Below are 72,089 nucleotides of genomic sequence, written 5' to 3' on the forward strand. Positions count from 1 at the left end.
GGGAAACACCAGACTCCAACAGTGTGTGTGTGTGTGTGTGTGTGTGTGTGTGTGTGTGTGTGTGTGTGTGTGTGTGTGTGTGTGAAAATGGAAAGTTCTCCGTGTGTTATCTCTAACCTCAGGCCTCCTCGGGCTGTTTGCCGTCTCAGTGAGGACCCAGCAGAGTTTTGGTTGGAGTGGGCGCAGAGGAGCGGTGCAGATACCATCGTTACGGCTCCGGCCTCGTCTCTTCACCTCTCTGATTGTTCCCTTTGTGATCCACGTCTGGGTCACTCACACAGAGAAGCCTTTAGCTACAGACCCTGAAAGTTCATTTTCCTTTCATTTTGACCAGGGTTGAGCAACCTCGTGCCACTTTTAAATACACCCATGACCAAAGTGCCAAAAATGAGTTCTTTCATAAAATCATCGATAGTCATTATCAAAGTCTTCTTAAATGGTTTCCATGCTTAGCTGTGCAGTGATAAATGGTCTAACTTCCTTTTATTGCCTGGTTTTTAACAGTACAGAAAGTTTTAAATGTGATGCTTTGTTTCACAAACTTTGCCAACACTGTTTCCATGTTTGGTCTCAAAAAGACTCTGCCCACTTGATGTCCCACAGACCAGACTTTCACAGCAAAGGGAGCATATCGCTCCATCTTCAGCCATTTCTGGCCATAGGTCCATACTACCTTGTCCAGCTATGTTGGAAAAAAACGACTGGTTTGGTTGCCTTGACAACGCCGCTAAATGGATGCGATTGCAAGCTAGCAGACTGTAAGCTAGTAAAGCTACAATCCGCTTTGACGTTGAAGTTCAGTGGTCATAAAGGGGCATGACATTACACAGCTGTGAATACACACAGCTCCAAAGCTGCACTTTTGTTCGACTGGAAAAAAAAAACTTGTCGGCAACAAAACACAACCTCGTGAACATTTTTTTCAAGTTGGGAAAAAAGAAAACGCAAAATTCCCAAGTGACAAGTACACTACAAAGAAAGTTTCGAAAAACAGCCTGTAATTGAATCAGGACCTCAACAATTGGGGAATTGCAAACATTTAACAACAGAGGCCAGGGCGCAGATGGTGCAGATGGCCTTGCGCTTTAGGTGGTGGCCCATGAGGTTCAAGAGTGAGATAGAGCATGAGCTAAAGGCTAAAAGGGCTAATCTGTTTGTGCTAATGTTGCCTCCAACCCACAGTCAGCAGTTATTCTGCAGTGGTCTGTTCAAACTGTTCAAAAGAGTCTATCAATAAAGTGAAGAGTGAGGTTACATTAGCTCTGCTTGGTGAGGTTGGAGTTGGTAGATGAGCTCTGGTAGGACAGAACCAGGATTCACTAACGTTAAATCCTCCCTATAGCATCTTAAAAAAAAAAAAAGAAGAAGAAAAAATATGTTGGCCGCTGGGTGTCAGACAATTTGCAAAAGAGTTGTGAAAGTCAGTAAATCATTTTCTCTCTTCAACTTCAGCTATGATAAATATAGCTTCGTATCTTTCTCACCCTGTGATATCCTTCATAGTTTGTGTATTTCTTTATTTACTTTATCAGTCTTGTCATAACGTTAGCATGAGAGCTATATCTATCGTTGCTGAAGTTATAAAAGAAAACATTTACTTACTTTCACAACTTTTCTGTCTTCGTTGGGATAACTAAACGAGCATCAAGCTGTTAGAGACGACCTGAAATCAAAGACAGGGACCAGCGCGTCACAAGGGAAAAGTCTGGAGCTTGTGCTTCGGCCTATGACTCCACTTCTCAGACCTAAAATCGGTTCAGATGAAGATTAGACATTTAAAAATAAAAACACAGAGTCAGCGGTAAAGCTGATCAGTCAGAGAGCGCTCTGAGTCTGAGCTGGAAAGAAGAAGTGAAACAAAGAGTGTAAATAAAGACGTGAAAACACCGACATGAGGAAGAGATGACAGTGACAATAAATGTTCCAAAAGCTTTTTTTCTTAAAAACGTAAAAACTTTATTTGGCTGACAGAGTTAAAACATTTACAGCTCCTGACGCTGCAGCTTTGACACACGAGGAGAAACAACGAGCTTTGATTCCAGTCTGAGGTCTGAGGTCCACCTCACATCCGTACCGTACCTTTACGTCACAGTGATCCTCCTCCTGGACCACCAACCTGTGTCTGAGACCGCTTTGTTACAGTGTCCACCACGAAAAATCACAAATCTGAGAGTTAGGTCAGGTTTTGCGACTTGTTTTTTCTGTTCTTGATTTTCATTTTTATTGAGTTTCTGCTGCTCAAGTTAAGATTCAATCAAACCTTTAATCCAGTCAGATTACTCCTGAAACCTGAACCCAAATCCAGGAGTCTGCAGCCAGATTAAAGTCATTCAGGAGCCACAGAATCTAATTTATGTTCACAATAAAAACAAAGACCTGAAAAAATTCTATGCATAATTAAAATCTAGTGAATAATTATCAGAACAAGAAGTTTTATTTAATTTATGAGATTGTACAAGTGATGTCTTGGTTTTTTTATTTTTCCAAAGTTTTGAAAAATTTAGGGGCACAGATGGCCTAGGGGTCTAGGTCAGGCCCCATGAGGTTCACCTGGGGCCAAGGTTCATGTCCGGCCTGTGGCCTGTTTCCATATCTGTCCGCTGTCCTGTCCTCTCTAAATTAATGCATGAAAATCTACCCTCAAAAAAAAAATAACTTATAAAGAAAAAAAAAATTGCAAAAATGTTAAAAAAAAAAAAAAAAAAAAAAAAAAATCAAATTGTAAAAAAACTTGCAACAATTTTAAAAAGATTTTAAATAAATTTGCAAAAAAATTAAAAATTGTTTTTTAAAAAAGTCCAAAAATGAAAAAAATTAAATATATAGAATTTTTTGAAACTTTAAAGTTTTGCAAAAATGTCAAAAAAAAAAATTAGAAAATCAATAAAAGTTGTCAATTATTTTCACATTTTTGTGATTTAAAAAAAACAAAAATTTCACAAAAAAAATTATCTAAAAAATCTACCAATTTTTTTTTAAGTTTTGAAATTTTAATAATTAAAAAGAAAAAGAAAATTTGAGAAATTTGCATAAATTCTAATTCATTTTGAAATTTCAAAAATCTGACAAAATTGATTGGATTTTTTGGAATTTCAAAAATTTGCAAAAGTTGCCCTCTCATGGTGATGTCACTGTAATGAATATTTAGTTCATCAATATGTTAATGCTCGTTTTTTTGGTGTCAATGTCTTTTATCACCAGTATCCTCTGTAAAAATAAGAATAAAAAAAATCCTTAATTTAATTATATTATTTAAAGCTGCAGCAGGGACTGTAATGTGGGGTAGGACCTGCAGCAGAGGAACCACTCTAAAGGTTCCTGGTTCTCTGAAGCAGGTCTGACACCGTGAACTCTCAGAGGCTCAGACACTGAAACAAACGGCGGCTCACACATTAGAGCTTCAGAAACATCCAGACTGCATTCACGTCTCATCAGAGGGACACAAACCAAAAACTGGTCCACGTGTTCAAACTCTACACCCCAGATCCTCAGGTTTGGACCCTCAGGACAAAGCAGACCCAGCTGCATTTCTCCTGAAAACCTCCTGACGTGGTCTGGTGGATCAGATTGTGTTTGTGTGGATCTGACGTGACGTGAATGCAGCTCAGACTCCACCTGTTCTCAGATCGACCGACTCAAAGTTTTCTCCTTTTCTTAACAATAAAAAACAGCTTCTCTTAAAACCAGAGTTTAAAAACAACAAACGAGGTTAAAGACAAATTATTCTAGCTACAGGTGTGTTCAGTAGTTCTTGTGAAATGTGGACCACATCACGTCCCGGCTCTGCATGGCTCCAGTTCCAGTCTGAAGAGGCATCCAGTTAATTCTGCTGCAGCATGTTCTTGATCTGCTTGGAGGTGGCCTCGTCGTTCAGGTGTTTGGTCGTATACCTGCAGAGACGGGCGGGGAGGTTAGAGACAAACATCTTTATAAACAGGTAAACAAAGAGGCTCCTCCCACTCTGACCTGAGAGCGTTCAGCAGACCCTCCACGCTGCTCGGCGGCTGCTCCTTCAGGACTCGGATGCAGCCTTTCATCTGAAAACCACCATCACAGAGTTCACAGGCTGAGTACACACTTCCATCAGCGCTGAACAGTGTGTGTGTGTGTGTGTGTGTGTGTGTGTGTGTGTGTGTGTGTGTGTGTGTGTGTGTGTGTGTGTGTGTGTGTGTGTGTGTGAGAGAGTGTGTGTGTGTGTGTGTTGCTAACGTACGTCTATGTTGGAAGTCTTAACGAAGGCTCCGGCTGGATGGACATGGTCGTACAGGATGATGACCCCGACCATCACTCGGAGGCAGAACAACACCGTCTCCTCGCTGGTGAAACGACTGCGGTACTCCCTGAACACACACACACACACACACACACACACACACACACACACACACACACACACACACACACACACACACACACACACAGAGTGTCAGTTCATATGGACTCATGCTGTAATGGTGCGTTCAGGAGCACGTCTGTACTCACGGTGTTTCCAGCATCACTTTGCAGATGCTCGCCATCGTGCTCAGACAGTCTGTGGTGTTCTCAGTCGGGACGTCTGGGTTCTACGGCAACAACAACAGGACAAAAAAAGTTTTATTAAATCAAACTTTATTGTCTTAAACTCAAGAGGGCTACGCTTTTCTCCCAATTTGATGTTTTTACAATTTTTGCAACACCATTTTGATTTAAATAACAATTTGTTACTATTTCTGATTATTGGTTCCCTTTTTTTAACACCAGCCTATTAGAAAAAGTTAAATGATGACGATGATGTCCATAGACTACATCAGGGAGTGTGCAAAATAGTGACCTAGGTTACACATATTTTCCCCAAAACTGCACATCACATTTTTGTGAGTCAGGTTTTTTAGGATAAAACATTTCGCCCTCTGCTGGAGAAAAGGGGTAACTTTTCTAGCCCAGAAAATAAACAAAGACGAAAATAGCAGATAAGAATTTGAAAATATATGTATATATATATATATATATATATATATATATATATATATATATATATATATATATATATATATATATATATATATATATAATAAAATTATTAATAAAATAATGATAAAATAATAATAATAATAATTATAATAATAGTAATATATAATCTAATATAATGCAATATAATAATAATAATAATAATAATAATAATTATGATAATAATAATAATAATAATAATAATAATAATAATAATAATAATAATAATGGATAAAAATGTCTTACTTTAGAATTTTTTTAAAAAAAATCTTTACATTCATGTGAATCAACTATTTCTCCCATTTTTATAAACTCAGAAGTTCAAGGTTTTCTTTTTCATGTTTTTAAATCAGAAATAATAGATTTTTTTAAGGGTGCAGATGGCCTGGTGGTCTAGGATGTGCCCCATGAGGTTAGCCCTTAAGTCCATCCTGTAGTCTGTTTCCTGCTCTATCCTGGTTGCAGTTTTTCAAAGAAAAGAAGTTAAACTAAAGTGTTTAATGAAGGCACAGAATTGTGTCCTAGTTATGATCAGGGTTAAATCTTAAAAATAATGTGGATGTGATAGAACTTCTAAATGTACAGTGTGTGACCTGTAATTTCATGATACGGAATAAATTAATCAAAAAATAAATAAAATCTTAAAACTAGAAAATAAAAATAGAATGGAGAAGTTCCTGTTTTTGTAAAAAGTGTCATAAGAAATAATACTATGAGGCAAACAGTGCAAGTTTTTCAAGTTTTCAAGATATTTCTAGTGAAGAACTGTCAGTCTGTGACTTCCTGCTAATGTTACAAAGCTCTGAGTGAAGTATATCTACATTTTCTTTACATTAAAGTTTCAAAGACAAAGACTTGATTTTATTTTCAGAGGTGAGTCACAGGAAACTGAACACTTTAAGATTTACTGCCAACTTCTGATGTGTTCCTCAAACTGGAAGTCACTAAAAGTTAAAACGAGGGCGCCCTCTGCTGGCACTGCATGTTCACAACAAGAACGACTGTCAACAGCAACTCTGATGACCCCTGCTGGCTAAAATATCTACAACACTTAAAATGTTAAACTCCTTTCTCTCTGTTCATTCAACCTTTTCTCTACACTAGAAAAAATGTTTTGATTGAATTTTGTTTCTTGAAATTTTGTTTCACCACAAGAGAATAAAAATAAAAATATTAAAAAATAAACAAACATGATTCTTAAAAGATAAAATGATATGATGGTATCAATTATTAGTATTTGGTGTATTTTTCTTATGTAGTGATTTGTTTTATTTTTGTCATTATTTAAACAGGGTGGGAGTAGTTAAGTTTCGATTTTCTCTCACTCCTTTTTGAACATGCAATAACAATTTTATTTATCTCCTTGGTTGTTGCTGCTTTTTTCTGTTCACTTTTTTTAATTTATGAATTGATTTTGTTCTGTTTGAATATTTGTTGATGTCCAAAATTAAAAAAAGAAAAAAGAAAGAAAAGAAGAACTTCTGTCAAAGCATCAGAAAGTTGGTCATCACAGCGTCTCTGAACAACACGATGAAAAGAGTTTTATTTGATTTTAAAACATTAACTCAAATCAAAAATCTTTGATTTTATCTAAATTTTTTTTTCTATTTTAAAATAAAAAAGTTATAGTCAAGTTATTCTTCCACAAAATAATAATCAACTTATTCAACTTTTGGAGTTAGACCCGCCCACAGACGATGATTGACAGATCGTTATTTAAATTTTATTTCTTTTTTGTTTTTCTCTTTTCTTTTTTTTTTCTTTTTCTTTTTTGAAAAGAATGAAATGTTAAAAGGCCTGTTTGCCTGCAGCTGTTCTGTTTTATAATTATTTTTTTTTATATTATTGTTATGTGATTGTTGTTTTGTATCCTGTGAAAGAAGGGGCAGATACAATAAGAGTTTTCTTCTTTCTGCTCCTTTCTATTCAGTTTTGGGGACCTTTTATTTTGTCTTTGTATCGATTTGTATTTATAAAACAATGAAATAAATAAATAGATAAATAAAGAAACATCAGGAGGAGGGAAATTAGGGAAAATGAAAAAGATATAAAAATCTAGTAAGTATTGGCATAAATCAAAAAAAAAAAAAAAAAGAATATTTAAGGACATAAATCTAGTTTGTGAAATGAAACATTTAAATTTGCTCCTGTTTCAACATTTATTTTACTTCTGGCACTTCTTTTCAACCCACCGAAAGCAAAAACTTGGGTTCAATCAAAGCAAAACAGACTTTTTTTTTTTGAAGAAAAAAATAATAGTAAAAGTTTGAAGGAGTTTAGACTCAGTTTAGACTCACGTCTGAGACGAACTTTGACGTAGCATCACTTAACGTCTTTAGCATCGGCGTGGCGCTGGCGTAAAATAGAGACATGCGATTGGCCAGTTCATTGTTGACCTCATTTCCTGCGTCAGCCTGGAAACGGAAACACAGAAACAGGTTTTAGAGGAGGTTACTGAGCTGAGGTCAGACTGTGAGAGGAGAGCGCGTCCGTCGCACCGAGAGGTTGTTGATCCGCATCCGGCTGATCGTTCGTCTGTAGTAGCTGAAGTCGTTCTGGATCGCCGGGTTCGTCATCTGGAACAGAGATGAGGGACATGAGGAGGAGCAGGAGGAGGAGCAGGGGGAGGAGCAGGAGGAGGACATGGGGGGCAAAAAGAGGAGGAGGAGCAGACCTTGAGCTCGTCGAAGCGCAGCGTGAAGTGCATGATGTGAGCGAACTGACGAGCCAGAGCCTGTTTCTGCTCCAGGTGCTGGGTCGGGGTCGAGGCTGAGCTGGTCAGGACCACCAGGAGGCGCCCCAGACTGGACTCTGAGGGAGGGGAGGAGGAACCAAGAGACAGGAGGAGAAAGCAGGAAAGAGACAGAGAGGGGAGAAAAGGGGGACAAGATGAAACAAACAGGAAACACTGAAACATCTAACAAATACACAGGACTGCTCCCTCTAGAGGCCGCAGCAGGTATTGAAAACGTGTTTTCAGGAGCTTAAATCAACATGAGGATTAACTGAATCTAATCTAGACTGGAATAATGTGTAAAATCTGCCCTGAAGGTGGCGCTGGAGGAGAAAAGACATCAGGCTCTCACCCAGTTTCTGAGAGAACTCGTAGAAAGTTTTGAGTTTGACGACAAGAGGAACGACAGCAGACCAGGCCCTCTCCTGAACCCCCTCCACGCTGGGACTCTGGATGGCCTGAGGACACACACACACACACACACACACATATAAAAATCCAGCTCTATAAAGGAGCTGCAGCTGATCAGTGGAGTGGTGAAGGAGAGCACGTCTACCTGTCGTATTTCCTCCCCTGCTCCTCGGTACGCCTGCAGGTCCTCCAGGATGACCTGAGCCTCCGTCAGCACCTGGTTCACCTCCTCCCACAGCTCCGTCTCTGACTGTGAGGGCTGAGCATCTGCAGGGACACACACAGAGGTCAAAGGTCAACCCTGAGTAACTGACACTTCAGAGCATCTGTCGTGTGATTCTTACTCTCAAAGTCCAGGAAGAAGTTTCCTCCGTTGTTGTCGATGTCTCTGGTTAACACCTTGATCAGGTTCCCCATCCTGGACACACAGAGGGGACTGGGTTACTCACAGACAGTGACAGTAATCATTAGTGTAAACAGTTCCAGGAACTTCAAAGTACTAAATGGTACTAAACTGAATTTTTTCAATTTTTCAATTCTTCATTCCCTCTGGAGGTCTGTCGGGGGACGAAGGTATGGGCAGACCTTGGTGTTTGAGGCCCACCCCTCTTAAACCAGTCAGGAGACTCATAAGTGAAAATCTGCACATGCTCAGTCTGAACATCCAGCTTCATTACTTTAAAATCCAAATTTAAGGCATGGTGGTTACACTTTGATTACTAACTTGTGTATTTATGTATTTCTTCACTTTTACTGTACATTGAATATGTATACATGGACATATGTGTATATTTACATGAATATGTGTATATATATGTGTACTTTCATATATTTTTTTTTATTTTATTTATCTCATTTTTGTATTTCCTTTAATTTGTCTTTGACAGTTTGCTTTGTTTATGTACCCCTTTATATATTTATATTTCTTATCATTTTTTTTTTTATTTATTTACTTATTCATTTATTTTTATTTATTTATTTTTATTATTTATCTTTACTAATTTATTTATTTATTTATTTATTTTTAATTTATTTTATTTTATTCTTTTTTTTTTTTTTCTTTCTCTTTCTTTGTGTGAGGTTCATTGGGGAAAGGGGCTCTGTTGGTGCTATGTTCTTCAATTCAAATTGAAACATTATTAATGTTTACATGCCGTTTTTTGTATAACTGTTAAAAACCAATAAAAAGTCCTTGACCAAATTTAAGGCAAAGGAAAAAATGATACCCCCTCTTTAAGTTTTAAAGGAGGGTAACACAGAAATACCGTAAGGCTCTTAAAATCAGGAACAGTGTCCAAAAAACTCTTGAGTTATAGTTAACAAGCTTGGAGTTTTAAAGCAAAAACAAACTTTATAAGTCTGATTTTACCTTATTGGTGCAGCCAATGATGGCGCGCTACACTGGTCTCGTCTTTCCCAGTGATCAGATTAGTTTAAGGTTTTACATTGACAACAAAGTTATCCATCAAGATAAAACCAGAAAAGTCTCAGAATTTAACCATAAATAAGTTGAAAACATTGTAAATAAAATGTATGGATGAATGGCCACTCAGGGCTTCCGTAGCAGTGCAGAGCTGTGTGTTAGTTTTACACTCCTGTCAGCTCTGATCAGATTTAATGAGCTTTTCTGTCTCTGAAAACTCAAACCTTTGACTAAATATTTATTTTAGTGAAATTCAAATATCAAAAGACTTTAAATCACTTTCACTTCACCCCTTTAAAAGAAGTTTTTACGTCTTTCCTTATTGATTTTTTTTTTTTTTGCTTCATAGCACTTTGTAAACATTAGCTTAAAATGTGCTTGATAAATAACTTTATTCTGATTGTTACAGTCACAGGTCCAAAGAGGCTAACCAGGTGCAATGCTAACAGAAAATGCTAATGCTTGGACCTCACGATGGGGTCCAAGCTGTATAATAATCAACAAAATAAAAGTGTGGATAGTTTGACACAGCCAACACCTAAATTAAGACTGTTTAAATGTCAAAGGACGAACATTTAAGCTGAGAAAACTCCAAACAACAACAATAATCCGCTCAAACGGAGTGTTTCTGGTGTGATTCAGCAGACACACACACACACACATCAAACCGTGAACTTCTCCTCATTAACAACCCTCAAAAAGTGACTTCCTGTGAGAGTACAGTAAAAACCCAGTTCTACGTATTTAACCGTCTGCAAATAAGTGAAGTCTGCGAGCTGCAAACTGAAGCGACAGAAGCGTCTGCCGGTTAAAAACAGAGAAAGAAAAGAGGAAGTGAAGTCTCTGAAAGTTTGGCCTAAATTTAAAACAGAGGAAGTGAAGCAGACCGAGCTGCGATCAGGTACGACAAAGAGTAACAACCCTAAACCAAACAGAGCTGTTCACGGTTTATTCTGAGACACGACACGACTTTAGAGAGGCTTTCACACGCTGTAAGACCAGGAAATCATCAGAGAAACAATCCTGTTACTGCAGTTTAAACCTGAACGGCTCAGAATCAAAGTGTGTCCACTGAAAGTTCTGGTTTTAGTCCCTGACGCTGCCTGACAGCGTCACAGAGAGACGTTCAGCTGGTTGTTAAACCTGCACACACTCAGTGAGTGACCAGTTCAAGTCCCACTGTGACAAATATACACCAAACCATCAGATCAGTGGTAGACCAGCATCCTGTGGTCCAAAAAGGTCAAACCAGTAAGAGTCGGTGAGAAGAAACGTGATGGTTTTTATTTGGGGGTTTAAGACGCCATCAAGGTCACACTTTGGGCTCTAATTTTGCAGACCAGGCGCAAGCGCGGGAGCACCTGCCCTGCGCCGGCCTTTGCGGCACGGACAGGGTGTGACAGACGCACTTTGCAAGTTTCCTGCAGTGCCAAGAGAGGCGCAGTCAAGGCGCAGAGGAGCGCAGAGGAGCGCAGAGGAGCGCAGAGGAGCGCGTCCACGCCTCCCTCTGTGCAAATGGCAGAGAGGGAGGAGAAAAGCCGTGAGTGGGTTTAACACAGCCGAGCGCTGTTTGGTCTGAGTGATCCCCAGCACCACGGAAAGTGTGCTGGAAAGACCCGGTAGTGGAGACGGTCAGAGCCGCTGTCCCTGCAGCAGGAGAATGGACACACGAAGCGTGTCACCTTGTGGGCCAGCTCCCGGGACAGATGTAATCTGTTCCTTTGTCATTAATAGGAGTACAAAATGAAGAGACAGTTACACAGCTGGCTTATCCATTCAGAATACTTTTGATCCACCTGCACTCCTGGTTTGTCATCCCCAAGCAGAACCTTTGGTGATACACTGTATACTCTCCCGGTGTCTCCGCCTCATCCTCCTTACAATAATGTACTCCATCTTTTTAGATCAGGTTAAAAATAAAGACTAAAACAGAGAAATATGGGAAATCACGGGTAAATCCTGAGTGACATACATTTATTTTGTCTCTTTTTTCTTTGTCTTTTCTCTCCCTCTTTTCTTTGAATTAAATGAAATGAGAGAACCAGATATACTCAGTATCAGATGTTAAGGCTGTTTATTGTTTAATTGTAAGACGTGCATCAAACTTCCAGCTGCCGTCAGGTTAACTTTCCATTATGACAAACGGCTTTAATCTGACATCAGATGTGACGGGACAGTTAATATAGATACAAATGTATATGCTGGTTCAGATGGTTACATTAAATAGTGATTGCTGTGATTGTTTACTGCATTAAAATGTGCCTGACACTCTGGAAACCTGCCTCTGAGGTTTTGTTGACGTGTGCACACATGTGCGCCTGTCACCAAATTACAGCTGCGGAGGGTGCACCCCGCTTTGCGCCGAGAATAGACCAGGTTGGAGCTGGCGAGCTTTCAGCGCACTTTTTTGGCACGAAATTGTCACTGCGCCAACATAAATCTGCTGACACCTCCCCCTGGTGCACCGTCAACTCCCCCTGGCGCGCCGTCACACCCATCTCTGTGCAGACGGTCTACCAAATTGTCAAATTGGCAGCGCACGGCGGTGTGCCGCACAAAATTAACATTGCTTGGGGTGCGCCAGGCTTGCGCCCCCTGCGCCACAAATTAGAGCCCTTTTTGTTAAACATGAAACACGGATATAGACGGAGCCTTCTCAACTCCCTTTACTTTCTAGTCAACTGAGTCTGGTTGGGTTTTGAAAAAAAAAAAGTCCATCGCTGTATTATTATCACACACCATAACAAGAGGAACAAGATTTGTTTGTCTTCCACTACCTTTTTCATGAGGGGTGTAACGAAATAGTCAACTCACTATAAGATACAAAAAACTTCTGTTGAAAATATCACACAAAAGATTCACATTAAAAGAAAAACAGCAGCTTTTTTCCTGTTGCTCATCTTTTCAATATTTCCTCAAAGAATTGATTCCTCTCTCTGACTGACAGCTGGCATCATTTATTCATTTTTAATGAAAAACGACCCCCATCCACAATAGCTATTCCACTCACAGGGCAGACTGGGTGAATAAATCAAACGCACCCTTCCCTTCACTGTGTGGATCAGTCTGGAAACAAACAGTGGCGTCAAATCTCCTGTTCAGACCCCAGAATTAAACTGAACACCTTCAAATCATGAGTCCAAGTACGTTAGCTTTAGCTTTAGCTTCAGCTTTAGCTTTAGCTTTCGATGATAAGGAGGATGATGTGACTCTGAAACAGGCGTTTTGAAGCTGCCTCGTTGTAGTTTTGATCAAACGTAACTAACATTAAATAAAGTTTGTTACATGAAGACGTTTTATGAGGAGACGCACTGATCCAGACTGATGCGTCTGAAAAAACTTGCTGTTAGTTACACAGAGCTGTTGTATGAATATATAACACAGCTGATGTATCTCTGAGTGAATTCTCTCTTTCTGCAGTCAGCTACTTCAAACAAACACAGGAGTTGTTGGTCGACCTCTGCCTTGTATCTGATGCTGTTTCTGTTTTACTGCTTGTTACATGTGGACAACGCTGGAGTCAGTGGACCACGTAGAGTCCCAACATAAAGCAGGAATACAACCTCACAGATCGATGAAGGGGTAAACAAACAACTCCTGTGGTCTGCCAGGTTACACTGTTTTTAATAGAAAGTCTTTTCAGACTTAATATGAGCCACATTCACCTGATCAGTTCAGAAAAGTGTCTAATTTCAAGACATTGAAAGACAAAGTTGAGGTCTGAATTTCTTCAAACAGGTTACAAAAATCTGCCAGTGGAACAAGAGAAAAGTTACTTGTATTAAGACATTATTCTAGTTTCAAGCAAATTTTCAAGATTTTTTTTCATTCGTTACAAGCAATTCAGACCTCATTTTGTCTTTAAATAACTTAAAAATAAGTCAAATACTTAGAAAAATAAGTCAAATCATTAGGAGATAAATCAAATAATTTAAAAAATAAGATAAATAGTTTAAAGAATAAGTCAAATCATTAAAAAAAATAAATCAAATAATTTAAAAAGATAAGTCAAATCAGTAAAAAAAGATAAATCAAATAATTAAAAAAAGATAATTCAAATAATAATGAAAAAATCAATCAAAAAATTAAAAAGAAATAAGTCAAATCATTAAAAAAATTAAGTCAAATCTTAAAAAAATAAGTCACATATTTTAAAAAATAAGATAAATATTTTAAAAAATAAGTCAAATCATTAAAAACTATGTCAAATATTAAAAAACTAAGTCACATAATTAAAAAATTAGTCAAATAATAGAAAAAATAAATCAAATTATAAAAAAAATAAGTCAAATCATTCAAAAATAAGTCAAATAATTTAGAAAATAAGATAAACATTTAAAGAAATAAGACAAATAATTACAAAAAAAATAAGTTAAATAATTACTAAATTTGAGCCACATCTACTTGATCAGCCCAGAAAAATGTCTTTTTTTAAGTTATTGTTGCTTGAAACTTGGATAATTTCTTCATACAAGAAACTTTTCTCTTCCAGGCAGATTTTATTTTTACTTGTTACAGTAATTCAGACCTCATTTTTGTGTTGAAACAACTTGAAATCAGATATTTTTCTGGACTGGTCAGGTGAATGTGGCTCAAATTAAGTCTGAAAAGTCATTTTCTACTGAAAACAAGACAAAAACACTTGATAAGATTTCAGTTTTTTAGTGTTTTTTCTGTGAGGCACCTTTTCTGTTTGGATTTAAAAATCAGCGTCTTTCTCCAACTCAAACTGTCTTTTCCTTAAACGCTGTTATGAACTTACAGGTTACAAACCAGCTGAGGCCGGGGCAGACAAGAAACTCCCACACTCATGATCATATTTGAAGCTTAGTTTTAATGATGCTTTATGAAAGCGTCTCCTCACAGTGGATTTATCCGTCCATACATTTCAGGAAGAGTAATCTGTTTTTCCTGAACCAGTGATCTGCTTCCTGTGACACATGGTGCAAGAGTCGACTGAGCTCAATCAGTGTCACGCAGCGAGACGACGACACTTCCACTTCTTTACTTTCTGTATTACAACAACCTGCTCACGTGTTTTCATTTCACTCCGATGGTTTTTTTTATTTATCTAAATTTAATTTTATAACTGAAGCTTTAACGTCTTCGTTCCTCAATAAGGAGCCAATTTAAGAGAAGGACGTCCGCACCAGAGAGAAAAGTAGAAACCAGAGGATTTATTTTTTACCTAATGAGGAGGAAGTCTACATTTTGAGATTTTGGGAAGTTTAACTTTTTTTTTTAGCTTTGTGTAATAAAGTTTTATCGTCTTGATCCAGAACCTTTACTGATCTTCTGCACATATAATGTTTAATGCAGTGGTTGTTGAGATTAAAGAGGGGGTTTTGTGCCTTTTAAAGTCTTAATTCTGTCCCTCTAGTGTCTCCGTAGTATCTTTATATGATTAACAGCTCAATTAAAACCCTATTTTTCTCTCCTTGTTGTTTACGAAAACCGTTATTCAAGCCTCTGTCTGAAACACTTTGTTTTAGCTACTGTCTCTTTAATAAAACCCCCTTCCTTCTGATTGGCCAGCTCTTTGGAACCTTTGTGTTTGAGGCCTGTCTGTCCGTCCAACTTGTCATGAACCATGTGATGACCTCATTATTTCAGCAAGACCTCTTTGAGGTTGTGTTTTGATCAGTATACAGTCAGATTCAGGGATTTCTACAAGAGGTTTGAAAATCTGCACATGCTCAGTCTGAACATCTAGCTTTGTTTTTATCCATGTTTGAAATATAAGAGAGGAGAATACCCCCTCTTTAAGTTTAAAGCGGGGTAACATGGAAATATTATAAGGCTCCAAAAGTTATAATATGTTAGAGGATAAGTGTACAGGAGCTTTTCTTGTGATCTGAACAAGCGTCAGATAGCTTAAGCTAATAAACGCAGAGTTTTTAAAGCATAAACAAACAGAAACAAAGTGTTTTTAAACTGTATGATGAGGTCATCAACCAGCTCACTGGTCTCAGTGATCAAACAAGAAATCCTCCCATCAAGAGAAAAACATAAAAGAGATCAGTCAAAGTGTCAGAATTTAACAGGAAGTTAGCTGTAAATGTTGTAAATGAAATGTATGGACGCATGGCCACTCTGGGCCTCCGTAGCAGTGCAGAGATGTGCTTTGGTTTTAAACTCCTGCAGAGGAATCTGACTCTTTCTGTCAGCACTGATCATATTAAATGAGTTTTTCTGTCTCTGGAAACTCCAACCTGCAGCTCCAGCCCTAAAATCTCAACCTGTGGCTGACACTGAGCAGCAGCAGAAGTTCACCGCTGCAGGCGCCGTGTTTTACCTGCTCTCGGCAGCTCAGTCACATCTCGCTGTGTCGGTGTCGTTACATACCTTCATGAACCTCCGGGACGTTGGACTCTCTTTAAAGTCAGAAACTGAACCCTGGACTCTGCAGACCTCTGTGTGGTCGTAAAGTCAACAAACGCAGAGTAAAAACTTCAACCTGGTGGTTTTTCCTGGTGCGTCTTCTGCAGCTCTCTGCAGGACCTGACATGTCTGATCTGAGACCAGGATCCACCCAGAGAGGACTCATCCCCCCCTCTGCTGATCCACAAACCCCCCTCTGACCCTCCTCTCCCCGCCCGGACCAAAGCCCCTGTCCCGCTCCTCACCTTCACGGATCGATAGCTGATCGATGTGTGATGGGTCGATAACGTGAGTCCGGGCTCCGGCGTGTCCGCGGTGGTCCAGGTGTCCCGGCGGTCCGCCTCCTCTACATGCTGAGTGAGTGTGAACCCGGAAAACAGGCGCTCAGCGCTCCGTTAACTATAAAAGGAGTGATTTCCTCAGGAGGAACTGAGCTCTGAGCCAATCACAGGGCGAGAGGCAGCAACTGCGACTGCAACCTGAGTGCAACCAGAGCAGGCAACCTGAACTATTACTGCAACTACAGCAACTACAGCAACTACTGCAACTACTGCAACTACAGAAAACTGCGCTTTTCAGAAAGTATGGAAGGCCAGTGGGACCAAAAAAAACCTGATGAAGTCACAAAAAAAGGTTCAAATGCAGAATTTAAGAATTGGGATTTATTTTAATGTTTTATTAAGCAAACTGTGAAAATGTAAGGAAGAACAAAACCGTAAAACTAACTAGATTAATAATGTTAAATTTAATTCATAATTAAATAAATTAACTCATATTATTGGGAGCGCAAAAGTTGTTTCTTTTTCTTTGTTTTGTTCTTTTTGCATGAAGCTAACTAAGACCTTTTTTATGAAGAAAAATTTAAAGAACAATTACATTTAAAAACTATTTAAAACAGCAGACAGAGAAACTGCTTGCATACTTGGAAAGTATGGAAGAGCACTAGGTACAAAACCTGACGAATTAAAAAGCCTGATAAAGTGAGGGAAAAAAAGTACAAAATAAATAATTTGAGAATTAAATATATATATATAAAAATATATTGTTTGATTATGAAAAGGTAAGAAAGAACAAAACCCTTAGAATTTTTTTTTTCAATGAAAATTAAAAATATCTCATTTTTGTGAGACCACAGCATTTCATTTGTTTTATTTTGGTTTTTTGTTTTTGTTTTGTTTTGTTTTGTTTTGTTTATTTTTGTTTTGTTTTGTTTTTTGGGGGGCATGGGGTGGATTTTTTTGTTTGTTTTTGGGTTTTTTTGTGTTGTTGTTGTTGTTGTTGTTGTTTCAGGGTGGGTTGATTGTTTGTTCGTTTTTATTTTTTCTTCGATTTTTTTTGCAATTTTTATTTTTTTAATTTTTTTTTATGGCAAACTAAGGCCTTTACATTCATTACTATATAAATCACATATTAAGTCAATGTTTTTTTTTATTCTGTTTTTGAGCACTTTGTAAATTAATGTTTTAAAGGTTCTGTAAAATCATTATTATTATTATCAAAAATAAATCTGAGCACATTTAGTACAAACATTCAATATAATTACTTTATATCCTTGTTTAAATTCATATATTTTATGACTTATATAAACATTTGATATGAAGTGTATATGTTTGCATTCCAGTGGTTGTAATGTTGTTTTCGTGTAAATGAACAGCCACAATGCAGCGAGACTTTAACTGTTACTTCAGATGTTTCTGTTTAAATTGGGCTCGAACAACTGATAACCTTCTGTGTTAAAAGACAGTTACAGGAAGCAACATTTTTCAGTAATGATGGGGTAGCATGGTTGTTTTCAAAATCAAAAAACATTTCACCAGCTCAGCTGATTTATTGGTCATGTAGGATAGCAAATTTTTATTCTCTTAAATATTTTGAAAATGATTAAAGTTGAAATGCTGGAAGCTGAGCTCTCTGCTAACCCTCCCATCTTACACACATCACACACATCAAACTCATCTCACAGGATTAGCCAGTGACACCATCTCCAAACATGTCTGTTTAGAAGTAAAGATTCAGTTCAGGAGCCAGCCTCAAGTGGACGCTGGAGAAACTGCAGATTGTAGCACTTCTTCTGCATTGTCTCATATTTATAGACCTGAGGTTGCTGCTTGGTCAGTCCCCACAGAGCCCCGTGTGAAAATATTACAGCATTAATAAACATGTTCACAGCATGGTTCAAGAACAGTTAAGGATTCAATGATAAACATAAATTAAAACTAAATAAGGAGTGTTTTGTGACTTTCAAATTAAATGACAAATAATATATGTATAATCTGACAGTATGTGACACGAAATATACTAGAAAACTTTCTTGGGAAGAACTTTTGTTGAAGTTTAACTGTTTTCATAACAATAGCACTTCATTTCCCATGGTACCCCGCGACTCGGAACTGCGTCATCACGCGTGACCTTGGTGTTCTTCTTCACTTGGTTCTTCTATCAGACGGAGAGGACAAGCATGGCGAATAAAGAGCCCGGAGTAAGTGTATTTCTCCTCTAAAGTCACCTGTAAATGCGTTTATGTGACATTTAGTCTTCATCCTGGTTAAACTGTGCTTTTTTCCCGCTCTTTGCTCTGTAGTTTGTAACATTAGGGTTTTTATAAGACATGTAATACACGTGAGTGCAGCTGGAGCTGATGTAAGCTCACGTTAGCTGACAGGTAAAGGTAATAACGGCTTAGATGTACCCAGAAAACTTATAGCTCTATATTGAAATCGAATCTTTAAAGTGGGAGCTTAGTTAAAAGTTTTTAAAGCAGATAAGTGAGATTAAAACGAGCTAGCGACATGAAAGTTAGCATAGAGTCTGAAGCCCAGTATCCGTCTGGAAATCTCATAATTTAACACTAATTTTGTACTCAGCTCATTTATCGAATAAATTAATGATCATTTCAGACCTGTATGATGTATTTAGACTTTAATCTTCAATTCGGCACACTTTAACCTTTTTACAGTTGGCCTAGTGTCCCAGATCTGCATCAGTTATGTGAAAAGTCGCGCTTGGATGACATATGTTGCAACGAGCGGTTGACATCCGGTAACGCATAAGCAAACAAATGAAAAAGTTGATTTTCTGGTAAATTTCTTCAGATATGTCAGTTTAACATAAGCCGAATTTTAGATGAGATGTCAATGCTTGTAAATAAATGATCATTTTTCATTAACTGTGATATAAAAATGCGTTTGAAGTCGCGTATAACTAATCTGCACATTTTTGAATGGGATTCTGCTGAGTAGAACACATGGTTTGATTCAGCCCCCTAAACAGTGTTGGGAGGACTCAATCATGCATTTATTTTCTAATCATGTCAGATCTATATGATTAAGCCTGAAACTTGATTGTTAAAATATCTCATAGTGTGGTTTTGATGTTTTAAGTCTAATTCGAGGCTGTTTTCTTTGTGTTTCAGGGTTTTCTGCAGCAGCTGCGGCAGATCGCAGGCAGGATGTCATCTGGACCTCGGGGAGCAGGACTGGGTGTCAAACTGCTCCTGGGAGCCGGAGCTCTGGCCTATGGGGTGAAGGAGGCGACATACACAGGTAGCTTACTGCACCGGCGTGTGTACACCTGACGCAGGATTAGGGGGTTGGCGTGGAGAGATGAGGGTTAACCGTGGGTGTTGAGCAGACCTCGGCAGCTGATGAGGTGATGCTCAGGACAGAGATTAGCATGGTTAAAACCAATCAAGTCTATTGATCCTGGAGCTCTGTGAGAGGGTCAGCGAGGGTCTACGTCTGGTCACTTGATTCTGTCTCACCGGTTCATTTTTCAAAGAGCAGATCAAGTTTTTATCTTTAAAATTTGTGTTTCTGAACGAAAAAGGATGCAAAGAAAAATAACAAACATAATGTCATTCAGATTTTCTTTTTTCTTTTTTGGAGCTCTGATCCATCAAACCCTTTTCTTTAATATTCTGTTTTATACCAGGGAATTATTGGAGTTTCTTTAAGCTCTTTCTCTACAACTGAGACAGATTTTTGTTTATCTGCAGATTTTATTACCTCAGCCAAGGAGGTAATGTTTTTGTGAACAACATAACTCAAAAACTAACAAACAGATCTTGATTAAATTTTCAGGAAATGTTCAAAATGGGATAAGGAAGAAGTGATTTAATTTTGGAGGTGATCTGGATCACCGTCTGGATCCAGGACTTATCCAAAGGATTCTTTATCATTGTGAGATAGGCCTGTTTTCACCATATGTGTATATAACTCTATGATAAATGGTCGGATTGCTTTGAAAAACAATACAAGACAAGGTCACCATCATTTCTGACAGATGTAAAAGTACGATCCAGATCCTGGAAATATTCTGGATACTAATTTTCAACACTGTCAGGAAACAAATTATCGTACAAACCTGCGACTAACACCAAATTGTAGCAGACAGTCTGCTGAAAGGGAGTATAACATTAAAGTAAGTCTAAAGTGTTAGTGGCATTCACAATATGCCTGGAGGAGGTCTGCGCTCTCTGAGAGCTTTTCCAGCTTTTATTGTGACTGAAACACACGAGTGAACCACGCTGCTCTCCAGACATACTGAAGAAAAAAAAACCTCTCCTGGATTTTCATTTGTTTATATTGATTCACAGTAGCATCCAATTGTAAAGAGAGCGGTGTCTACAGAAGTTGAAGTTGTTCAGTGTTAATCCATCCGATCATGAACAAATGAACAAAAAAACTTTAATCTGAAAAAACATTATTTTGAAGTAGGATTCATTGAAACCATCAAGGCGTGAGCTGGAAGCAGAGAGTCAGATGTTTAAAAAAGGAGACGACACCGCTAACGTGCAGGGATGTGAATCTCAGGGTGCATAATAGGGATGGGTACCAAATAAGGTACTTTTATAGGTTCTGACCAAATTCTGTCACAAGTACCAGGTACTGATTCATGTAAAATCAAAGGTACTGTGTTTAGGCACCTAAACGCATCCTTGTGACTGTGAGGGATTTGAAGAGGAGATTTTCCATGCTGGACATGAACACAGCATCACAGGGTTATAAATTGAAGAATAAATATTAATTTAAAAATGTTTTATCGTTAAACAAATTGATATTTTTTACCACATAAACAAAGTACCAAAAATTGGTACCGTTGGGGTGAAAGGTACCCATCCCTTGGTGTGTGTTTCTGAGGCAAATCATGGCATCAAAACAGTAAAGTTTGTATACCATGATATGATTTTTAAATTTACAAAAGTTATATCAACTGATTCCAATGATGCAAACACACAAAGGTAAACTTAATAATAATTATAAAAATGATAGTAATAATAATTTTTATTTAGAACTCCCTTTTTGTTTCTACAAATCTCATTATTCTGCATTTATTTATGCTAAACAAATAAAAACCTACTTTCTGTACATTAAATAATACTATTACATAAATAAGATAGCAAATAATGCCTATAACAAAGGGCTAGCTGCCTTTTTCTCCCAGAAAGTTACAAAAATAAAATAGTACACAAATAAAACAAATTGGTGTTTTGTTTAATTTTTCCATATGGAAATTTTTCTTTTTGTAAGAACTTATAGTAAGTTTCCATTCTCAGTGACTACAAAATTAAGTTTGAGGTATAAATAAAAAAAAATTAAACTTCAGTTTATAAATTGGTTAAAACAGTCACACAGTCAGGGTTTCTGCTATTTTTGTCTTTGTTTTTTCCAAAAGCTGTGGTACGACTTACTCTGTAAAAAAAACTGCTGGGATGGCTCGACAGACTCTGGCTCAATCGTCTCGATCATGTGCATTAAACCTTTGTCTGGATTACGTTGTAGGAGCAACAAGTCCTTTGAGATAAAACAGGTGATAGGTTTAGTTTTCCTTTTTTTTTTTTTTTGCCGGTTTAGAGTTGGCTGGGAGCTGACTGACAAACAGGTGCAGGGGGCGCTGGTGAGCTGGAGGTGGCTGTTGAAACGCGGTGTACAGAAGCCAATGAGGGCGAGCTGAGAGACAGAGGAAACGATAATTAAAAAAACGATATTTGAAGTTTCTGAATCGATCCAGATCAGCAGATTCTTAAATGAATCATGTTCATTAACTGTTTGTTAAAGGATCACAGCGTCGGTGTGATCAGTGTGTGTGTGTGTGTGTGTGTGTGTCTCAGACCGTCCTGATGTTCCTGTCTGTGTCCTGCAGTTGAAGGAGGACAGAGAGCGATCATCTTCAGCAGGATCGGGGGGATGCAGATGGACACGGTGCTCGCTGAGGGACTCCACTTCAGGTAGGAGACGCTCCACCGGAGACAAACCTTTAACTTTTTACACAGATGTAAACTCTACATCTACCTGTCGTACAAAAGTGAAACCAAAAACTGTTTGACCTCCACGGCTCGTGCTCGACCTGGAGGTCAAACTTCTCCTCTTGTGTGTTTGTATCAGCTGAAAACACAAAGATAAGCTGAGAAAGAGTCCAACTCTGCTCTCTGCTGTGTTTACTTTTGTCTTCACTCGCTGTCGTGTCGTCCATCTTTTAGGATACCCTGGTTCCAGTATCCGATCATCTACGACATCCGAGCCAGACCCAGAAAGATCTCCTCACTCACCGGGAGCAAAGGTCAGAAACCTCCTGAGAAACTTTAAGCATCTAAAACAAACTTTACAAACAGCTGACGCCTCTGTAAAGGTCGTCTCTGTCTTTGAATCCTTTAAAAATGAGCGATGAAAATAAAACATGAGACCCTCAAATGAACCCAGAGAGACATCCTGCTGATGTTACTTTAGTTTATCACTGACACTAAACAGCAGAGGGCGCTCTGGGTCATGTTTTTGACCCATTTTTGTTACTTACTATAAAATTGATGACTTTGAACCAGGGATGTTGGGACTAACAGGATTTACCTCTAACTTAAAAAATGTCAGTCAGTTAAACTAAACAAGAAAGAAACTCTGGTCCATGTTTTTCTGTCGTCACTGTCGAACAGAGGGCTGATGGGTAATGTTTGGCTTAACTTAAAAACAAAGTGACTCCTGAGAAGACGTCTCTTTGTCTTTCCTGAGCCACAGAGTAAAACATGAAGGATAAAACTTTAAATCTTTCTGAACATGAAGTTTCACACTCATCCAGGAAGTTTGAGACATTTCAGCGGTTCTCAAATGGGGGTACGTGTACCCCAGGGTGGACGCGAGGCGCTCCAGGGGATACGCAAGATTCAAAAAAAGCAACCAAGCTAAAATCTTTTAAAACTGTTTATTCAGTTAATGCTTGAATCAATTATGAGTTTAAGTTCATAAACTGAATATTATATCCAGGAGGTCAGCTCCGTTCGATCAGCGGCCTGTGGGTCAAACGCAGCCAGAAAGCAGCTGCCAAGTTATTAGGACTTGAGTCCAACGAGAAAAACATCTTTTACTAGGGATGGGTACAGAGTTAGGTACTTATTATTATTGAACAAATCAATATTTTTTACCACACAAACACAAAAAAGTACCGTTGAGTACCCCAAGCTCTGCTTGTGAAAGACGCCTGGTGCTCCCAGCCCAGCGCGGCTCCAAATCTCTAGCCAGACTCTTCTCCTCTGTTGTTCCCAAATGGTGAATGAGTTACCTAACTCTATACGATCCACAGAGTCTGAGAATCTGAGAGAATCTGTTCAAGCAACACTCTTTGTCTTTAGGGGAGAAGGAGTCAGAAGGTCTCAGACCCAGATCTTAGTGAATTTTCAGCACTAATTACTGAATTTTGTTGAAGATTGAGGTATACTGTTGCAGCGATTAATTGTGGTTAGTTGGCTTGTTGATTATTCTAGGCTCATGTCCTTAGTTTAAAAATCCAGCCTGACTAAAATCTAATCAGATAGCCCTGCAGCAGGTTATTCAACTCTGTTTTACCCCCAAAAAAGAAGAGACTCCCTCAAACCAGGTTTACTAGGGGTGGGAGAAAAATCATATCACAGTTTCGAGATTTTTTGTTGAACAACTTAAAATCAGAATATCTTTTTGTTCAAAAATCTTTTTTTTTTTAATGTAAATCCTTTATTTTAGTCTTTGTTTATAAGATGGGTTGGAAAAAGTTGGGATGTCAAATCCCTTAAATAAATCCTAAAAACTGACTCGTGCATCTTTGGGAAATATGGCTCCTGATAAAGTCTATAGACAACATCATCATCATCATCGTCATTCAGTTTTTCACTTGGTCTGGTGATAAAAAGCAACTCAAAATCACAAAATTCAGAAATATCAAAGAATCCCAGTTTAAATCAAATCAACACCCCAAAAATTGTAAAAGAATGAAATCAGGCGAAAAGCGCATTGTCGTGGTCCTTTTGTTAAAAACAGAAATAACAGCACGGTGGTTGAAGTGTAGCAGCCACGCTGCTGAAAACCCAGAGGGACTGAGCTGAAGGAGACAAAACCAGAACCAGCAAAATCCAGTCAGTATTAAGAAAAACATGCTGAATGGGATTAAGGTTCACAAGCTGCAGCTCACTGAAGGCTCTGTGATTTTACTGAGGGGAGAAATTAGCCAACAGTAGCTCAAAGCCAGCTTTTTATTTATTTTTAAAGCATATTTTTCTGTTTAAAATAAAGTTTATGTCTTTTTTTTGTGAAAAAATGTTTTTTTAATCTATTAAGTTAATAATTTGGATTGGAGAACAGCTCTTTATTTTGATTCCTAAAGAGGAAACTTTAAGTTTTCAGTTATTTCTGAGTGCACAAATCTTTCCTCTTTAACCCGTCCCAAGTTATTTTTATTAAATAGCTGATGTAGTTGTAAAGTTTTGTGCCTATTGAGGCACGATTTTCAGGGTTAATAACAATGTAATTGTTCATAAATCAGACACATATTCAGCGCTATGTTCTGCGCCTTTTTATGTTTTGAGGGAAACTGCTTTGAGTTGTTAGCGGCTTCTTAGTCACTGGATTAAATAAAATGATGCCTCATTTCTTTAACGGTTTATGACAAGCTGGTTCATACCAGGAGGGAAACATGTTTAACCTTTTAAGGAGCTAAAGGAATAAATCCAAAATAATCATAAAACTGGGATTACTTCTCTGTGATGGTGTCGTCCACAGATAACACAGTAACACATTAATCTGTAAGAATAATTAACACAGATTATCAAAGTGAAAACAGATAGTTAAGATGTGTTTGAGGCTATTTACGGTTTGTCCACCAGAGGGAGCTGTTTGTCTGATTTCCACTCTCTTCCTCACCTATATGAAGATAAAAATCCAGCTTCTTCTGTTCCTCTGTAATCCACACTGCCTGGATTATCATGAGACTTCAGATTAAATGTTGGTGTGTGTGTGTGTGTGTGTGTGTGTGTGTGTGTGTGTGTGTGTGTGTGTGTGTGTGTGTGTGTGTGTGTGTGTGTGTGTGTGTGTGTGTGTGTGTGTTCTGTCTCAGATCTTCAGATGGTGAACATCGCTCTCAGAGTCCTGTCCCGGCCGCTGGCGTCCAACCTGCCCACGCTCTACCAGCACCTGGGGATGGACTACGACGAGCGCGTGCTGCCGTCCATCGTCAACGAGGTGCTGAAGAGCGTGGTGGCAAAGTTCAACGCTTCACAGCTCATCACGCAGAGAGCTCAGGTAACACACACACACACACACACACACCTGTTCCCTTTGTATGTTTAAATACCGTAAAACTTCTAATACACCCTCCTCCTCCTCCTCCTCCTCTTCCTCCTCCAGGTGTCCCTGCTGATCCGCAGAGAGCTGTTCGAGCGAGCCAAAGACTTCAACATCATCCTGGACGACGTGGCCATCACCGAGCTGAGCTTCAGCCGAGAATACACCGCCGCCGTCGAGGCCAAACAAGTCGGTGAGTAACGAGACGACGGGTCCTGTTCTCTGGACTTTGTGCATCAAGTTTAACCCTTTAAACCCCTTTTATCTTATAATTAAAAATAACATAAAAAGAACTGAGAAGATCTCTCTGATAGAGGAGGAAATGTGACCGTTGTGTGTGTGGTTGTTCTCCTCCAGCCCAGCAGGAGGCGCAGCGAGCCCAGTTTTACGTGGAAAAGGCCAAACAGGACCAGAGACAGAAGATCATCCAGGCTGAAGGAGAAGCTCAGGCTGCAAAGATGGTGAGAAACATGAGCGTGACGTGTGGTCAGAGGTTTCAGGACATGTTTGAACCTTTTTAACCCGTCTGTGATAAACTCAGCAGAAGGTCAGAGCCCACATGTTGCTGCGTCCTCGAGGTGTTTTTATCTGAACAGAAGGTTTTTACGTCTGTGAACTTTTTCTTTAAACAAGTTTTTTAAGTGTCACCTTCACCGAACCAGGACGTCTCAGTCAGAGCAGCTCAGCTTCACAGGAAGTTAAAGAAAGGCAGAGATTAAGACACAAAAACAGATTATTTCTGAAGACGTCAACAGAAGGTGAAGATTCCAGGTTAATTACGCCCCGCAGCTCATTCCAGACGCGCAGGGCGTGAGCGCTCGGCGAGGAGCCGGTGACGACAAAGCGCCGCCGCCGTCAGACTGAGCCTCTAATGATTTTAACAAGAGTTAAATCCTGTTGGAGTTTTCCTCCTTAAAGCCTCCTAAAAACTCATGTCATGACTCAAACTAAAGGATTCATTAACACCAAGACTTTTCAAGATAAGATAAGAAAGCTTTATTTATCTCTGATGGAGAAACTCGTGTCACCGTTCACACAGTCCACTCCAACACACAATACACGTCAAGACGTTTACCATAAATAACAAAAAACAAACTAACCCAATGGTTCACTAACTGCCCTCAACACCTACACAGAAAAAAAACAGGACGAGCAGCATGAGATCACCGACCTGCTTTGACCTGCTGAAAAGAAAAGAGTTAAAGAAACGGATCACCTGTGATTAAGAAAAGATCAACGGACAGAAAATAAAAAAGGAAGAGCGAAGAGACGGGAAGACACCAGGAAGAAAGGATGGTGTGAGAGTAACAGGAAAGAAGAGGAAACTGAAGGAAAGAAGGATGGAGGAAGAGGCAAGGAAGAATAGAAGGATAGGGAATAGAAAGAAAGAAAATTAAAGGAAAGGAACCAGGAAGGATGAGAAGAAACCAAAGGACAGAACCAAGAGGGACAGAAAGACTGAGAAAAGGAAGGAAACAAGGACTGAAAAAAAGGGAGGAAGGAAACAAAGACTGAGAAAAGGAAGGAAACAAGGACTGGAAAAAAAGGTAGGAAGGACACAAAGACTGAGAAAAGGAAGAAAACAAAGACAGAGGGAAGAAGTGGAAAGGAAACATGGACAGAAACAAGGAAACAAAAACAGAAAGAAAAGGTAGAAAGGAAACAAGGATAGAAAGAAAGGGTACAGAGGAAACAAGGACAGAAAAAAGGAAGGGAAGACTGACAGAATGAAGTAGAAAGGAAACATGGACAGAAACAAGGAAAGGAATGAGGAAACCAAAAAGAAGTGGAAAGGAAACAAGAACAGAAACGAGGAAGGAAACAAGGATGGAAAAAAAGTAGAAAGGAAATAAGGATAGAAAGAGTAGAAAAAGGAAACAAGTGCAGAAAGAAAAGGAAAAAGGAAACAAGGTGAGAAGGAAACGAGGACAGAAAGACTGAAGCAAGAAAACCTTGGCAAAGAGATGTGGTGGACAGGAAACAAGGAGAAAAGAGAAGGCAACAAGGACTCAAGGAAAGAAAGGAAAGGAAACAAGGACAGAAAGAAAACTTGGGAACAACAGAAAGAAAAGGTACCAAGGAAACAAGGAGAGATAGGAAACAGGAGTCATAAACAGAAAAAACAAGGACAAAAAAATGTGGTTGAGAGGAAAGAAGGAAGACTAGGCAGGAAATAAGGATAGAAGGAAACAAGGAAGGATAAGGACAGAAACGAAAAAAAAGAAGGTGAAATGTTTAGAAGTGTGCAGGAGATAATCCAGATTGAATTATTCAGAGTGAATTGAAATTAAAATATGAACAGGAAGTGAAGAAGAGGAAAGCTCAGTGAAGTCAGTTATCAGAGCGGTGGTGATTTTTGCTTGTGCTCGTCTCTCCATGTTACACCTCATGTTAGATCTCCCATCACTCTGATCGTTTTCACTCAAAGCGTCGTGTAGTTCAGGTAAAAACCTGGATGATCGTGGTCGTCTCTAACGGTGTGTTGTCTGTGAGCGCTCCGATCATTCCCCTGATTTATGACTCTCTAATGAGTCAAACCTCCAGGTGCTGATCTCTGATAAACCTGTGTCCTGAGGTGACTCGGCCTCGCCTCATTACTGAGCCACGAACACTTCATCCAGCTACGCTCCTTTTATTCCTCCGTCTGTCAACATGCGTGAGAATATTAAATCTGCGCGGCGACACGCCTGGCGCTTTGATGGCGGCCGAGACCGGCTCGTCCTGCTGCGGCGCTGCCTCAGGTCCTCGCTGGCTCGGCCTTTTGTGAGAGTGTGACAGTAATCTCCTGAAGATACACTAACACTGTAAATATGTGTGTGTGTGTGTGTTTCTGTGTTTGTGTGTCAGCTGGGAGAGGCCGTGACGAAGAACCCCGGATACCTGAAACTCAGGAAGATCAGGGCGGCGCAGAACATCGCCAAGACGGTAACAAACTCCTTCTTCTTCTTTTTTTTCTTCTCCTTCTTCTTCTTCTTCTTCTCCTTCTTCTTCTTCTTCTTCTTCTTCTTCTTCTTCTTCTTCTTCTTCATTTTCTTCTTCTTCTCCTTCTTCTTCTTCTTCTTCTTCACCTTCTTCTTCTCCTTCTTCTTCTTCTTCTTCTTCTTCACCTTCTTCTTCTCCTTCTTCTTCTTCTTCTTCTTCTTCTCCTTCTTCTTCTCCTTCTTCTTCTTCTTCTTCTTCTTCTTCATTTTCTTCAAGGTGAAAAATGTTTTGCAGCAGAACATTTGAGATCATGCATTAAAACTTAAACCAGATTCAGATCAAACTAAGACCTCAGAGTGACTGCAGCCTGCAAACCTGAGAAATTTACCCACAATCCTCTACACATCAAGTGATCAGAAACACAGAGAAGGAAATAAGAAAGAAGGATCTGAGGAAGGCTAAAGAGAAAATAGGAAGGAAGTAAAGGAACAAGATAGGAAAGGATGAAAGGCAGGATGGAAAGAAAATGAAACGGAAGGGAGAGAGGATACAAAAAAGACAGAAAAGGTGACAAGGAAACAAGAAGGAAACGAGAAGGAAAAGTAGTAAACAGAAAGAAAAGCAAGAAAATGAAGGAAAAGGAAAAGAGGCTGGTGGTCTCATCCTGCTCAGTGTGGTAACAGCCGGCGCAGTTCGACATGAAGCCGCCAGGTGGCGCCGGCTGAACATGAATATCAGAGAGAGGCCAGAGGAAACCTCAAGCTTCATCCTCAAACATGTCGAGGTCACATGACTCCTTAAATAGTTTCACTAAAGATGTGAGAAAATCCAAATCCAGAGTCTTTCACATTTTTTCTGATGACGACAAAAATGATGTCGAATATTTCTGTTTCTGTCGTCGTGTCAGATCCCTGATTGATCAACAGGTTCATCCTTGAAGTGTTTGATTTTTCCCACTTTGACCTCAAGGTGTCTCTCCTAAACTGTTCCCTAAATGTTTTCAAAAGACCTTACAAACCTAAGTCCTGGTTTGACTTTTCAAAAACAGCAAAATAAGAGCAAACAACCAACACAAAACCCTACGTCTCTGTAAAAGTCATGGTGGAAATGGGAGATGAGGTATTTCTTAAACCTTAATCCAACAACTTTTTACACATTTTGGGCTCTTGATGACTGATTTTTGTCCCTGACAGGCTCTGGTTGTTTACCTCACAGAACACAGGAGTTGGTGGTCTACCTCTGCCTCCTTTAGTCTGAGTTAAAGTTTGGATCCACATAACGAGCAGACTAACAGAGGCAGAGGGGGACCTGTACCTCTTGGGACCTGGAGGTAAAACTTTTTGTCGATGGGGGTTTGGTGGCTTTAAAATGAGCCCTGTAACATGTGTTTGTGGTTAAGAATCCTCCTCCACTGTAACAAAAAGCTCTCTCTGCAGGGGTCCTTTCACTTACAAGATGGATAGAAAAAAAGGAGGGAAACTAGGAAAGGAGAAAAGGTGGAGAGTGAAGGAGAGAGAGGCCTGAATGAAAGTAAAAGAAAGAAAGGAGGATTCCTGTAGAGATTCATTTGCAGCAGTTTTCATTGTTTTTAAGAAACTCATCAAATATTTCTGTTAATGTTAAAACAGCGAAACTAAAGTTCATGACTGATTCATCCTCAGACCAATAAATGTGTCCTGTGTTAAGAAGTCATGGCCTTTGGATGAAATCTAAAGTTTTTAATGTTAGAGCTAAAATACGTCCTTTGTTGAATCATCCATATTTCATGTGTTCAGAACAGAGCCCTTTAGACCACGGCTGAATAATAACACACATGAACAAATCCTCTGTTATTTCATGAATCCATGGCGTCTTCATCCACAGATCAGCCTCTGAGCATTAAAAACATCTTTTAAAGCACCGCTCAGCTCCGACTGTTGAACTTCTCAGTTTTTTTCAGTGTGTAGTGTTTTAAAGTTGTTCTACAGGTGTCCGTGATGTCACCAGAGTTCCGGAACACATGAGAAATGTTTGACAGAGGAACATTCTAGAACCTCAGTGATCGAGCTCGGAACATTGACTGTATAAAACATGGACGTAGACTGAAATGAAGCCAATCCACGGACGGAGCCATGTTTGATACGTCACTGGGTGCCCGCCGGTCACGTGACCTGAGCTGTGTCTCTGATTGGACAATCAAACAATCCTAATAACTTCTAAACGCAGAGTTAGACAAAAATTCACTCACCGTACAGTGTGTGCCAATAGAGAAAGCAGTGTTTTAAACCCAAGCTGTTTTTGAACCAGGCTGTTAATTTGTTTTTAATGTCTTAAAAGTCTGTTTTTAAAGCTGGGTGTGTACATGACTTCCGGTCTTTCTGCTGCCAGACTCAAGCTTATTCTCCATGAACAACGACTTTTAGCACTTCCTCATAGGTTTCATCTTTACTGACCGGATATTGCTCCTTTGTTTGGACTCAGACCCACAGGTTATAAGTAGGGATGTCCTGATATTACATTTTCACTTCTGATACGATACAGATACTGCAGCATTGAGTATTGGCCGTTACCGATATTAATCCGATACGATATCAGCATTAAACATACATACTTTTATTACTTATTCTGTAGTATGTCTGTCATGTTAGATAAGGCTTGATTAAGTGATATTGTTCAAAGAACAGTAATCAGCAACAGTAGGTATAAGGAAAAACTGACCCATTTATTATTAACCAATGGGTAACAGAAACTGCTTATATCGGAGATTTTAGATGCATTCCGATACGATACCGATACTTGTTTTTTGCTGATATCGGTCCGATATCCAATATCAATATCGGACTGGGACACCGAGGTATAAGGCGAAAAGTAGAAATGTCTGCTTCATGAGGCTTTCAGCTCTCTAAACCCTAATGTAAAAAACGTATTAAACCGCAAAAAAAAAAAGGAAAAAAAAAACTGAACGCAGCGCGGTGTAACTCGACATTTGTTGAGCGTTCTGTCTCAGCCAAAGTCAACCCTCTAAAAAATTCAATCCTGTCAAATTAAAATTTCAAACACTAAATTTATCATAATCAGAAAGTAAACTTCAGAGATTAAAAAAAACATAAGTAAAATATACATGCTTGAGGTTTAGAGCCAGGCTTAAAAATAAATAGTTACAATTTTAGGAATAAAAAGTCTTTGGAGGTAAAATTTGAAGTAAATTCATTATAAATAGAAATGATGTTGAAACAAACCTGTAATGTTTCAAGATTCAAGTCAAAAAAGTCGTAATGTTTGAAATGAAAGTCAAAAAAGTCTTCATGTTACAAGTTAAAGTCTCTGTGTGAAAAATATCTGTTGAAATAACTAGTTTGGTAACGTTACGCGCTTTGTGTTGAAAAAACGTTTTTATTTTAGAAAATTAAAGTCAGTAAAATCTTTCTGTTGAAAAACTTGTGTTACAAGATTCAACTCTCTAAGAGTGTAATGTTTGATTTAAAGATAAACTAATTCATAATGTAAAGAGACTGAATTTAAATTACGTACGTCCCAAGGTTTAAAATCCAAGTTAGGTCTTTTTTGTAGAAGTTTTAATCCTAAAACACTTTGAATCGTTGGGATTAAAGCTGAAAATTAAGATTTTTAAAGAATTTGAGAAATGTCAGAGAGACAGCTCTAAAGTTTCCCCGCAGTAAATGTCCTTCTGTTATTTTTGAATCGTATAAACTTTATTTCCCTGGCGTTGAACACGTCGACCTGTCACCAGAGTTTCTCTCCGGAAGCTCTGGATTAGGGTCTACATGAAATCCTTCATCACCAGACCTGACCTGGGAGTGTGACCTCGCAGCAGAGTGTAACGCTCTCTGTCTTTAGCTCGGTCACGTCATCTGAGCCTGGCGGTGGCGTGTGTGTTTCCTGTACGCACGGCGAGCACAGCGAGCAGCGAGCGGGCCTCAGCGCTCCGTGAATCAGCTCAGTGTTGGAGCCCTGACAATGTTCCCATTGTGCTCAGCTGCAGTCCGGCCTGCACGCCGAGAAACTTCCCACCTGTGTGTGTGTGTGTGTGTGTGTGTGTGTGTGTGTGTTCCCTCTCACACTCTGTAAACCTGTGTGTTTGTGCTCCACCTGCAGGTGGCGCAGTCCCAAAACAAGGTGTACCTGAACGCTGACAGCCTGGTGCTCAACCTGCAGGACAAAGACAGCTTCAAGTGAGTGAACAAAGAAAGTTTGGTGTCAGACGTGTTGAGGCACGACCCCAGCAGCAGGTTAACCCCCGAGACGCCAGCAGGAGGCCGGCGCTGAAACTCTGAGCACAAAGCTGAGAAACCAGAGCTGCTTTTAGCTTCATTTTACTGCTAAACATGAGACACGTTGATGTTTTCTGAGACAGAGTGAGCTCTGACGTCCTCACGCTGACGCTGTTTTCATCTGTTTCTTCCAGCATGACGCTGAAGTGAGACCACCCATCATTCCCTCCCTTCTCCATCTCTCCAGAGGAAAAGTGTCCATGCCCCTCTCACCGTTAGTCCACCCTCCGTCAGGTTTCCTTTCAGTCTGTGAATCTGCCTCGTTTACAGACGACATAAAGAGACTTCCTTCATCCAGCAGCTGCCTCACAGACAGTTGAGCGGAGGGTAAATCACAGCTGTGGCTTTTTTAAGACTCATGCTCACAGGTTTGTGATTTACCTTTATTTCTTACCACCATAACAAACTTTAAAGCCTTTACTTTGATACACAAAGGCTCTCTACTGCTCCATCAGCTGAATGAAAAGCTCATTCTGTCAAATTCAGACTTTCAGAGGATTTAAAATGAAGAATGTCAGAAATAAAGCACCAGTTTCATGAATAAAATGTTTAATTTTCTGACTTTTACAAACTCTAGAGCCATCCTTTAAAGTGTCGAACCACAGACATCCTTTATCTGGAGCTGAAGTTGTTTTCTTGTTGGTGAACATTTAACATTATCCATAACTAGTGCGACTAAATCTCTCAGTCTGTGTTTGTCTGACTGTTGTTTTGCAGTAGGGCTGAAAATATGATCATTTTCATCACAGGTTTAATCTGGCTTCTGTTTTCTTGATAATTTGTTTATTGTTTGTTCTAATAAAATGCAACAGTTACTGGAAAAAGCTTGTTATAGTTCCTGGACTTGTTCTGAAAACTGAAATAAATTCACAGTTTAGGTAAAAAGTTAAAAGTAAAGACAGTAAAATGTAAAGTGGAGATGCTAAAAAAATAACACCTTAGCAGTGGCTAACTTGTTGCTTAAAGCTCCTGAGAGGATTTTTAAACATGTGTTGATTCTGGCGCCCCCTGTGGACAAATTAGCACACTTCTACTTTCTTTATATTTTTATGCAAATATTTCTTTAATCCAAAAATCTCATTCTGCTGATGTCAAATATATGATTAAACACAAACCCTGGCTGTAGAAGATGTTAGCAGTGGTTAGCAGCTCCTGTGAGGAACTTTTGGCGCCCCCTAACAAAAATGATAACTTTTTTTTTTCTACTCCTACGCTATGATTACTCACAAAAACTCTCAGCCTGCATATTTTTAAATTTTCTTAATATTTTATTTATAAGTTTTCAATGTTTAGACCAAGAACAACTACAAGAAAAACAAAGGCGGGAAAATAAAGCAAGTATACATATACACTCTAAAATTAATTAAAGCTGTAAGCAATGTTGGTTGGGTCCTCACACTGTAACCGGTTCCTCAGGCCGGTTTCACCTCCACCATCAATGTTACACCACTTTCTGACCCTCCTAGAGGTATCACAGTTGATATCATGTATTATTTCCCGCCTTCAGTGAGTCACATGACCAGCTGCACGGAACTCCTAATCAGTGTGACATCATCACCAACTGCTGCTCTATGAGGAGTGAAATTAACAGAAGTTTTAGAAACGTCTCCTCATAGATTCCACAATTTTGACCAAACCTCTGTAAAAAAAGATAATTTTGTAGGAAATTTTGTCAGGAATCAGTACTTGTAACTTCTAAAGCTGTACCACTTTTACTTTTTTTTTTGACATGGCCTAACTGCCGCAGCTTGTGTGAAGCTGGATCCTCCTCTCCCATTCATTCTAATAGGGGGGAGCTGAAAGTGCTTCCATGGGGTTCGCCGACTTTGAGGGCTCGTCATTCAAAAACCGTTTGAGAAACAACAAATTCCCGCACAATTTTTGTAAAGCAGGGTCCTCTCTGTCATCTGAGCGAATTTCAAGCGGATACCATTTATGGCCTCATAGAAGATCATTTTTGTAGAAGGCTGAAAAATGTGGCCAAATGTTATTTTAAAAGGCAGATCGCCGGCTTCCTGTTTGAGAAAGGTCTATGGTGTCTCCTTTACAATTTGTGCATCTCAATGAGACTATGATGTTCCCACTGCCCATTAAAGCCATTTACTGTGTTTTAGTGTGCCTAGGTGGCGCTAGAGAGCGCTTTTTTGTATAATATCAATTGTTTTGCTGAATTTTAAGTGTAGTTTGAAAACAACTGTTTTTGTAGCATCTGGTTTTTCAGTTTCCTGACACCTGCCCCCTCCTCTTCACTAAGAGTTCAGTGAGCTTGCAGATGTGCAGAATAATCAGACTTGTTGTAAATGGTGTGGCTAGCTTTAGTGGCTCATATAAAGGACTCTGTAATTTCAATCTCAAAGTCGCGACTTTGTCGAAGGAGAGCCTGATGTGCCTGAAACGCGCTAACATCAGATTCAAAAAGAGCTGGCGTTCTGGCAGGAAGACTTCACTTGGAAACTTCTCCCTTCTGCTCATCCTACCTACTCCTCCCCTTGAGGTGACAACGGTGATTTTGACGCTCTTCTGAAAGTTTTATGCGGATCAACCCCAGAAGACTACAGATGTGCGTCCCTCAAAGAAGCCACGCCCCCTAATCTTCCCTCCCTCCCTGTAAGCGAAAATCTGCTGGCAACAGGTGAGTTATTAAATTCAGCCGTACAGCCTTCATGAAGAGAGCAAACAGGACTCTAGTGGACACTCAGGGAACTGCAGTTTGTTTTAACATGGAGCTCTATGGGGGCTGACTCACAGTTGGGGGCAGCCTCTAGTGGACACTCAGGGAACTGCAGCTTTTACAACATCTGCTTTTTTTGCTTTGCTTAACACTGGAATCCCAAGCAATGGATTTTGTTGTATAACTTCAGGAAATATTTAATCCTTCTATACAACTGTAAATTTATCCTCCGGATTGTTAAAAAGCGTGGATTGGAGTAACTTTTGTTTCTGACTGCACCTCTGGTCCGTTCCTCACCGTGTGTCATCTCCTCCCTGATCAGGTGAGAAACGCTGCGTCTGTGCAGCCCAGAAAAACATCTGTGAGCGCTGAAACGTCGTCAGCAGGTGACTCAGTTCTTGTGTTTTATAACACTTCAGTAAGCGTTTCATGGAGCAAAGCCTCCGACTAAATCTGAGCTCTGTGGAGTCGTGATCGTTAATACCAGCGGGTATTTATGAAGCAACACACACACACACACTTTGTGTCTGTTACGGCTGAGTGTAAATGAAACACTTGTTATTTTTACTCTGAGGTCTAAAGGTACAAACGCCCGCGGTCTTTGGCAGCTTGTGAGCAGATATGGATCATTTAGATCCACATCTCTGCATCACTTCTTCACGTTCCTGTAAAAAGCTCAGACCTCAAGTTTAACCTGTTGAAATTCAGCTCATTCACCTGAGAAATTAATGTAAAACCATTTGAATAAATCTTCACAGGCAGATTCTATCAAGTCTTTATTGTATGAAAAAAATGTGGGCAAACAACAGAATGGAAAGCAAAAAATCTACAAGATCAAAATCACAGCTTTGGAAACATTTAAGTCCAAAAAGGGAAAATAAAGGAAAATGTACTAATTTTCTCACTAATTCAAGTTGTAAATTTAAAAATAATACATAAAATCTTTTAAAAGGAGATGTCAATAAACAAAAGAAGAAATAGCAAATTTATCAGAAAACAAAATCTCTTTATTACGAGACAAAAAGTTAGATTTTTTTAGATTTAGCACATAAATATGATACACTTTAAAATGCGCAAGAAAATAAGAGCCACGCAAAAAGAAATTGAGTTTGAGAAGAAAGTCATAACTTACAAGATTGAAATCTAAGATAACTGTTTTTGTGGGATCAATTTAAAAATAATAACAAAAAAACTGTGACCAGAGTAATGTTGAAAACACTTTAATGTTGAAAGATTAAATTTAAAATAAATAGTTTAATATTAGAAGGATATCATGGTACAAGTCTGAAGTTTAAATAAAACTCTTAATGTTGAATCAATGATGGAAAAACTGATGTTGCAAGATTAAATACGAAGTTGAGGAAGATTAGTGTTGGAAAAATAATGTCTCTATCTATTGGATTAATGTCTGAAAATAAACTTGCATGGTTATGAGATAGAATTGAAAAAAAAGTTATACTGTTTCCAAATCAAAGTCAAAAAAGACTTAAAATTTTCTGAGATCGAAAGTTCCCAAAAAATAAATAAAAATCAAAGTTACAAAAAAAAAAAACCTTAAAAAAAAGCAAAAAGCACACGTTTAAAAACGCGAAGTTGGAAAAATATTCATAATATGAGATTGACTTTGAGGTAATGTCCTCATATAAAAGATCAATGTAGTTTTCTTAGGGGCTGGTGAAACAGTCGTTCCCGATGATCACACTGCCCTCATGTGGTTTGGAGGAGAACTGTAGACACAGAAACATTAACCTTGGAGTGTCTTAAGATCATGACTGGTATTTCTTTTTGAAATTTAGAGAGTAGTGTATACAAAGTGCAAAAAGCTCCATTTGAAAATAGATGCTAACAGCTTGTCCATCATTGTCCAGTCAGCCAGCCTCCACCTCCACAGGGTCCAGGACTGAGCTTCTTCAGCAGTCTGTTCAGTCTCTGCCTCCTGGATCCTGTCTGCTCACAGCAGGTGAAGCTCTTCACATGTGGCCTTGGTGTCTGCTGTTAGCTCTGTTAGCCATGTCTGTGAATAGCATGATGCTACTCTGCCCTCTGGTATTCCCTCTGTTGCTGGGTTAGCACAGCTAGCTCATCCATCTTATTGGAGATAGATCTTACGTTCCCAATAACGATGGATGTGGGGTGACATCCGGCCTTGCACCAACTAGCATTGACATGCTACAGGCTGCTAACAGCTGATTTCACATGTAAACAATGCAGCCATGGTTACATGTAGGATCTCCAGACAAACACAGGAGCAAAAGTAGTAAAAATATCACTGAAGACAAAACCAACAAATGAGCCATTCAAAGTGATGATCCACTCCAAATACAAAGATGATGAAAAAGAGATGAAAAAAATTACAAGAAATGGACAAAAAAGAGAGAACTGCTGCAACAGGCAGCCATAGCCAACAGGGCAGCGCCTAGCAACTATGTAATGTAACTATGTAATATGTGAAAGTGGAGAGATGAACAGTCATTACTATGTAACAAAAATTAAACATTTAAATATTTGAACTGTTCACCCTGTTAAAAAGATTTTAAATTATTTATTTCATTATTTATGTATTTATTTATTGATACAGTTATAAAGATAACATGCTCACCCTAGTGGCACCCATAAATCATTTCCCTGATCGGGAAGCTTACCATTTCAAAATAACCTGTAAGATTGATGCTGATGATCTCATTTTAAAGTGTGGATTAGGATCTGACATTTATCTTGAAGGGAGACTTTTTCAAGGTCACTTTGGAAATCCTTTCAGCTAAAAATGTTTGTTTAATAAAATGTATTTTTTATTCTGATTAAAAGTTAAAATCCTGACAGTGATGTGTTTTCAGAAGCAGGTAAAAACAGGCGGACCCGGAAGTAGGGATGGGAACCAAATGAGGTACTTTTCGGGGCCGACATGAATACAGCATTATAAGGTTATATAGCAAAAAATATAGATATACTTCATTTTTAAACAAATTGATATTTTTTAACCACATAAACACAAAAAAGTACCCGGTACCAGGCAACCGGTACCGTATCGTTTCAAATGTGAAAGGTTCCCATCTGCCGGCCCTGAGACCAGGGACAGACCTGATGAGGACTAAAAGGTGTGTTACACAGACAGGGGGTCACCTCTGCTGTGCATCATCCCTGTTTCCTCTCTCCACACACACACACACACACACACACACACACACAAACAGCAGGTCGTTTTTACGAACACACACCTTTCCTCTGAGGCCGTGGTTTATGGTCTCAAACTGTTCATGAACACACACATTTAAACCACGGATACACCTTTATTCCTCCTGCAGCTCACAGGCTAATTCTGTTGATCATGTGACCCTCATCATATCAGTCCTCAGAGGCCTCCCTCCTCCTCCTCCTCCTCCTCCTCCTCTCCTCCACACAACAATAAAAAAAGAAAAGATAAGATGGCTGCCGAGTTATTTATAGCCCGAGCTGAGAGGCTGCAGTTCAGTCCGAGCTGCTGCACTGCAACCCAAAATCTGCAGAGGGAGGAGGAGGAGGAGGAGGAGGAGGAGGAGGAAGAGGAGGGGGGCTGGGAGTCCATTGTGTGTGCGACACAAAGCAAGCGGCCGTCCCTCCATGTTGCGAGAGGCTGCTGTTCTTCTTCTACATAAGAAAGGAGGAAGGAGGAGGCGGGGGAGGGAGGGAGCAGATTTAAATCTCAGAGGGGAGGATTTTTTTATTCAGGGAGGAGGAAGAGGAGGAGGAGGAGGGTGAATATTCATGGAGGGGTTTTAAAAAAAGAAAAGAGGGAAAGAGAAAGAGGAAGGGGGGCTGGGAGGAGGAGGAGGCACCTGATTGGCCCAGTTCCCACTCCCCCTCTCACGCCAAGCCTGTCAGCCAGCCAATCAGGAGCTCCTGCATGATTTGAAAGATGCCAGAGGAGGAGGAGGAGGAGGAGGAGGGAAGGGGAGGAGGAGGAGAGGAGTCAGGGATGATGAATGTGCTGCCGGTGTCGACCTGCAGCGGCTGCACTTTGTAAAAACAGACTCACGTTTCTCTGAATTCACTTCTTTTCACGCCTCAGAGCTGCAGCACGCCGCCGCCACCGCCGCCGCCCTCAGGGCGCAGCGGGCTTTTTTGGCTCAGGGCTTCGCCATATGGTGGTGTCTGCACACGTGACCTCCACAGGTTTTTGTCCACAGAATGTTTCTGTCTCTGCTCGAGTTTTTGAGGAAGTGTAACCTCAGGTAGAAACAGGGAGCGCTTGATTTATTCACCCTCTGAGCTGTGGGTAAACCGTGGAGCTCCCGCCTCCTGGAGCAGAGCCTCATCAATCATGTCAGTAATTAAAGCTATCAGTGAAATATGAGGCTAAACCTAGTGGCAGCTTCAGGTACTGCACCCTCCTGACAAAACAAGTGTAGCTGCTTTTTTTTGGAGCTAAATGAGTCGGGTGTGTTTCTTTTTGATGCATTAGTGAGTGAAATTCAAAGCGCAGGAACAACACGGTGGTGTTAAAGTCGTCTCCATGTTTGTGTTGATGACTGGAGACCCGACGCCGCTCTCAGCGTGTCTGTCTGTCAGCTCTGTGTCCTTTCCTGTCCTTCCTGCCGCGTCCTGCGTCTGGTCTCTGCAGCAGCTCGTCCTCGGCTTCCTGCAGGAGCTGATTACGCAGCAGCAGCAGCAGCAGCGAAATGCCGCCCTCGTGCCGTGACCTGGTTCTCTGCTCCAGATCATCAGCCGCTCTTTTTAATCTTGCGCTGGTTCCTGCCTGAGCTGCAGTGCATGATTGCAAATTTGCTATTAAGAGCAAGGAGAGGAAGGAGGTGGGAGGAGGAGGTGGGAGGAGGAGGAGGAGGAGGAGGGTGAGGCTGCAGCTTTAGTGAGAGGGATCACACACACATGCTAACACATGCTCACACTCCCCTCCTCTCCCTACTCTCCCTCTTCGCCTCCTCCCGCCCGTCCTGTTTCCACGGTGCAAAAACAAGGGCGGATTACCGTTCATCTGCTCCATCGCCATGGAAACACTGACCTCACACTGTGGTGACCGGCAATCTGGGCCGGTCGCCATGGCGATCTGCTGCCGGTGCTGTGCCGCGCCGTGCCGGGCAGAGGGAGGGCGGGATCTGGTGGATTGTGACGGATTGAGCGAGCGGCCCTGCAGCTCTCCGCAGTGTCGTCAGGAAACGGAGCACGCTCTGCTCGCACACGGCCAGCAGAGGGCGCTCAAGATGAGACCTGAGACTCCAGGAGAATCCAGTTAGAGGATGGTTTACTTTAGACTCATCCATAAACTGAATTTATGAAATTAAAATAAAACATTCCCCGTCCACGTCTGTGAAATGACATGGAGCATGCTCAGACAAAAATACATAATTGTCTACAGCTTAACTCCACCAGATCCACCTCTGGTACGTCTCCGCCCTGCTCTTCTACTAAATGTGTTCACTTCTTCTGGCTCCACCATGTCTTTGTTCCTCAATCTGGAGTCCCCTACAGCAGATACACAAGACTTCTAGTTTTGCTGGCTGCAACAAGGTCAGACATTAAAACATCAGAAAAAAAACTGATGATCTTATTTAAAAACAAACTTTTGAACACAAAAAAATCTGAAATCACTTGCGTATGAGGAATGTCACCACAGTCAATCATGGACAGAGTCTTTGTTTCTATAGAGGAAGCCCAACTTTCCCCTCAGTGTGTTAGTGAGACGCTCAATATGATGAGCAAAGGACAAATTTTCTTCCATATGTTCATATATTTGAGCACAAGTCTCAATCATATCAAAAGCAGCTTGAAGTTTCCCAACTGCACTCGCTCGCTATGACACAGAAGAATATAAGACGATATCATTGGCAAAAAAAACAAAACTTTGCATCAGTGAGATCTTTACATAAATCATTGAAGTATTTGATAAAAAGAATGGGACCCGGTATGGATCCCTGTGGGACACCATTTTCAGTGTTTTAAAAACATAAAGGAAAAGCCTTCCTCTTAGACTCTTTGCTTTTGACCAGTTAAACCGACGTGACTCTGAACGAGGCGTGTTTGTTTTGGAAATGAGTGGAGATCAGATCTTTTTTTAATGACATCAACTTTTTCCCAGGTCCAGCTCCACGAGCTAAGGTATTTATCAACAGTTAGAGCTACGCTTTGAAACCTGACAACAAGCTAACTTTGTCAGTTTGTAGCGTAGTTTAGCAGCTGCTATATTTCTCTCTCCTCACAGCCCGGTGCTCTGAGACGTGTCTCTAACGTGTAACGTTAGCGAATCCTGGTTCTGTCCTACCAGAGCTCATCTACCAACTCCAACCTCACCAAGCAGAGCTAACGTAACCTGGCTCTTCATTTTATTGATAGACTCTCAAGTTTGAACAGACCACTGCAGAATAACTGCTGACTGTGGGTTGGAGACAACATAAGAAGAAACACATTAACCAAGGTGTTAGCCTTTAGCTAATGTTTCAGCCTTTAGCTGATGATTTGGCATTTAGCGCCTGTTTATGCCTTCAGCTTTTGTTGTAGCCTTTGGCTCATGTTTTGGCTTTTAGTTTGTGTTTTAGACTTTAGCCAGGGTTTTAGCCTTAAGCTCATATTTTTACCTTTGGCCAGTGTTTTTGCCTTTAGCTCATGTTTTGGCCTTTACCTAGTGTTTTAACCTTTAGTCAGTATTTTAGCCTTCAGCTTTTTTTTAAGTATTATTATTATTTTGCCTTGAGCCCATATTTAGCTAATGTTTAGCCTTTAGCCACTGTTTAGCTGTGTTTTGGCTTTTAGTTTTTGTTTTAGCCTTTAGCTCATTTTTTTTGCCTTAAGCCTGTGTTTAGCAAGTGTTTTAACCATTTACCAGTTGTTGTTTTTTTTTTGCCTTAAGCTCATGTTTTAGCCATTGGCCACTGTTTTAGCTCATGTTTAAGGCTCTAGATTGTGTTTTAAACTTTAGCCAATATTTATGCCTTCAGCTTGTGTTTATGCCTTTAGCTTGTATTCTAGCTTTTACCTAGTGTTTTAACCTTTAGCCTGTGTTTTAGCCCTTAGCTCATGTTTTGGCATTTAGCTAGTGTTTTAACCTTTAGCCAATATTTATGCCTTTAGCTTGTGTTTTAGCCTTTAGCTAATGTTTAGCTTGTGTTGTAGCCTTTACTCGCGTTTTTGGCTTTAGCCTGTGATTTAGCCTTTAGCTTACGTCTTTGCCTTTAGCTAGTGTTTAGCTGGTGTTTTAACATTTAGCTAGTGTTTTTGCTTTTAGCTAGCGCTTTGGCCAGTGTTTTTGCCTTTAGCTAGTGTTTTAGCCTTTACCTGTGTTTTAGGCTCTAGCCTGTGTTTTAGCGCTAAGCTGTGTTTTAGCCTTTCGCTCATGTTTTAGCTTTTAGTTTGTGTTTGCTTTTAGTTTGTGTTTATACTTTAGCTCATGTTTTAGCATTTAACCTCTGTTTTAGCCTGTAGCCTGTGTTTTAGCTTTCAAACTGTATCTTAGCCTTTAACTTTAGATCTTGCTCTATCACTCTCCTGTTTATCATCCTACTCTTCTGTTTCTTTCTTGACTGACAGTTTGGCTCCTCTGATAATCTCATTTTAAAGTGTGGATTAGGATTGGGAATAAATTTAGGAGGGAGACTTTAAATCTGTTAGTTAATGTCCGTGCAGAGATCTCCTCAGAAATTTGTTTGATCAATGGCTCAAAGCTTTCAGGATTAGCTGATTTCGTAGTAAGAGCATCACACACACCTCACTGGCTTCTGAAGAGCTCAAAGTAAAATCACACGGCTGTTTATTCTCTTCAACAGGACCATCGTCATCGATGGATGTCTCAAACAACAGCCTGGAAGATATGAAGTGCTGATTTAGGGCAGTTGACATACTCACTCAAGATTTCTGTCATTTTTCCAGATTATGGAGCATGTGTGAACACAACATAAACTTTATTTTTCCTCCATAAAACAGAAAACTTCTTGAATCAGTCACAGGAGCTCTCCGAGCTTCACAAACACAGATCTAACAGCAGAAAGAGCTGCGCGAGCTGCAGGACGTGTTGTTGACGATAACTGTGTTTGCAGAGCGTGAAGGAGACGCTTTCCCAGAGGCCCCTGCCTGTCTCTGCTTTTACCCAGAATGCCTCAGTCTGGGAGTGATTCTGAATCTCTGATTTATTTCATTTTCTGTTTTTACAGACCTGTCATTAAAAAAGAGGAAGTAATCTGCAGATTAGTCCAAAAATAACCTCAGCCTGCATCCTGCAGAAAGTTCAAAGCAAGATTCACCTCAGCTCAACCTGACTGCGATATCCGCTTTTGATTTTAATAATTCATGCGAGTCACATGGGACTTTTTATGCTTTAATACCTCGAGTACATTTCCCTGATTATTCTTCCTGCTTTCAGCCAAACGTCGGTACGTTCAGAGGATTATGATGCTCTGAAACTTAAAAACGCACCCTCTGAAACACCTCTTCCTTCTGCTTCAGCCCGAGCTCCAGGAGCTGATTTCTGTCTGCTGAAAAGAAGAGGCCTGAGGGTCAAAGGTCACAGCATCCCCATAATATCGTTAAGCCCCCCCACAGAGCCTCCTGCTGGGACCTCATCTCCGTCACGATCAGGATCTGCCCCCCCTCATCCCCACGTTCAGACTCTCCTGTTGAATCTGCTGCTGCTAATTTTCTGATCCAGCTAATTAACCTGCTTCTGGTTTCTCTCCTGCTCCCTGTTGCCGTGACGATCCTCGGGGACCATCAGGAGTCGGTGTCCCACTTCAGAGACACCAGCAGCCGTCACGCCTGCCTGCTCCTTCTTTGTTCAGCAGCTCCTGAATTATGTGTGTTTGACACGTAAACGAGCTCGTTGATTGCTCTAAACTCAGACTGCGTCTTTCCGTCACGTCTCGTCTGTAAATCACTCTCAGCTGTTCTCTGACGGACAGTGACTGCACGCTGACGACGAGCTGCTGATGGCTCCTGATGGCTCCTCTCTGTGCTTCAGTCAGGACTTTACAGTCTGCGTCTAACAGTCTGATTACCTGTTTTATGTTCTCCCCTCAGTGGTTCATAGGACTCTTCAGTTCTCTTTATGCACGAAACTCCTGAAAAGGTCCAGACTCAATCACGATAAGCTAAACGTCTTCCTGAACTCATCTGAATCTCGTAACGTCTATTTTAAGGGGACTTTTCACTGCAGCTCTCTTTAAAGAGTCTGTGAGGAGTTCAGGAGAGCTGGCCAGTAAATACAGAGTGAAATAATCTGGGAATTTTATTTTTAAGTAACACAACGAAACGTCACACGACGAAACGTCACACGACGAAACGTCACACGACGAAACGTCACACGACGTAAAGTCACACGACGTAAAGTCACACGACGTAAAGTCACACGACGTAATGTAACACTGACAAACATAAACATGATGTAACATAACACAATGTTACGTAACACAATGTAGCATAAACACGACATCATGCAACACGACGAAACATAAAACAACAAAACTGAAAACAATGAAAAATTAAATGATGTGACACAACACAACATAACGTAACACAGTGAAAAAAAACACAAAGAAACATAACACAACGCAGCATTACACAAAGAAATGTAAATGCAATGTAATGTAAACACCACATAGCATGAACACAATGTAAGGTAATACTAGGGAATGTAAAGAGACGTAACGTAATACGATGTTACATAAAACGGCGTAACATATAATGTAGCTACCTAAACACAACAAAATGTAACACTGCAAAACATAAAACCACAAAAAGTTACATGATGAAACGTAAGACACAAACCTTTACAAGACGTAATGTATCAAGATGTAACGTAACAAGCTGTAACAAAACACAATGTAACATAACGTAACGTAACACGATGTTATGTAATATGGTGTAATGTAACATGACAAAATGTAACATAAAGAAACATAAACGTGATGTAATGTAAACACAACGCAATGTAACACGATGAAAGAAAACAATGAAACATAAAAAAACAATGAAACATCAAACAAGAAAACAAAACAAAACATAAAAAACAACGAAAAATAGAACAATGAAACATAAAACATTGAAATGTAAAAAACAATGAAACATAAAACAATGGGCATACAAAAAGACTTAACAAGACATAACGTAACATGATGAAACCAAACACAATAAAACATAACATGATGGAACACTCAAGTATCGTAACACAAAGAAATGTAAATTCGATGTAAAGTAACACAATGTAACGGAAACACGACATAATGAAGTTATGATTCTGACGAAAAGTAAAAAGGCGTAACGTAAAAAGATGAAATGTAAAACGACTCACTATAAAACAAGAAACTAGAAAGAAACTAGAAACATGAGAAACAATTTAAAACAATGAAACCTAAAAACAAAACATGAATCCCTGAAATATGAGCAGAGTATCAAGCTGGGTTAAAATGTAAAACAGTGCAAATTTTGTTGTGCAACCTTTCAGTTTTTTAATTTAATTCAATGTAACTCAACGCAACCTATGTTAGCATGACATGTAGTAATATGTGGCAACCCAGTGTATTGTGACGCTGCAGTGTATCTTAACCAAAGACAACGCCATGCATCCTGATTTAATGTAATGCAACGAACCAAAACGATGTTTCTTAATGAATCATATAACACCTCAGATCATAACGCATCGTTACATCATCAATGTGCTGACTGAGTCTGTTTATTTTGAATATTTAAAAGTCAAATTCATCCCAAATTTTGTTTGTAAAAGGCCCTGGAATGAAAATATTAGACTTCTCCTTTAACTGCACTTAAAATAAAAACATTTCACAAAGTGACAACAGTGAGTGTGAGTCGTGAACACAGGAGCTCAGGAATCTGCTCAGCAGTAAAACGTGAAGCTGAAGCTCAGTTCACAAACGTCTGATGCTTCTGCATTAACTCAGTGACGCCTCAGACTGGTTTCCTCCAGCGGAGTGACGGACGGGCGAACATGAGATCCTGCTGCTGAACTGAAGACACAAAAAGACAGAGCTCTCTGGTTTCACGGTGTGTTCAATGACCGCTGGTTTTCTCAGTGGTGTGGCTGTGGGAAACATGGCCTCCAGCTCCACTCTCACCTGAGAAACCTGAAGCTTTTCTCTCCTTTGTCGGTTTGCAGAGTCGTGACTTTTGTTCTTGTTCGCCCACAGACACACACAGAGCTGCGGTGAGCGGACGTGGGGAGGGACCTGGGTTTCAGGTGCTGCAGAAACCAGCAGAGACCTGTTTGTGGGCAGAGGGGGTTTCCATCTGAACTTCCCCCTCTGAAACATCACAAACACATCTCTACTTTAAAACTAACTCAGGCCTCAAAGCTGAGGGTCTACAGCCGCTGTTTCTAACAGCTTCATTAACAAATCTTCAGCACGAGAAGAAACTGAATTTCTCAACAAAACAGGTTCCTGTTTATCTCTGCCGGCATCACGTCTGGAGGAAGCAGAGTTCACTAACACGCTCCTCTGATAGACACTAGGTGATGAGATTGATTCTTTGAATAAAATGATATATGAGCAGGAAGAAAAAAAAGAGCACAAAACAGACAATGTTTCATCAACACATCAGATTAGATACTTTTAAAAAATACAGCACAAGATCAGATCTACAAGTTACTCAACTCAAAATATGAATAAAATGTTGCATAAAAACACACATTTGAATTAAATTGAAATAAATTTGACTGAAAAAAAACAGGGGAAAAATTGACATTACAGAAAAATAATGAACAATAAAAGTCCAGATGGACCAGATACAATATAAAGCTATCGAGTCTGATCAGAGTGACTAAATAAAAGAAAAGATTCAGTCTAAAAATGATCAAATACATCAGATAAAAACAAACTTCTTCGTTTGAAATAAGGATTTGATTACATAAACAAAAAAAAGCATCAGATAAAATGTCTAACTTTAAAAAGTACATATGAAAAAGAAACACACCTGAATGCAGTAAACAGCAAATAACAGCTGATATTAGAAAATATGGTAGATATTAAAATAAAAATATCTAAGGGCAACATACTGAAATACAGTGTATCATAAAGAAAGGTGTTGTAGAGTGAGGCACTGTGGTAAATTGTACGGCAACATGTTGTCACACAACATTACGCTTAGTTAAGCAACATCAGGCAACAAACTGTAAGAGACAAACCCTAAGGTGATGTTCAGTAAGGCATCATACAGTGAGGCTTTAAACATAATGTACTGGGTACCATAAGGTGACTCACAGTAGGGTGACGTACCGTAAGGTGACGTACCGTAAGGTGACGTACCGTAAGGTGACGTACCGTAAGGTGACGTACCGTAAGGTGACGTACCATAAGGTGATGTATATTATTGTGATGTACTGTAAGGTGATGTTCCATAAGCTGACATACCATAAGGTGATGTACCGTATGGTGACGTACCGTAAGGCTTCACACAGTAGGGTGATGTACCGTATGGTGACACATCGTAAGGCTACACACAGTAGGGTGATGTACCGTATGGTGACACATCGTAAGGCTACACACAGTAGGGTGATGTACCGTATGGTGACGCATCGTAAGGCCACACACAGTAGGGTGATGTACCGTATGGTGACGCATCGTAAGGCTACACACAGTAGGGTGATGTACCGTATGGTGACGCATCGTAAGGCTACACACAGTAGGGTGATGTACCGTATGGTGACGCATCGTAAGGCTACACACAGTAGGGTGATGTACCGTATGGTGACACATCGTAAGGCTTCACACAGTAGGGTGATGTACCGTAAGGTGACGTAACTTAAGTTGACGTACTGTAAGGTGACGTACTGTATTGTGACGTAACATAAGGCAACGCACAATAGGGTGATGTGCGGTGAGGTGACGTACCGTAAGGTTACATACAGTTGGGTGATGTACCATAAGGTGACATACCATAAGGTGATGTATACTATTATGAAGTATAGTATTGTGATGTACCGTAAGATGACGTACTGTGAGGACGTTACATAAGGACGTACTGTGACATACCATAAAGGCTACTTACAGTAGGGTGATGTACCATAAGGTTACATAAAGTTTTGTGATGAACTGTAAGACTATGTACCGTAAGATTATCTACAGTAAGGTTATGTAATATAAAGTAATGAGATGAACCAGAATACATCATATAGTAATTTTTATTTTTAGCACATCTTAACACATTATAATTTAATGCAACATGTTGAAATGTAACATGAATTGTAGCGTATAACACATCAGAATCATTGTAATCCATTGCATTGTAACACAACATACCTTAAAGCAACATACCACAAGGTATGGTAATGCATCCTGTCCTCACACATTGTAACATTTTTCAAAGTAGACCACATTTTTTAAAAGTTTTTTTTTAAGTTGAATAAAGAATTTGAATAATAACTCTTTCGAAAGACAGAAAAATAATGCAAAAATCAAACATGGAAAAGATTGAACAAAGCAAAGGAACAAGGTTCAAAATATAATTTCATGATTTAAGTGTAATTATTTGAAAGCCTTATTACAGTGGAGGGACTCTGATACAAACAGTCTAGATAATAATAAGAAAAACAAATAATTAGAAATAAAGAAGCTTTAACTGGAGTTTTTAATAATGAACATTGAACCATCCAAAGGTTTACTGGGTTTTATTGGTTTCACATCGTTTAGAGCCTGTGAGATTTCACTTTATGGAAATCTGAAATAAAACCCTCCACCCTGTTTTGATCTGAGCTCTTTAAAACATAAACCCTCTCTGGTCCTGAATCCTCCTCCTGGCCTTCAGTGTGTTTTCAGAGACCTGTTTATACGGACTCCAGAGGTCAGGGGTCATAGCAGCTGGTTAAACGGGGGGTCAGTGGTGGACAGAAGTGTCAGACAGGTGATGAAGAGAGAGGAGGAGGAAGGTGAGACCTGAAGGTGAGAGGTTTGTGTGTTTGTCTGTGGAGGACGTTAGGACCCAGAGGAAACAATCAGTGCTCCCCACTCAGCAGCTTCATGAGGAAATGCATCTCAAATTACCTCCTCCCCCTCCCTGAAGAGTGTGTGTGTGTGTGTGTGTGTGTGTGTGTGTGTGTGTGTGTGTGTGTGTGTGTGTGTGTGTGTGTGTGTGTGTGTGTGTGTGAAGGAGGCAGACGGACGTGGAGGAGGAAGGCGCTCGTATCGATTGATAAGCAGAGTGAGGTCGAGCTGCAGCAGCAGTTTGTTCCTCTGTGTGCTCGTCATGTGAAACGGGGTCTGCACCAAACCAGATCCACCTTTCTGAGGGTCCAGACGACCCCTGAACCTTCTGTGATCCAACACTCGTAAAGAAAATCTAAAATGATCTCAGGATCAGGTGGTTTACCTACCCAAACAGGTTCAGAAACAGATGACTCCGCTCACTGACCTCTAACTGGTTTTCTTACGTCATCGTTAAAGGCGCTTTTTGACCTGGAGTATCACAGACTTCTCTACCAGGAACTAAACGGTTCCTGTGGCTCGTTGTCTACGTTCCACTGAAGCCTGAAGTCTCATATCAGACCAGTCATGTATGAAACAGGCCACGAAAGTGACCGCACAACACCACCAGACCAGTAGAGGGCAGTAAGAAACAGATGAGCATCTGGAGGTACTTTCCCCAGGAACTATTGACTTTTTAAGGAACTATAGCTGCGTTTAGATCATCTATTAAATTTCAGAGAACTTAATAGTTCCTTTTTTTGTCTGCATTTTTGGGCTGAAGACACGGGTAGACTGGGCAAAACAGCACCAGACCAGTAGAGGGCAGTAAGACAAGAACAAAGGCCATTCAGCAAAAATGACACCATAGAAGAAGAGAGGGAAGTCGTCTAAAGAATGACGATGGAAGAGGGTCTAAGTTGAGTTCCTGGGTGATTAATCTCCCTCCTGAAAGGTTCAGGCCCAAGGGGTACTAACTCATAAAGGTCCAGGAACTTTTGGGGGCGGGGCCTATGAGCTTTCTGTTTGCATGGTTTTTTTTTTTTTTTAATCAAGTTTAACAAACTCTTTTGTTTAAAGTTTTACACATTTTTGACCCAGAAAGCATTTCATGACCCCCTACTGGTGTTTTCTAGTCCTTAAGGGGTCCAAACCCCGACTTTAGGAACCACTGGTTGAGCACATGGTTCATTTTCTCTGGTCAAACTGTGCTGAAAAAAAAAAGTAAAACATAAAGATTGAAAAAGACGTTATCAGGCTACTTTACTCTCAATATTTCAGTCATGATACAGTTTTTTCACAACACTCGTTTGTTGATCTGGTTTGGTGCTGGTGGTCTAAACAGACACAGTTCTGCCTGTTCCCCCTGAGGCCTGTAGGGGGCTCTAGCCGGACACAGGCGTGTAGAAACATGTGAAAGTCTTTGTGCGGCTGTGTTTACGAGCTGAATCAGCTCCTCAGTGACTTTCTCCGCTCTGACTCAGTCTCAGGAGGCTTTCTGATTTCCACGCCAACTGAAGCTGCAGAGAAAGAAAAACAGGAAGTGTGCAGGGTGAACTCGACATGGCCGACATGTTTCAGAGCCTGCAGGCCGCCTCCTGCAGCTCGCCTCGCTCCACGCAAACACTCAGCACTTCCTCATTCTTCACATTTCCGCCCTGAAGCCGACCAACAGCAAATATTTGTTTTTGAGCTGAGGAGGAAGACGCTGAGCGCAGCCCGCGCCGTGATGCTGCTGGGACGTGTGTCTGCTTGAATCCTGCTCCTGTGGGAGGAGAGAGGACTTCACCTCTGCAGATTTCAGAGAAAAATACTCAAACTACAGCGACAAAAGTGACCTGAAGGGGGCGCTCTTTAGCCTGTTCAGTATAAGTGTCTCTTTCCTCATCAGATCATTTCCAGATCTGAAGGTTTTTCTCCCATGAAAACTTCAACAAAGTCCGTAATTTCAGACTTAGAGGAGGTAAAGAAGTGAGATTTCTCTCTGCTCTTTAGTGTTACAACCAAAACAGAACACTTGAGGTGGACATTTTGGGTCTAAATGTATAAAAAGTTTTATAATAACTCCTAAACTGCAGTTTTATGAGTGTCCATCAAACACTGACTCCAAGAGAGACCCTGTGTGTAACGTGTAACGTTAGTGAATCCTGGTTCTGTCCTACCAGAGCTCATCTACCAACTCCAACCTCACCAATCAGAGCTAACGTAACCTGGCTCTTCATTTTATTGATAGACTCTCAAGTTTGAACAGATCACTGCAGAATAACTGCTGACTGTGGGTTGGAGCCAACATTAGCACAAACACATTGATCCTTTAGCCTTTAGCTCATGTTATGGCATTCAGCCTGTGTTTTAGCCTTAGGCTCATGCTAAGTCGGTGGCCTGTGTCTTAGCCTTAAGCCTATGTTTTAGCCTTTAGCTCATGTTAGTGCTTTTATCTTGTGTTCTATCCTTTGGACTTATGTTTTAGCCTTTAGCCTGTGTTTTAGCCTTAAGCCTGTATTTTAGCCTTTAGCTCATGTTTTAGCCTTTAACTCATGTTTTGGCTTTTAGCCTGTATTTAAGCTTTTAGACCATTTTTAACCTTAAGCTAGTTCAAAGCCTTGAGACTAGAGTGTTGAGTGTTTTAGCCATTAACCTCTAATTTAGCCTTAAACTCATGTTTTAACCTTTAGCTAAAATTTTAGCCTTTGTCTTAGCCTTAAGCCTGTGTTTAAGCCTTAGGCTCTTGTTTTACCCGGTACCCTGTGTATTAGCCTTAAGCTTGTGCAAAGCTTCAGGGCATTGGTTTATCCATTAGCATATGTTTTAGCCATCAGCTCATGTTTTAGCCTGTAGCCTGTGTTTTAGTCTTTAGCTCATGTTTTAGCCTTTAGCCTGTGTTTTAGTCTTTAGCATATGTTTTAGCCATCAGCTCATGTTTTAGCCTGTAGCCTGTGTTTTAGTCTTTAGCTCATGTTTTAGCCTTTAGCCTGTGTTTTAGTCTTTAGCTCGTGTTTTAGCCTTAAGCACAGGTATTAGCCTGTAGCCTGTGTTTAACCTTTTAGCCCATTTTTAACATGAAGCTTGTGCTAAGCCTTAAGGACTTGAGCCTTGAGTGTTTTAGCTATTAACCTGTAATTTAGCTTTAAACTTATCTTTTAACCTTTAGTATATATTTTAGCCTTTATCTTGTTTTTTAGCCTTAAGCTCATGTTTTAGCCTTAAGCCTGTGTCTTAGCCTTTAACCATTGTTTACACCTTTAGCTTGTGTTTTAGCCTTCAGCCAGTGCTGTAGCCTTAGGTTTATTTATTTGCTTATATTGTAACTGTTAGCTTGTGTTCTAGCCCTTAGCTTGCTTTAGCATTCAACCAATGTCATAGCCTTTAGCTTGTCTGTGGAAGGAGAGTAGGAGAGTAACTCTTTTGGAAACATAACCGCTGTACCACTGTGACCACATGGGGGCGCCAGAACACTGAAAGTTTGTCACATAAGCAGAAAATCTACATTAAAGTTTTAATGTGTTTGTAGTGTTCTGCTGCACATGGAGTAACATGGAGCTCTATGCTGGAGACAGACTCTAGTGGACACTCAGGGATGCAGTTTATTTTAATATCAGACTCAGTGGAGACTGACCCATCTTTGGGGCTGGCCTCCTGTGGTCACTTTTGGAACTGCAGGTTTTGGGACTCTCATATTGAACCACGTTTTAACTTTGTTTCCTTCAGACATGATGTTTGTGAGTTGATCTGTTGATCAAGAGGTCAGACTGGTAAAAAACACATAACTTGAAATAAACTTTAGATCAGTTTTTTGATGAAGGATACAGGAGAAAGAGGAGGAACGACCCCAGATGCTGTAGCCAACATGTTCCGCATCTTTGGAAATCACGTAACAGACACTGGAAGAAATAAAGGAGCGGACAGGATGTGAGATCAGCAAACAAACCTCCAAACTCTGCACACATGACTTCACATCTGGCTTTTGGAGGGAATCTGCTCAGTCTGTCCATGTCTGTGTGTTTCTCAGGACTCAGCCCTCTCACCCTCCTTCATCCTCCTCCTCCTCCTCCTCCTCCTCCTGCAGCCAGGACTCCATGTATGGTCTGAGGGGAAACGTCTCAAACCTCCAGCCACCAAAAAGCCTCCAGCAGGGAGTGACTCTGCTCTCCCCGAGTCCCAGAGGGCGAGTCCTTTATTTTTAGACGAGCAGACATTCTGGCTGTTAGGAGGGAGGGCGTGTGTGTGTGTTTTTCCCTCTGTGTGTTTTTCCCTCGCTGTGTTTCTGTGTGTGTGTTTCTGTGTGTGTGTTTCTGGGAGGAACAGTGATGGATGGATCATCATGTCTCTTCATGTCGGTCGAGGCCTCAGTTCTCGGCTGAATCAGCTGCTGAAACCTTCACTCAGAGTTTCCCCCTCACACTTTGACTTTACTGCAGCACTGAAGTTTTTTTTTACGCTACTTCACTTTTCCCCACTTCGTTAGACTTTTCACCTTTCTTTCACTAAATTTCAGCCTCTGCAACATCCGTGTTGGCTTCTTTTCAACGGGGATCAGGTCAGACCTGAAACTCAGCTCCAGTGTCCTCAGAAGACTTTGTCGTTTTTAGAAAAATAGCTGAAAGCAACACTACATGAGAAAACTGAGGGACTGAGGTAGAGAAATACAAGCGACTTTATTTTGAATCTTTTTTGTAGGTATATCTGAGCCTGACGGTGGAGGTTTCCATGAGTTTGTTTTTTTGTGTTTCTGTAAAACTTCAGTGTTTTCATGGTTTTAACTAAAACCAGCTCAAAGTTTGTGAAACACAGAAGAAGAAGTAATAACTTTATGTAGCGGTGGAACAGCAATTCCTTGTTTCCTGACTTTCTTTGTCAGTAAAGGGAAAAGCCTTTTGAAGAAACCACATCCGAAGTGACCGACTGAGGCAGAGGCAGATCACCAACTCCTACTTTCTGAGAGAGACTGGTTAAAGTTCATCGTAAGGATTGAACCTGTGGTGTGACCAGTTGTTGAAAAAAATGTGTGTCTTCTCAGGAGCCAAAACGTCCCAAAAAGTTTCCTCTTTAGAGCAGAAACACGTGCTAAAGTGCCCTGAGCTGAAGCTCACATAGGGCCTTCTTTAGAGCAACAAAACCTGCTAAAGTGACCTCTCTAAGTCAAAAACACATGCTTAAGTGCCCCCTTTAGAGCAGAAACACACCAAATCAGGGGTGGCCAACCTGCGACTCTTCAATCCATTCATAAAAAAATATTCATATGTGTATTGTTATGAGTTTTGGTGTGCTGATCAATCTGAAATATTGATACATTGATGCCAACGTCAGGATCTGTATTGTTAATAACTGGGTAATGAGACTGATACTTAAGTTTCAGTTTCTCTTCTCTATATGTTCTCAATCACTCATGTGCTCATAGATTGATATGAGCATAGATATGAGATATGATTGATAGATAGATAGATAGATAGATAGATAGATAGATAGATAGATAGATAGATAGATAGATAGATAGATAGATAGATAGATAGATAGATAGATAGATAGATAGATAGATGGAACTTTGTCTCTATGCCGTAAAAACAGAAACTTGTCTTTGACACGGCTTCAAGTTCGAATTTAAACACAAACACATTAAATCTTGCTCTGAAAATTGGAAGTGTATTGATTTTTACTTCATGTCATTTGGTTTATGTGTGACAGGGAAGTGCATTTGTCAGACCACGTGTGCGATGTGACTCTTTGTTGTACCAAGGTAAATTTTGTGGCTCTTTGTTTCGGACTGGTTGGCCCCCCCTGCACTAAAGGGCCTTATGTAGAGGAACAACATGTGCTAAAGTGCCTTCTTTGGAGCAAATTCGTGCTTTAGTGCTTTTCTTAGAGCAAAAACACTCTTAAGTGCCCTCTGTAGAGACAAAACAAGCCCTGAATGTGCCCTTTCAAGACTGAAAACGCACAGACATGCTCTCTTGGGAGCCAAAACGCACCGAAGTGCTTCTTAGGATCCAAAGAGCACGCTAAAGTTCCTCACTGGTCGGCAAAACACACTAAACTCCCCTGCTCGGTGGAAAAAAGACGCCAAACTGCCCTTTGGCTGATTAAAATGTGATTAACTGTTTTTAAAGGTGGCAAAAATGCACACTGTATGTGTCTGTTTTGTTTGTTTTCTTTCACACCTAACCTTCAGAAAGTCTGAGCACAGCACTGTGTTAAACTTTACATTCAAAGCACCAAAGTCAAACTAAGACAGAAGTTTTTAAGTTTTGCAAAGAGCAGATATTCACAGTAAAAAAAACACCTCCACAGCTTGTTATGGTCAAATTTTGATCTGTTACGCAAAAATGGGAAATGGTTGTTTTAGTGTATTTGAAACTTTAGGATAAAAAGTTGTCAAAAAAAGTTGGCCGATAAGATTCACCAACTTACAAGAAATATTCCTTCTTGTGTGATCTCCTGCTCCCTTTGTGTCTCATGTCACCTTATTTTGCATTCAGAGCCCTCACATATTAAACCCTGACTTTTAGATCACAGCGTGATGATTTTCTTTCTCTAACTGCTGAAAACACAGACTGAACACTGACTGTGACTGGAGCAGGTTTAAACTTTGACTGGACACGTTTTTTTTTCCCGCCTCTCTCTGAGCAAAGAAAAACAGAAAGTAACTCTGAGCTCTGAGTCAGACGTGTTTGTGTCGTTTCTCTGGGTCGGCCTGAAAACGAGGCAGTTTCAGGTTAAACCTAAAGTAGCTTCACTTCCTCAAAACGCGGCTTCTCCTGCTCGGTAGCGTGTCGTCAAACCTCCACAGTCAGTCTGACTGAAAATAAAGACTCAAGGGTTTCGATGGGTTGGTAACTTTTCATTTTCAGTCTATTAGCTCAGACCTGAAAAGTGAAATGAAACCGTAAAGTTGGCCTGGTCGCTGCTCTGTGTGATTTATCGTTTATACACTCAATGTTCATCCTCCTCTGGAGTTTCTGATTCAAAATAGTGTCCTTTTAAGGCCCCTCTTTTTACAAACCCTCTGTCTTCTGATTGGCCAGCTCCCCTGAGGGCTGACAGGTTTCACACAAAATATTTAACCAGTGTGTGTTGAGAACTGCAGTTCCTACAGCGCCCACTAGGGGCTGGCTGCAGACACTCTGTAAACCACATACACACTCATTCAAAAAGGTGATTTTTACGGCAGAAATAAACACGTTTACATATTTTAAAGCATTTTTTAAAGTTATTAAACTCACATATTGCCCATGTAAGGGCGCAGCTAACTTGATTGACAGGGAAGTTGCTGCTTAAGGCCCGCCTCTTTACCTTCTCCAGAGTCGAATGAAGCTAGCTTGGGCTCAGCTTTTCTTGCAACTTGCAAACAGAGAAAAAAATTGTGTTTTTGTCAAGAGAAATGTACAACGAAGGTTTAGGGCCACACTGAAGGAAAAAAATATAAGATATTATTCTTATAAATTTATCTTAAAAAAGTCATAAATTTGCAGGATTAATCTCATAAATATATGAGAAAAAAATCATAAATTTATGAGAACAAAGTCATAAATTCTAAAGATATTTCTCAGAAATGTTCAAGTAAAAAATTCAAAAATTTATGATGATAACAAAATAAATTTACAAAATTAATCTCATTAATTTATGTGGAAAATATAAGTAAATAAATTAGAAAACTGTAAAAAACTGTAAAACTGTATGTGAAAAAAGCAATAAATTAATGATAAAAACATAAATTTACGAGGAAAAAAAAACAAATAAATTACGGGAAATAAGTCATGAATTGACAATATTAATCTAATAATTGTATGCATAAAAAAGTTACAAATCTTTGAGAACAACTTCATGAATTTACAACATTAATTTAAAAAAATTATGAGGAAAAAAATTAATAAATTAATGTAAATTAGGTCATAAATTCACAATATTAATTTAATAGGTGCACAAAAAAATGTTCTAAATTAATGACAATAATTTAAATTTCCAATACTAAGCTTTTACATTTATAAAGAAAAATTAATAAGAAAAAATCAAATAAAATTAAGTTGTAAATTTACAACAATATTCTAATAAATTTACACAAAAAAGGCGTTAATTTACAAGAATAGGGTAATAGATTTACAAACATAAACCCATTAACTTAGTCTAAAGTTTTAGGCTGTCAGAAGGTCCAAGGAATGTTGTGTGGAAAAAGTAAGAACACATGTCAAATGATTTAGATGGCACTATTGAAATATAAATTCACAAGATTTTTCTTCTTTTTTTTTCACAAGCACTGGTAAAAAGTTACATCTATGACTTTATTCTGGTATATTAACTTTTTTTTTTTTTTTTTTAAACATGGCCTTTATCCTCTGTCCGAGAAATGTAACTGAAGCTATGCTGTAAAGTCCGACATTTAACAGGAAAATGTCTCACTTTGGGTTTCAGCCTCTAGTGGACATTCATGGAACTGCAGTTTACGTTCTTCTTCTTCAGCTGAATAAAAAGGTGAAGGACCTTACAGTTATCACAGCCCGGGTCACAACCCCCCCGTAGGAGCTACACTGAAACCTTTTCCACCCAGAGTGACCCTGAAATGCCCCCTGCAGGTTCTGGTTCTGCTCTGACGGAGGAAGAGGAGGAATAAACGGTTCCTCTTCTTCTGAATTATGCTGGATTATTATAACTCTCCAGGCCTCTTCCTGCTGGGGTCAGATTACAGGTTTGATAAAGTGATCTCAGTCCATCCATCGTTCCCCAGCTCTGGTCTCATGCTTCCCTCTCCCTGGTAACGGTTTCCAGCTCCTCCTGGGGGATCCGAGGTGTTCCCGGGCCAGATGGGATGGATGATCCCTGCGGTGAGCTCAGGGTCTACCCCAGGGCGGAGGAAACAGGGAGGAAACTCGTTTCTGCTGCTCGTATCCTCAGTCTCCTGATCTCAGTCACTGAGCTCATGACAGAGGGGAAAAAACGACTAAATTAAACTTCAACTCTTTACAGCACATTTTTTTTATTTATTATCTAACATTTATTCAACCAGGTTGGTCCCTTTGAGATCTAACACCTTTTTTCAAGAGAGACCTGAGCGTTTTAAAAACATGCTGCTGTGATTAATAAATACAATATCAACTTTTACAGGAATAATCCTGCTCAGTTGTCTCCTCTGGGCCTCCGTACATGTGTGTCAGTGTCTGTATCTGCCTCAAACTCCCTCCTCTGCCTGGATGTTGATGTTTTGGTTGTTTCAGGACGTTTCTGGGCCAATCACAGCGCGCCCAGCACACTTTGCGTGTTGGTTAGCGAGTGGAAGAAGCTAATCAGAGAAGCTACGATAGCAGACGTAGCACAGAGGACAAAAAACACCAAACAGATTTTTCCTAAACGAGGGTGAAGCTTGACTTTCGCACACTTTCAGGCTAGCTTTATGCTAACCAGGTATGTGTCAAATACCTGTGATTAGCTTGTGCTAACATGCTAAGTCAGGTGCACGGCCCTCGAGCCTCTCTGAAGTAGAAACATGACGCTACAGGTGGTTGCTAGGCTAGTGAGTGTGTTCATGTTGTCACAGTTAGAGGCTGTGGGTGTGTGCTGCAGCTGGCACTGAGCCCAGTTTGAATGTTGTGTTTATGAACAAATGACAAAAATTTCTACAGACCCTACCTTTAAGGTAGTCATCTAACACTGGGCTCTATGGAGGTGGCTCACGTTTGGCTCCAGCCTCTAGTGGCCAAACAAGGAAGTGTAAAGAAGAAAATATTTTTTTCTTATTTAGAGAAACTTAGCTTTTAAAAAAAAGTTTAGGCATCATTTTTGTCTTTTAATGTCTTGAAAACAAACTTTTTTCCTGGACTTGTCCGGTAAATCTTGCTCACATTGAGGCGGTTAAGACATTTTCTGTTAAAAATAAGACAAACACTCGACTAGAGTTCAGTTCCAGCAGCGTGTGAGCAGAGATTTGACTCAGGAGCATGAATGAAAGGTGGGAGATTCTCAGGGAGACGCTTAAAATAAGAATCAACAAGGAAAGGAAGAAGAAGAAGAACTGGTTGTTCGACTTTTGTTTGATTGTAACAGTTGAATCTCATCAAATATTTGCGCAGCTTAGAAAAACACAAAACTCTGTTTGTGTGTAGAGTGATGAGAGGTGTGTCTGTGGTTAAGAATCCTCCCTCTCTGTTGCCAAATCTCTCTCTGTGGATCCTTAGAGGACCTAGGAAGAGCTCAAAGTGGGCCCACGCGGATGCACTGAGGACTTTGTTGCAGCCTCCTGCAGGACGCAGACGGCTCATTGTGACGGAAACATGTTGAAGTGAGGCTCATGTTTTAAAAACAGCGGAATAACCCTTTAACTCTAAGTCGTCTTTCTGCCCAGTGCAGGTTGGATTAATCCGTTTAATGTGCGTTAATGTGGACGTCTGAGTCCCCAGGTTGAATTTCAAAGCTTAAAACCTGAAACCAGATCAGAGTCCAGATCCAGCCTGGTCCCCGGCTCCGCTCCGGGCTTTCCCTCCTCCCTCCCCGTCTCTCTTCCTCCTCTCTGCCCCGTTTCTCTGCAGCCGCCATTTCAGGAGCTGCAGAGGCCTTCGCCGTCATGGAAGAACAAAAGCAGCTCTGTCTTTGTCTGCAGCTTCACGTTCACATGCAGCTCCAACATTTTACAGACATGCAAACCTCACACACACACACACACAGAAACACACACACACTCACACACACACTGGAAGGTGACTGCCCTTTGAATTAATACAAGTTTTACACCTTCCTGGAAATTCATGAGAGGAAAGGTCACCTGGAAACAAACAGTCAGTCAGGACTCAGCGTCTGCGGCTCCTTTAGATTCTGTTTCAGACTTTTATTTTGAAATCTGGAAAATAAAAGCCCCACACTTTCAAACTAACCCACATTATCTCCAGATGAGTGAGTTTATCCCCTCATGGAGTCAGAGTTTGTCATGAAATCAACTTCAGACTCCCTCAGCTCTTTGTTTTTAACTCTGCAGACGTTTTGAAGCTTTTCTTTCACGGATCTTTTCTTTCTTTCTTCAAAGCGAGCTGTAGTTTATTTCCCACGTGGAGTTTGTTCAGAGGAACGTCAGGATCTGCTCCTGCTGGGATTTATAACCTGAGTCCACCTCAGATTTTACAGCAGAATAAATAATGAGGGAGAAAAAAAAAGGTATTTACTACTATGGTATGGAAACGCCTTCAAACCCCCTACACACACACACACACACACACACACACACACACACACACACACACTCTTGCACATAAAGGCCATCGCCTATCAAAGGAGTGTTTGATGTCGGTCGGTGGTTCGGGGGAGGGTGGGGTTTGGGAGGGGACGGCAGCAGATGAAGGGGGGGGAGTTTGGGTTTGGGTTTGGTGTGTGTGTGTGTGTGTGTGTGTGTGTGTGTGTGTGTGTGTGTGTGTGTGTGTGTGTGTGTGTGTGTGTGTGTGTGTGTGTGTGTGTTGGAGAGGTTGATGGTAAACAGCAGGAATACCAAACCTCCTCTGTTACTTCACACAGAGGAGTGACACTGTACTTTAACCCACACACAGAGCAGAGCAGGTCTCTGAGCCGTTGGCGCCCTCTGGAGGACGCCGCGTGCGTTACACTGACCACTGAAAATGTTCCTGTGTTGGTCCAACTTTGAGCTCTAACCCTGCAAAAAATAAATAAACGAACACAAAAGTGAAAGGCTAATGATAATATTTGAAATTAAGATTAAATGAATAAAAATTGTAAACTAAATTAAAAAATGGGTCGACACAGAAAACAGCAAAACCCAACGAAGGCCTCATGGAGAAATCTTTGTGTAACCACAGCAATAAATTATTATTAAACTGCTTTGGCAATAACTTTAATGACAGATTTATAACAAAACACACACAGAATTAATTAAATAAAAGTCTTGCATTAATTTCCCAGAAAATTACGAAAAAAAACAAAAATTTCTCAAAATGAAAGGAAATTAAAAAAACAAACAAACAGAGAAATAAATAATAATAAATAAAATAAAATTTACAAAAAAAACTCATAAACACAGAAAACAGTTTAAAAAACAAACAAAAAAATGTTACTCACAAAAAAACTCACATTTACTGAAAAGAACTAAGTTATTTCTCATATTGTTTTTTAAACAAAATGTACAAAAGGCCCCAAATAACTCACTTTGCAAAGAATTGCAAGATCTCAAAGAAACTAACAAAAAGCTTTTTTAAAAATAATAAAAAAATATCTCCTCCAATTTTACATTAAACAATGAAAATCCCCCAGTGAAACCAAATCTCAGTGTTTTACAAAGAACTCACTAAAAATGTTTTTAATAGCAACAAACAGCACCAAGTTTCCCCCAAAGAATTAACAAAAATTAACAAAAAAAATTAAAATCCTTATTAAAAAAAAAATAGCACCAAAAATAACAAAAACATTAACAAAAAAAATCACAAAATAACACAAACATCTCTCATTTTTTTCAACACATTTATATAAATGTAAAACAAAACATCAAAAACCACAAATTATCATCTGTAGAAAATGTGAAGAAGCAGAAAATCTCATGAAAAGGTTAGAAAAAAATGTCAAATTAAACACTAATCTCGCAAAAAAATCACCCTATGACACAAAACTTCCCAATAATTTACCGGGGCCCCCCTAAAATGCTTATAGAGGCACCAAACAACACACAAAAAATTTCCACAAACATTTTTTAATGGAAACATAAAAGGAACAAGAAAAAATGTCAAGAAATTCTGACCCACAAAGCAAAAACGAACATAAGTAACTGAAAAAAAAAAAAAAAATCTAATGATAACACTAAAAGCTGCCACACTTACCATAAAAGCGCAAAAAAACACAAAATTATAGATAAAAAAATATTCATAAAAAAGTGAAAAACAGAAAATGTAGAGTGCCCTTCACAACTCACAAAACTTTATAAAAATTTCATTGAATTAAACGTTTCCAAAAATCTCATCCTCGGTTTTAAATTTTTTTTACAAAAGCTTGTTTCATGTCCATAATAGCACAAAGTTACACATAAAAAGCGACCAGTTTTTCACAACAAACTTAACAACAAACTGATTTTGTTCTAGAAAGAAGCAAATAACACCCCCCAAAAAAGGTTAGCCATCACTCCACCCTGAAAAACAGGAGTGAAATCTCACAAAAATCTATCAGAATAATAAAATAAAACAAAAATCATTTCAAAAAATAATGAAATCACCTAATGACACAAAATGCCCTGATATTGGACAAAAAAAATCATGAAAAATGTGGAAAGAAGCAACAAATATCACAAAAATTCCATGAATATGTACAGTATAAAAAATCACAAAATTTACTTTACTGAAAACTAACACAAGCCCAAAAAAAAACAAACATTTTAAACACAAATACAAAAAAAACTTTCTTTGAATGATACTGAAATCTCCCGGTATTTTTCAACAAACTCACAAAAAATGTACAAAAAAACAGCAAACTTTCTCATCCCAAAAAAGTTTTAAAAAGTAAAAAAAATACAAATCAACTCACAAGTTTCATTAAAAATTCAAAAAAACACCAAAAATATTCCACAACAGAGAAAAATGTCTGAATGAGACTCTGACCGATCCTGAAGGAAAACCTCTGAGCTGTTCGCGCCGTGGGTCGATGTTTCCAAGGAGCTGAGAGGATTTTATCCTCGGAGGAAGTTCAGGAAGTTCAGGAAGTTCAGGAGGGGTCAGTGTCCCGTCAGCCCGGGGTCGATGGAGGGGAGCTCGTCCTCTGATTGATCACAGATGGCGTGTTTTCCTCAGACAGATAAATAAAAATAAAGCGGATGTAATAAAATTCCCTCCAGGCGTTTCTGAGTCGACATGTTCACGGGATCTGGACGGGGACAAAGTCCAGAGAAGGTTATTCTGGGACGCCGTGATGTCACGGTGAAGTTTTCAGTTGATGTGTGCGGTTTGTTGAATTTCTCTGTAGTCAAATAAAACACATCAAGAAAACAAAGCTCAGGAAAAATCAAACAATCGTAAACAAATGACGAGGAAATGAACATATTTTTAAACATTAAAGCTCCTGTGAGGTTTTTATTTTTTTATTTTTTGTTCTGTTTTAAAACAAACTGAATCGACCAGGTTGAATTTTTTTATGACCGACAAAAACAAAAACATCCATTACAAAAGCTTGAAACTGAAATTTTACATATCTGAAACCTCTGTGAGGGGGTCAGACAGAAAAAAACAGGACAAACACATACAGAGGACTAAAAGCAGAAACATTAACTTTGTCCACAGGGGGCACTAAAATCAACACAAGCAGAGAGTTCCTCACAGGATCTTTAAGTTCTCCTTTATTCTAAACGTTTGCAATTTGGGTCACAATACCTGGGGCAAAAAAAGAAAAATAAATAAATAAATACAGAAAGAAAGAAAGAAAAAAGAAAAAAAAGAAAGAAAGGAAAAAGAAAGAAAAAAATAAGTGCATGACAATTTATTTTCAAAATAACGTCGCAAATAATCACAAAGTAGTACGTAAAAATTCTTAAAAATAGTAAAAAACAAAAAAAATATTCATAGCAGAAAGTGGAAAACCAATTCACCTTCATATAACACACAAAAATTCCCTCAAAATGACAAAAAATCACCAGATAATCAAAATTTTCAAAAAAAGAAATTGAGTAACTGTATTAAAAAAAACAGTGACGCAAAAAAAAAAAATTAATTAAAAAAATATATATTTTGAAGAATATCACAAATTTAAAATGACAAAATCATATTTCTGTTTAAAAAAGATCCCGAAATATCTCACACATCTTTTTTTTTAACTAAAGAAAAAACTTTTTGTTTTGTTTTATTTAATTCCTGATTTAACTTTATTTATTTTATGTTGAATGTTTCATTTTAAATTTTGTTCATTACAATTAAATTTATTCTTTATTTCATATTGTTTTAATTCAATTATGGTAATTATTCATTTTATGTCAGTGTCCTTTGTTTTTTTTCTGTTTTTCAATTTGTTATTAGATTCTTGTTTTTTATTTTAGGTTAATTTAACTTAAATGGTGATATATTTTTTATTTAATTGTTTTTATTTTACAGACAGTGAAAGGACCCGGCTCATTCTGTCATGAATCTCATGATATTTCTGCAGACCTGTCTGACCCGGTACAGGTGTGACATGTTTGTGGTTTTAGATGGACAGGTGCGTTTAGGCAGAGGTAATGGGACAGGTGTGTGTGTGTGTGTGTGTGTGTGTGTGTGTGTGTGTGTGTGTGTGTGTGTGTGTGTGTTCTGCAGCTGTTTGTCGTTGAAGCAGACGTGATAATTGAGGCTGAAAATTGGTGATTTTGGTTCAGGTTGAGACTTGAAGTCTGAGACCTCAGAGGTCGTTTGTCCTCACTGAGCTGCAGGAACTGAAAGGTCCAGAAAAACATCATCATATTCCTGAAACGAGCAACAAAATGCTTCAAGATTTTACTGTGAACAGATTCCAAAACATCAGGCTGAGGAAGGTAATTCACATTTTTCCTGAGTTACTGATTTCACACAAACCGCTGAACACTCTGCAACAGGATTTGTTACAAAAACCCAACAAAGAGGAAGATTTCAGTTGTTTCAATGATTTCACTTGATTTAGACTGTTATATGATTAGTTCTGATGTCACTGTGTGTGTGTCGTCCAATCACAGAATGCTTCACTAATCCTTTACACTAATCACCTTTTCACCTTTTTGATGAAATTATCTTGTTATAATGTTGAACTTTTAAAGGGGGGAAAAAACACAAATAACCACAAATCTGCTTACACACAATATTTCAACAAACCATCGAGTCACAAAAACAAAACCTCTGTTTTGAATAGTTCATCAAACACAATTTTGCTAATCATAAATATACAAAACATGGTTTTAGATTTGCAGTTTTTTTGTTTTGTTTTGGAATACCACAACATTTGATGGTGAAAATATCCAAACATTAAAACTCATGCTGACATTTTAAACAAATTGAGAGTATTTCACACACAAAAAAAGGAATGTTATCAAAAAAAGTACTCACCATTTCTTCAGAAAAAAATCACAAAAGAGGTGAAAACTTTTGATAAACAAATAATATTTGGAAATTGACTCACATATTTGAAAAAAAAAAAGAAGGGGCTAACAGCAAATTAAAATTTCATCATCTTGTTTTTATTTATTTATTTATTCTATCAATTTTTAAACAAAAATGAACATTTTTGTAAAACAGGTTAACATTTAACAAAACAAATTTACAGATGATTGAGAGATTAAAAAAAAAAAGATATATACCAGCTTTTCAATATATTTTACAATCTATTTTTTTTTTTTTTTTTACAAAAAATGCAGTTTTTATAAACATTTGGAGAAATACAATAAAATAACATTATGGACTTTTTTTTGGCAAAACCTAATAATTTTCATTTTTTTTACTTTGTAATTTATTGTTAATCATCCTTAATTACATCATTTACTTAAAATTCTATTTTCCATTTGATAAAAACTGTATAATTTAATGAAACACAACACAATTTTGCAAAGCATTGAATTTCATAAGTATGAATTTTTGCTTAAAATAAAAAAACAGCACAAAAAAAGGAAGAAAAACAAGAATTTGACCAAATTTTTGAATCCTGAATTAAGTTAAAATTTGATTTAAGTATCAACTTTGAAAAAAATATATATATATATTTAAACATTTAAAAATCACATTATGTTTTATAACAAAATATATATAAATTTTTTTACAGGTTATTTTATTGCAACAAGACATTTACCCAAATACCTCTTAATTTCATTAATAATGACATTTTACAAAAATCTGAGATCACAACAAGATTGTTTTTTAAAAGAATTTTTTTAAATGTGTATTTTTTGTTTATTAATTTATTTTATTTTATTTTATCATATTTTGGTACCAACATAAGAGGGCTTTAGATTCTGGATCACCCTGCTCACATCCTTAGTTTTAAAGACAGCGCCACCCAGTGGTGATATAATGGTAAAAGAAGAAAGTTTTGTGTTAAAAAAAAGTTTTTGATTTAATTTTGCAGTTTTTGACACGTGTTGGTCAGAAACAATAAAGCAGCGCTGAAAGACAAAAACAGTTTGAACAATTTGAACAAAAGGTTTTTCTGTTTGTGGACGTTTAGCCTCTGATGATGAGTCTGTGTTTGTCGTGAGGAAGCAGACGTTTCTCTGTCGGCCTGAAGGAGCTGAATGTTTTCAGATACTCAGGAAATTGCTGTTGATGACATGAAAATATGCAACAAACCTGCGGGACGTTTGGGACGGAGAGTAACTGAGTGAGGAATGTGATAACGCTCAGCGTCACAGCTGATCTGTCTGAAACTCCTTTTTTTTTTTTTTTTTGCCTGATGTTGGGTTAAAAGCTGTTGTATCGTTCACTGAACATGCATCATAAGACAAGTTTAATAAAATAAGACATAAACTCTCGGCTAGAGTTCAGTTTTTACAGTGTATGAGCAGAGATTGACTCGGAAGTTTGACCAAAGTTTAGAAACAACTTCACTCAGAGACACAAGGAATAAGAATCAGAAAAAGAAACAAAAATGAAGCAAAGAATCAATCGAAATAAGTCAAAGGTTAGTGTTTCATTTCAGAAATAAACAAATATTTCACAGCAAAAGGTTTTCTTTGTAAGAAATAAAATTTCAAAATGTTTAAAAACATTTAAGGGTCATTAAAAAAGCAGAAAAATATATTTTTATCTATCAATCATTTTTTATCATCAGATGATGACTGCTGAGTTATAAATCTGCTGTTTGATTCCACATGTCACCACTAGAGGGCAGCAGATTAATCAAAATCCCCAGAGTTACAATCACAGTCAGTCTTCATACACCTGCTAAATAAATTAAAAATACTGGATCTATCCTTCAACAAATAAAACCGTCCTTCGTTGAGATAAAGTTAAAAGAAAACTTTTGACTGATGCAGTGAAAACGATTTTATTCATGAAAAATAACAGATGATGGAACAAGATTAAAAATAAAGATTCAGTTGAGTTCAACGAGTCAATAAATCCAATTAAGATTAAATTTAATGTGAAGTTAGATTAATAATCTTAAAGTAGACATGAACTTTTGCTCATAAACAATAAAACTTCAGAAACTGGTCATAAGATCTTACAGGACACGGTATGAAGTTCTTTTTTTATGTCCTTAAGATTTCTATGAATTCAGATTTATTGGTAAAATCCAAATCATTATTAGCTTCAAAATGATTTTTAGCTTCATGGAGAAACAATCACACTTCAGAAAACTTTCTGAAACTGTCGTCCTGTGAGTGATTAGAGCTGCCAGCAGAGGGCGACAGAGACCTGAACATGACCGAACCAAACTCCTTACTTACCTGCTGACACTGTATATATATATATATATATATATAGTTTCAATTTACACATAAAAGCACCAGAAAATTGTAAGGATTCATATTCTAAATAACTGGTGAACTCTTGCATTTTCAGAATACAAATAACTATCTATTTACCTACTAGTCAATCAAAAAAATGATGAAATCTAACATCTAAGTATGGAAGTCCCAAAATGTCAAACATCATATTTAAATTCATTTTATTTTGTCCATTTTTAAGTTGTGCACATCGATTTGATTTCGATTTGAATATCTCCACTTTTTCTTCTTACATGAATTTTCTTTCAAACATTTTATTTGTTCAGAGAGTTACAGAGTTACAGACACATATTAGAGTGTTTAAAAGCTCATCAAAAATAACGTACACAAAATCAGAATGTGTGAAAACTTAATTTTATGTTTGCAAAGCATAAAAAGAATAGTTATTGGTGAAATTATCAAAACAAACAAAATAATTTATCATTACATGAAGTTGATCCTGTTGTAAACTGAATGCTCATTTGCATGTTGTCTACTAGAGAGGACATGTCTGAAACTTTATGAACAAAATTAAAGAAAAAAACAGAAACAATGTTTTTTTTAGTTACTAAAATGAATGAAAACACTTCAGGAAAAAATGGACACAAGCTTTCATATTTCATGAATCAGGGGGTTAAACTGTTTGCAGATGATGTGATGACCTATGACACCGTTTGATGTTTAACAATAACTGATTATTTAAAATCTTATTTCTTTTTAGCGCCTTTGCACAAAATTTATGCCACTTTCTCAAACTAACATGAAAAATAAGTTGAAATTTCTAGACTAAAGACTAAAATTAAATCTTTACCTTTTAGGGCATCTGTATCACCATAAATAAATACCATAAACTTCATTACAATACATAAGTGGAAAATACTAGTTCTTATGAAAAATGTTTTGAAATCAAATATTTACACATCAGTTTAAAAAAAAATGAAATTTTTATTTTCAGGTATCTCATGTTTTTGTAGAATTTATTACAGTGATTAGTACAGAAGCCCTGAAAGGCAACGATAAAATAAATTTTGTTGTCTCAGTTTTCCTGAGCTAATGAGTTAATAAAAGTTATCAACTTGAGAACTTGTATTATTTTTCACATTACATCGATGAAATGAATCTAATTATGACCTTTTCGGGCTTCTGTAGTTTAGAAATTTAAAATGATTTGGTTAATTTTTTATCAACAAAAATAATATTATTCTAAAAAAATACATAAAAGGAAAAGACTTTTACTATTGTGAAAAAAATAGATCAATAAAAACTTTAACGAATCACATTTAATATTTAACTTTTTTGTTTTGATTTGATATTTTTGGAATATTTTTAAAATCATACATATATTTTTTCAACATTAAGCATGTAAAATCAAATTATTCTATAAGTAAAAAATTTTTACATTATTTAATTGGTTCATTGCATTTAATTAATGGTTTTATGTTGTCAAATATTTCATTTGAATATTTTTTTTTCTCTATTTTCAATTTTTAAAACAACTATTCTAAATTTATGAAATTACATTTGATGAAGAAAATGTTTTAGTTGGTTGAGTATTTTATTTTACATTAAAAATAACTTATAAGAGACAAATAGTCGATATTTTGCTGAGAAAAACACTTTAAACCCACAGAGAATCAGTCTCATGTTACTTTACTTTCATTTTTTAAAACTGTGGTTTTGCATTTTTGATTTTTTTTAACAGAAATATTGTTTTTAGCAGTGCTCCATCATTGCCTACAACAATAATCAGACAGACATATTATACTCACTGGCTGATGTGTGTGTGTGTGTGTGTGTGTGTGTGTGTGTGTGTGTGTGTGTGTGTGTGTGTCCATCTGCCTGCTGCAGGACTCGGTTGAGATCAATAATTAAACACGCCTAATGGGCTGCGAGCTGCAGCCGGGGACATCTGTCTGACTGTGTGAGTGTGTGTAGCGGGGGGTACCGACTGAGCATGCTCAGTTCAGTCATATCATAAAGAGGTCAGCGCCTCAGTTTGACCCACTGACCTCCAGAGACACCGCGGCCTCTGAGAGGTGCTTTAAATATTAAAGCTACAGATGTCTGAGTGTGAGCTGAAACTGATCCAAGTGTCTGAAGTTCAGTCTGATAACCACTGGTTAGCAGCAGCTTTATGCTAAGCTAGTCCTTCAAACATCGGCCTCTCAGATACATTAAAAAAACAACTTTCATTCTGTGAGTCTTTGCTGCATGGAGACAACAAGAAAACCAACCTGTCCTCAGCCAATCAGATTAAGCCATTCACCTGTGTGATGTCACTGGAAGAGAGAAACTTCTAGAAAATCTTAACAGAGCTCCACGTTAAATCCAACTGCAGTTCCCTGAGTGTCCACCAGAGGCTGACTCAGCAGTGAGCCAGTCCTCATAGAACTCCATTTTAAAATAAACTGTTTTTGTTTTGTTTTAAGTAAAAATTGCCTGATTACACTCGATATGAGCCACAGTCACCTGACCAGTCCAGGAACATGTCTTGTTTCAAGTTATTTAAAGACAAAAATGAGGTCTGTATTGCTTGAATTGCTTTAATCCAACTGCATAGTTACAAAATTTGCACAACCTAAATTGTGCAAAAGTGTATGTGGACGATTTTGATGAGAAAACAATGCACGTGCAAATATTTAATGCGTGAAAGTTAAAAAGAAAAAAGAAAAAAGTGGTGTGATCTGTTTGCACATGCAAATGTTGCAACAGAAGGGAAATAAATTCACAAATATCTTAATGTGTGAACAAAAATGACGATTTTCTTACTAAGTGTAAATATAAATGTAAAATTTGAGAGTGTAACAGCACAATAAGATAAAAATTGATTGATGCCGTTGATCCCATCATAGTCTCTCCAGGTGGTAAACTCCACTGTTGAAGATGCAGACAGGAGCAGAATTACCGAAACCTGCAGTTCCTCAAGTGTCCACAGGAGGCTGTCTCCAAAAGTGAGTCAGTCCCCATAGAGCTGTATGACCATGTCCACATGTAGCCAGATATTTGGGAAACTGTAGTTTTATGTCACTAAAAATAATGTTTTTTGGAAACTCCGGCCAAAGTGAAGATTTTGGAAAACTCTGGTTTCATAGTTTCGTGTTGACACCAGGGAAACAGTGTTTTTGGTTGGATTGCATGGGTTCTACGTCTGAAAAACACTGACAGATACACTTATTGACGGATTTGCATGTGCAAAAGTGGTTATCCCCATGTCAAATAACACACACGCACACACACACACACACACACACACACACACACACACACACACACACACACACACACACACAGTCCCTCACAGTTTGACGTGGCCCATTTTCACCTCTATTACAGCGTTACCTGCCTTTGTGTTGCGCGCATTAGCGTGAAAAGAGGAGCTCTGTCAGGACTTCCAGACGCATCACAAAGGGAGGTGTTTGGTCCAAGCCCTCGCTGGGGGGCAGCAGGAGCTGACGGAGGAGGGGGTCGCTGTGCTCACTTCACTCCTCCAGGTGGGTTTAGGTGTTACTCCGTCTGATTCATGGTTCCTTTAAAGAAAGAAAGCCTTATTTAATGTTTTAAATGACTGGACTTTAGATGTTTCATAGATACATTCATTGAACTCTCATCATCTGAAAGGGTCTTGATTTTTTTTAAACTAATTATTAAAAAGCTAACATAAAATTTGTACAAGGAGGAAAGAGAAAATATATAATGAATAATTTATTTTTATAAAAGTACTAACTAAGGTTTCCCTTCTGTCTAAATTCTTGCTTTTGTTGTTGCTTTGGACAAAAGCGTCTGCTATATGAAACTGTAGGGGCCTTTTACACGACTATGATATTCAGATGAAATGCACAAGTATTGTTACTTTTTAGCCTCTCGTTTACACAAAAATAGCATTTTAGGCAGCTTAAAACACAAACTTTGAAAAATGGCCTCCAGAGTGGATTTTTTTCTGAAACACTGCCTCAACCGTTGCCGTGTCAACCGGAGAGCCGGAGCCGCAAAAAGTACTTTATCTTCACAATAAAGACATAAAAGTGTATAAAGTTCTAGACATGGTAAAAAAAAATCTAGTGAATCTAAAGAGTTTTTTTCCTGAAAATTTTGAAATTGTACATGTTATTATTATTTTTTTTTTTTTTGATAAATTTGCCAAAAATTTGAACATTTCAGAAGTTTCCCAAATTAAAAAAAAAAATCAAAACATTTCGGAAATCTCTAAATTTTTCAAAATATTCAAAAATTTTGGAAATTTCAAATAATTCCAAAATTTTGACAAAAAAGTGTTAACAATTTAATATTTTTCTGTAATTCAAAAGAAAAAAAACTAAAAAAAAAATCTCGAACATTTAACAAATTTGCCAAAATTTCAAAAAAACTTGAAATAAAAAAATTCTATCAAAATTTTGAAAGAATGTCCAAATTTGATTACATATTTTGATAAGATTATTTGACTCAGTGTTTT

The 72,089-nt window shown here is 38.7% G+C and overlaps 2 protein-coding genes across 3 annotated transcripts; one reads left to right on the top strand and one right to left on the bottom strand.

The window, feature by feature from the left end:
• Positions 1–3,115: 3,115 nt before the first annotated feature.
• On the bottom strand, positions 3,116–16,304 carry LOC141804351 (CYFIP-related Rac1 interactor B-like). 2 transcript variants are annotated; one of them, XM_074688732.1, is made up of 11 exons: positions 16,181–16,304; positions 8,476–8,549; positions 8,277–8,398; positions 8,073–8,178; positions 7,661–7,797; positions 7,485–7,562; positions 7,284–7,400; positions 4,483–4,562; positions 4,214–4,340; positions 3,967–4,037; positions 3,116–3,890 (listed from the first exon to the last, which is right to left on the bottom strand). In XM_074688732.1, exons 2-11 carry the CDS (start codon positions 8,546–8,548, stop codon positions 3,821–3,823), a joined length of 981 nt encoding a protein of 326 aa, XP_074544833.1. In that variant the 5' UTR covers position 8,549; positions 16,181–16,304; the 3' UTR covers positions 3,116–3,820. The 2 variants fall into 2 exon arrangements, with proteins under 2 accessions (XP_074544833.1, XP_074544834.1); XM_074688733.1 differs by lacking the exon at positions 16,181–16,304 and adding an exon at positions 15,900–16,077.
• A 2,013-nt stretch (positions 16,305–18,317) lies between these two features.
• LOC141804331 (prohibitin-2-like) lies at positions 18,318–33,350 on the top strand. The gene is made up of 10 exons (XM_074688700.1): positions 18,318–18,414; positions 19,348–19,477; positions 22,077–22,161; positions 22,414–22,493; positions 25,287–25,471; positions 25,577–25,706; positions 25,871–25,974; positions 28,361–28,438; positions 32,531–32,607; positions 32,841–33,350. The coding sequence occupies exons 1-10, from the start codon at positions 18,394–18,396 to the stop codon at positions 32,854–32,856; spliced, it is 906 nt and encodes a 301-aa protein (XP_074544801.1). The 5' UTR covers positions 18,318–18,393; the 3' UTR covers positions 32,857–33,350.
• The last annotated feature ends 38,739 nt before the right edge of the window (positions 33,351–72,089 follow it).

The sequence above is a fragment of the Halichoeres trimaculatus genome, unplaced genomic scaffold (assembly GCF_033239565.1).
Source record: "Halichoeres trimaculatus isolate MK-OKI-2021-1 unplaced genomic scaffold, fHalTri1.1 fHalTri1_scaffold_15, whole genome shotgun sequence".
Lineage (NCBI taxonomy): Eukaryota > Metazoa > Chordata > Actinopteri > Labriformes > Labridae > Halichoeres > Halichoeres trimaculatus.

Coding starts and splice junctions, on each gene's coding strand:
- LOC141804351 (XM_074688732.1), bottom strand. CDS start 8,548: ATGGGGAACCTGATCAAGGTGTTAACCAGAGACATCGACAACAACGGA. Junction 4,563..7,283: donor CGTCAAAGTTCGTCTCAGAC/GTGAGTCTAAAC, acceptor TTGTTGCCGTAG/AACCCAGACGTCCCGACTGA. Junction 4,341..4,482: donor AAAGTGATGCTGGAAACACC/GTGAGTACAGAC, acceptor GTGTGTGTTCAG/GGAGTACCGCAGTCGTTTCA.
- LOC141804331 (XM_074688700.1), top strand. CDS start 18,394: ATGGCGAATAAAGAGCCCGGA. Junction 22,494..25,286: donor CTCACTCACCGGGAGCAAAG/GTCAGAAACCTC, acceptor GTTCTGTCTCAG/ATCTTCAGATGGTGAACATC. Junction 28,439..32,530: donor CGCAGAACATCGCCAAGACG/GTAACAAACTCC, acceptor CTCCACCTGCAG/GTGGCGCAGTCCCAAAACAA.